The sequence below is a fragment of the Arachis ipaensis genome, chromosome B8, assembly GCF_059453495.1.
Source record: "Arachis ipaensis isolate K30076 ecotype BB chromosome B8, ASM5945349v1, whole genome shotgun sequence".
Lineage (NCBI taxonomy): Eukaryota > Viridiplantae > Streptophyta > Magnoliopsida > Fabales > Fabaceae > Arachis > Arachis ipaensis.
In genome coordinates this window covers 123,558,426-123,630,514 of record NC_142443.1, presented here as the reverse complement: position 1 = coordinate 123,630,514, position 72,089 = coordinate 123,558,426, and the positions used below count along the sequence as shown (strand labels likewise).

General features: G+C 38.5%; 1 protein-coding gene, 2 non-coding genes and 2 pseudogenes across 4 annotated transcripts; all 5 read left to right on the top strand.

Moving 5' to 3' along the window:
- Positions 1-7,964: 7,964 nt before the first annotated feature.
- LOC148549710 (small nucleolar RNA R71) lies at positions 7,965-8,072 on the top strand. Its single transcript, XR_015898025.1, has one exon. It is a non-coding gene; the product is annotated as a small nucleolar RNA R71 (small nucleolar RNA).
- Positions 8,073-46,953: 38,881 nt separating this feature from the next.
- On the top strand, positions 46,954-47,515 carry LOC148549709 (uncharacterized; annotated as a pseudogene).
- Positions 47,516-49,071: 1,556 nt separating this feature from the next.
- On the top strand, positions 49,072-51,715 carry LOC107613531 (N-terminal acetyltransferase A complex catalytic subunit NAA10). Its single transcript, XM_016315572.3, has 2 exons — positions 49,072-49,502; positions 51,120-51,715. The coding sequence occupies exons 1-2, from the start codon at positions 49,203-49,205 to the stop codon at positions 51,441-51,443; spliced, it is 624 nt and encodes a 207-aa protein (XP_016171058.1). The 5' UTR covers positions 49,072-49,202; the 3' UTR covers positions 51,444-51,715.
- A 2,342-nt stretch (positions 51,716-54,057) lies between these two features.
- LOC148549708 (U5 spliceosomal RNA) lies at positions 54,058-54,176 on the top strand. Its single transcript, XR_015897348.1, has one exon. It is a non-coding gene; the product is annotated as a U5 spliceosomal RNA (small nuclear RNA).
- Positions 54,177-65,650: 11,474 nt separating this feature from the next.
- LOC107614120 (putative disease resistance RPP13-like protein 1 pseudogene) lies at positions 65,651-69,841 on the top strand (annotated as a pseudogene). Its single transcript, XR_015896911.1, has one exon. The product of XR_015896911.1 is annotated as a putative disease resistance RPP13-like protein 1 pseudogene (transcript).
- Positions 69,842-72,089: the final 2,248 nt, after the last annotated feature.

The window sequence follows — 72,089 nt, the reverse complement described above, 5'->3', positions numbered from 1 at the left end:
TTGGAATTGGCAATCTTGAATAAGATGTAGTCCTCTCCTAGTTGGAAAACCATTTCTCCCTTTGCCACATTAATCATGGCATTTGCAGTAGCTAGGAAAGGTCTTCCGAGGATGATAGAATCATCCTCATCCTCTCCTATGTCCAAGGCTATGAAGTTTGCAAGGATGTAGTGGTCTTTAACCTTCACCAGGATATCCTCTACTAAGCCATATGGCTTCTTCATTGTCTTGTCTGTCATCTCTAGTGAGATGTTTGTAGCTTGTACCTCAAATATTCCCATCTTTTCCATTACAGAGAGTGGCATAATGTTTATACTTGACCCAAGGTCACATAGAGCCTTTTCAAAGGTCATGGTGCCTATGGTGCAAGGAATCAGGAAGCATCCAGAATTTGGGAGCTTCTGAGGTAGCTTCAGCTGACCCAAAGCATTTAGTTCTTTGGAAAGCAGTGGAGGTTCTTCTTCCAAAGGCTTTGTACCAAATAGCTTGGCATTCAGCTTTATGAGAGCTCCTAGGTACCGAACAACTTGCTCTTCCCTAGTGTCTTCATCCTCATCAGAGGATGAGTGTCCATCAGAACTCATGTATTACAGAAGTGCATGCAAAGGAACCTCTATGGTCTCTATATGAGCCTTGGCTTCCTTTGGTTCTTGGATAGGAATGTCTTGAGTGGGTATTAAGCACTCAGGGGGTGTGCTTTTACTGGCGTTTAACGCCAGCTCTGATAGCTCTTTGGGCTTTAAACGCCCATGCTGTGCACCCTTATTGGCGTTAGATGCCAGTTCCCTTACCATTGTGGGCGTTGAATGCCCAGCAGGGGTGTCCTGGCTGGCATTCAATGCCAGCTTCCCTGTCTGGTTGGGCGTTAAACGCCCAGTGAGGGGTTCTTCACTGGCGTTCAGCGCTAGCTTGGCTGCTTGTTTGGGCGTTGAACGCCCAGCCAGTGTTCCCTGACTGGCGTTCAACGCCAGCTCTGTTGCTAGGATGGGCGTTGAACGCCCAGTGAGAGGTTCCTCACTGGCGTTCAGCGCCAGAATTGCTGCCAAGTTGGACGTTGAACGCCTAGTGATATCTTCTTCATTAGCATTCAATTCCTTCCCAGTCTCTCCAGATTCAGCCTCATTCTTAATGGTGATGGCCTTGCACTCTTCTCTGGGTTTACTTCAGTGTTACCAGGAAGAGTGTCAGGAGGATTCTCAGGGATCCTCTTCCTCAGTTGACCAACTTGTACCTCCAAATTTCTAATGGGAGACCTTGTTTCAGTTATGAAACTATGAGTGGTCTGGTGCACGAAATTGTGATCATCAATGGCGCCATCAACATGGTACGCTCAATTGTAATCTCAACTTTTTATCACAACTTCACACAACTAACCAGCAAGTGCACTGGGTTGTCCAAGTAATAAACCTTACGCGAGTAAGGGTCGATCCCACGGAGATTGTTGGTATGAAGCAAGCTATGGTCATCTTGTAAATCTCAGTCAGGCGGATATAGAATGGTTATGGAGTTTTCGAATATTAATAATAAAATAGGGATAGAAATACTTATGTAAATCCTTGGTGAGAATTTTAGATAAATGCATGGAGATGCTTTCGTCCCTCTAAACCTCTGCTTTCCTGCTGTCTTCATCCAATCAGTCTTACTCCTTTCTATGGCTGGCTTTATGTAAGGACATCACCGTTGTCAACGGCTACTTTTTATCCTCTCTGGAAAATGGTCCGATGCGCTGTCATTGCATGGCTAATCGTCTGGAGGCATCACCCTTGTCAATGGCTGCATCCCATCCTCTTGTGAAAATGGTCCAAATGCTCTGTCATAGCACGGCTAATCATCTGAGGTTCTCGGTCATACTGGAATAGGATTCACCCTCCTTTTGCGTCTGTCACTACACCCAGCACTCGCGAGTTTGAAGCTCGTCACAGTCATTCAATCCCAGAGTCCTACTCGGAATACCACAGACAAGGTTTAGACTTTCCGGACTCTTATGAATACCGCCATCAATCTAGCTTACACCACGAAGATTCTGATTAAGAAATCCAAGAGATACTCATTCAATCTAAAGTAGAACGGAAGTGGTTGTCAGGCACGCGTTCATAGGGAATGATGATGATTGTCACGTTCATCACATTCAGGTTGAAGTGCGAATGAATATCTTAGAAGCAGAATAAGTTGAATTGAATAGAAAAATAGTAGTACTTTGCATTAATCTTTGAGGAACAGCAGAGCTCCACACCTTAATCTATGGAGTGCAGAAACTCTACCGTATGAAAATACATAAGTGAATAGAGGGTAGGCATGGCCAAGTGGCCAGCCCCCAAACGTGATCAATAGATCAAAATATAATCCAAAGATGTCTAATACAATAGTAAAAAGTCCTATTTATAATAAACTAGATACTAGGGTTTACAGAAGTAAGTAAGTAATTGATGCATAAATCCACTTCCGGGGCCCACTTGGTGTGTGCTTGGGCTGAGCTTGAATGTTACACGTGTAGAGGCTCTTTCTGGAGTTGAACGCCAGGTTGTAACGTATTTCTGGCGTTCAACTCTGGTTTGTGACTTGTTTCTGGCGTTTAACTCCAGACAGCAGCGTAGAACTGGCGTTCAACGCCCTTTTACGTCATTTAAACTCGTTCAAAGTATGGACTATTATACATTGCTGGAAAGCCCTGGATGTCTACTTTCCAACGCAATTGAAAGCGCGCCATTTTGAGTTTTGTAGCTCCAGAAAATTTACTTTGAGTGCAGGGAGGTCAGAATCCAACAGCATCAGCAGTCCTTCTTCAACCTCGGAATCTGATTTTTGCTCAAGTCCCTCAATTTCAGCCAGAAAATACCTGAAATCACAGAAAAACACACAAACTCATAGTAAAGTCCAGAAATGTGAATTTAACACAAAAACTAATAAAAACATCCCTAAAAGTAACTCGATTCTACTAAAAACATACTAAAAATAATGCCAAAAAGCGTATAAATTATCCGCTCATCACAACACCAAACTTAAATTGTTGCTTGTCCCCAAGCAACTGAAAATCAAATAGGATAAAAAGAAGAGAATATACTATAAATTCCAAACTATCAATGAAACATAGCTCCAATCAGATGAGCGGGACTTGTAGCTTTTTGCCTCTTGAATAGTTTTGGCATCTCACTTTATCCATTGAAGTTCAGAATGATTGGCTTCTATAGGAACTCAGAGTTTAGATAGTGTTATTGATTCTCCTAGTTCAGTATGATGATTCTTGAACACAACTATTTTATGAGTCTTGGCCGTGGCCCTAAGCACTTTGTTTTCCAGTATTACCACCGGATACATAAATGTCACAGACACATAATTGGGTGAACCTTTTCAGATTGTGACTCAGCTTTGCTAAAGTCCCCAATTAGAGGTGTCCAGGATTCTTAAGCACACTCTTTTTTTTTGCTTTGGACCTTGACTTTAACCGCTCAGTCTTAAGTTTTCACTTGACACCTTCACACCACAAGCACATGGTTAGGGACAGCTTGGTTTAGCCGCTTAGACCAGGATTTTATTCCTTTAGGCCCTCCTATCCACTGATGCTCAAAGCCTTGGGATCCTTTTTATTTGCCCTTGCCTTTTGGTTTTAAGGGTTATTGGCTTTTTGCTCTTGCCTCTTGGTTTTAAGAGCTTTTGGCTTTTTCTACTTGCTTTTTCTTTTTCTTTCTATTTTTTTTCGCCTATTTTTTTTTTCTGCAAGCTTTGTTCTTTGCTGCTTTTTCTTGCTTCAAGAATCATTTTCATGATTTTTCAGATTATCAAATAACATGTCTCCTTATCATCATTCTTTCAAGAGCCAACATATTTAACATTCTTAAACAACAACTTTAAAAGACATATGCACTGTTCAAGCATTCATTCAGAAAACAAGAAGCATTGTCACCACATCAATATAATTAAACTAAGTTCAAAGATAAATTCGAAACTCATGTACTTCTTGTTCTTTTGAATTAAAACAGTTTTCATTTAAGAGAGGTGATGGATTCATATTCACTACTTTAAGGCATAGTTACTAAATACTAATGATCATGTAATAAGACACAAACTTAGATAAGCACTTATCATAGAAAACGAAAAACAGAGAATATAAGAACAAGGAATGAGTCCACCTTAGTGATGGTGGCGTTTCCTTCTTGAGGAACCAATGATGTCCTTGAGCTCTTCTATGTCTCTTCCTTGTTTTTGTTGCTCCTCCCTCATTGCTTTTTGATCTTCTCTAATTTCATGAAGGATGATGGAGTGCTCTTGATGTTCCACCCTTAGTTGTCCCATGTTGGAACTTAATTCTCCTAGGGAGGTGTTGATTTGCTTCCAATAGTTTTGTGGAGGAAAATGCATTTGAGGCATCTCCGGGATCTCATGGTGATGAGCTTCCTGCGCCTCTTGAGCTCCATGAATGGGCTCTCTTGCTTGCTCCATTCTTTTCTTAGTGATGGGCTTCTCTTCCTCAATGGGAATGTCTCCTTCTATGAAAGCTCCAGCTGAGTAACATAGATGGCAAATAAGATGAGGAAAAGCTAGCCTTGCCATGGGGGAGGACTTTTCGGCCATTTTGTAGAGTTCAAGAGAGATGACTTCATGAACTTCTACTTCCTCTCCAATCATGATGCTATGAATCATGATGGCCCGATCCACAGTAACTTCAGATCGGTTGCTAGTGGGGATGATGGAGCGTTGGATGAACTCCAACCATCCTCTAGCCACAGGCTTGAGGTCCAGTCTTCTTAGTTGAACCGGCTTGCCTTTGGAGTCAATCTTCCATTGAGCTCCTTCCACACATATGTCCATGAGGACTTGGTCCAACCTTTGATTAAAGTTGACCCTTCTAGTGTAGGAGCGTGCATCTCCTTGCATCATAGGCAAGTTAAACGCCAACCTCACATTTTCCGAGCTAAAATCTAAGTATTTCCCCTGAACCATGGTGAGATAATTCTTTGGGTCCGGGTTCTTACTTTGATCATGGTTCCTAGTGATCCATGCATTGGCATAGAACTCTTGAACCATTAGGATGCCGACTTGTTGGATGGGTTTTGTTAGAACTTCCCAACCTCTTCTTTGGATTTCATGTCAGATCTCTGGATACTCATTCTTCTTGAGCTTGAAAGGGACCTCAGGGATCACCTTCTTCTTGGCCACAACATCATAGAAGTGGTCTTGATGAGCTTTGGAGATGAATCTTTCCATCTCCCATGACTCGGAGGTGGAAGCTTTTGTCTTCCCTTTTCCTTTTCTAGAGGATTCTCCGATCTTAGGTGCCATCAATGGTAATGGAAAAACAAAAAGCTTATGCTTTTACCACACCAAACTTAGAATTTTGCTCGCCCTTGAGCAAGAGAAGAAAGAAGAGATGAAGAAGAAGAAGAAATGGAGGAGAGGGAGAGAGATGTGTTTCGGCCAAGAAGGGGAAGAGAGGGTTGTGTTGTGTGAAAATGAGGAGGAATGGAGGGCTATATATAGGGAAGGGAGGGGGGGTAAGGTTTCGGCCATATAGGGTGGGTTTAGGTGGGAAATTGATTTTGAATTTTGAAGGTAGGTGGTGTTTATGAGGTAGGTTTATGGGGAAGAGTGGATGGATGTGAGTGGTGAAGTGGTGATAGGGAAGAGAGATTGAGGTGATTGGTGAAGAGTTTTGGGGAAGAGTGTTTATGGGATTGTGTGAAAGAAGGGTGAGAAGAAGTAAGTGGAGGTAGGTGGGGATCCTGTGGGGTCCACAGATCTTGAGGTGATCCTGTGGGGTCCACAGATCCTGAGGTGTTCAAGGATTTACAACCTTGCACCCAATTAGGCATGAAAAATGCCCTTGCACACAACTCTGGGCGCTCAGCGCCAGATTGGTGCTTGTTCTGGGCGTTGAACGCCCATTTGTTGCCCATTTCTGGCGTTGAACGCCAGAACCATGCTTGTTTTGGGCGTTCAGCGCCAGCTCTTCTCCAGGGTGCAATTCTGGCGTTCAAACGCCCAGATGCTGCCCATTTTGGGCATTCAGCGCCAGAACCATGCTCTGTTCTGGCGTTGAACGCCAGCCAGATGCATCTTACTGGCGTTTAAATGCCAGTAAGGTCTTCCTCCAGGGTGTGATTTTTCTTCTGCTGTTTTTTATTCCATTTTCATTTTTTTATTTATTTTGTGACTCCACATGATCATGAACCTAATAAAACATGAAAAACAATAAAAATAGAAATTAGATAAAAATTGGGTTGCCTCCCAACAAGTGTTTCTTTAATGTCAATAGCTTGACAGTGGGCTCTCATGGAGCCTCACAGATGTTCAGAGCATTGTTGAGACTCTCCAACACCAAACTTAGAGTTTGGATATGGGAGTTCAACACCAAACTTAGAGTTTGGTTGTGGCCTCCCAACACCAAACTTAGAGTTTGACTGTGGGGGCTCTGGTTGACTCTGCAATGAGAGAAGCTTACTATGCTTCCTCTCCATGGGTACAGAAAGAGATCCTTGAGTTTTAAACACAAGGTTGTCCTCATTTAATTGAAGGATCAATTCTCCTCTGTCCACATCAATCACAGCTCTTGCTGTGGCTAGGAAGGGTCTTCCAAGGATGATGAATTCATCCTCATCCTTCCCAGTGTCTAGGACTATGAAATCAGCAGGGATGTAAAGGCCTTCAACCTTTACTAACACGTCCTCTACTTGTCCATAAGCCTGTTTTCTTGAATTGTCTGCCATCTCTAATGAGATTTTAGTGGCTTGCACCCCATAGATTCCCAGTTTCTCTATTACAGAGAGGGGCATGAGGTTTATCCCTGAACCAAGGTCACACAGAGCCTTTTCAAAGATCATGTTGCCTATGGTACAAGGTATTACGAACTTTCCAGGATCCTGTTTCTTCTGAGACAATGTCAGTTAATCCAGATCACTTAGTTCATTGGTGAACAAGGGAGGTTCATCTTCCCAAGTCTCAATACCAAATAATTTGGCATTCAGCTTCATGATTGCACCAAGAAACTTGGCAGCTTGCTCTTCAGTAACATCCTCGTTCTCTTCAGAAGATGAATACTCATCAGAGCTCATGAATGGCATAAGGAGGTTTAATGGAATCTCTATGGTCTCTAGATGAGTCTCAGATTCCTTTGGTTCCTCAAAGGGAAGCTCCTTATTGATCACTAGACATCCCAGGAGGTCTTCCTCCTTGGGATTCACGTCCTCTCCTTCCTTCACAGGTTCGGCCATGGTGATTAATTCAATGGCCTTGCACTCTCCTTTTGGATTTTCTTCTGTATTGCTTGGGAGAGTACTAGGAGGGATTTCAGTGATCCTTTTACTCAGCTGGCCCACTTGTGCCTCCAAATTTCTAATGGATGACCTTGTTTCATTCATGAAACTCACAGTGGCCTTAGATAGATCAGAGACTAAGTTTGCTAAATTAGAGGTATTTTGTTCAGAGTTCTCTGTCTGTTGCTGAATGGATGATGGAAAAGGTTTACTATTGTTAAATCTATTTCTTCCACCATTATTAAAGCCTTGTTGAGGCTTTTGATCCTTCCATGAGAAATTTGGATGATTTTTCCATGATGGGTTATAGGTGTTTCCATAAGGTTCACCCACATAATTTACCTCTGCTATTGCAGGATTTTCAGGATCATAAGCTTCTTCTTCAGAAGATGCCTCTTGAGTACTGTTGGATGCAGCTTGCATTCCATTCAGACTCTGAGAAATCATATTGACTTACTGAGTCAATATTTTATTCTGAGCCAGTATGGTATTCAGAGTATCAATTTCAAGAACTCTCTTCTTCATAGGCGTCCCATTACTCACATGATTCCTCTCAGAAGTGCACATGAACTGGTTATTAGCAACCATGTCAATGAGTTCTTGAGCTTCTGCAGGCGTTTTCTTTAGGTGAATGGATCCACCTGCAGAAGTATCCAATGACATCTTAGCCAATTCAGATAGACCATCATAGAATATATCCAGGATGGTCCATTCTGAAAGCATGTCAGAAGGACACTTTTTGGTCAGTTGCTTGTATCTTTCCCAAGCTTCATAGAGGGATTCACCTTCTTTCTGTCTGAAGGTTTGAACATCCACTCTAAGCTTGCTCAGCTTTTGAGGAGGAAAGAACTTGGCTAAGAAAGCCGTGGCCAGCTTATCCCAAGAGTTCAGGCTATCTCTGGGTTGAGAGTCCAACCACACTCTAGCTCTGTCTCTCACAGCAAAAGGGAAAAGCATGAGCCTGTAGACTTCAGGATCTACTCCATTAGTCTTAACAGTATCACATATCTGCAAGAATTCAGTTAAGAACTGAAAAGGATCTTCAGATGGAAGTCCATGAAACTTGCAGTTCTGGTGCATCAGAGAAACTAATTGAGGTTTTAGCTCAAAGTTGTTTGCTCCAATGGCAGAAATGGAAATGCTTCTTCCATGTAAATTGGAATTAGGTGCAGTAAAGTTACCAAGCATTCTCCTTGCATTATTATTGTTGGGTTCGGCTGCCATCTCCTCTTCCTGTTCGAAATTTTCAATAAGGTTGTCTCTGGATTGTTGTAATTTAGCTTCTCTTAGTTTTCTCTTCAGAGTCCTTTCAGGTTCTGGATCAGCTTCAACAAGAATGCCTTTTTCCTTGTTCCTGCTCATAAGAAAGAGAAGAGAACAAGAAAAGAAGAGGAATCCTCTATGTCACAGTAAAGAGGTTCCTTATTATTAGTAGAAGAAGAAAAGGAATAGGGGTGAAGAAGAATGAAGAATCCAAATACAAGGGTAAGGATAGGAGCAGTGATGTGAGATGAAGAGAAGTGTTAGTAGATGAATAAATAATTAGAAGGAGATGAGGGAGAAGGATTTTCGAAAAAGGTTAGTAATTTTTCGAAAATCAAAATCAAAAATTAAAATAATTAGTCAATAAAAAAGAAATTTTGAAAAAGAGGGAAGATATTTTCGAAAATTAGAGAGAGAGAGTTAGTTAGGTAGTTTTGAAAAAGATAAGAAACAAACAAAAAGTTAGTTAGTTAGTTGAAACAAATTTTGAAAAGATAAGGAGTTAGAAAGTTAGAAAAGATATTTTGAAATTAGTTTTGAAAAAGGTTTGATTTTTAAAATCACAATTAATGACTTGATTCATAAGAAATCATGAGATATGATTCTAGAACTTAAAGTTTGAATCTTTCTTAACAAGCAAATAACAAACTTGAAATTTTTGAATCAAAACATTAATTGATGATGTTATTTTCAAAAATTAGGAGACAAAGATAAGAAAAAGATTTTTGAAAAATATTTTTATAATTTTCGAAAATAACTAAGAAAAATGAAAAAGACTTGATTTTTTGAAAAAGATTTTGAAAAAGATAAGATTTTTAAAATTGAAAATTTGATTTGACTCATAAAAACAACTAGATTTTAAAAATTTTTGAAAAAGTCAAATCTAATTTTCGAAATTTTAAGAGAGAGAAAAAAAGGAAAGATATTTTTTTTTTGAATTTTTATGATGAGAGAGAAAAACACTAAAAATGCTCAATGCATGGAATTTTTAGATTAAAACAATGAATGCATGCAAGAATGCTATGAATGTCAAGATGAACACCAAGAACTTATTTTTGAAAAATTTTTAATGCAAATAAAACATGCAAGACACCAAACTTAGAAATCTTTAATGCTTAGGCACTAAGAATTCAAGAATGCATATGAAAAACATCATACAACACAAAACAATATAATATGAAGATCAATCAAGAAGGTTTTATCAAGAACAACTTGAAGATCATGATGAATGCAATGCATGAATGCAATTTTCGAAAAATGCAAGATGAGTATGCAATTGACACCAAACTTAAAATCTGACTCAAGACTCAAACAAGAAACACAAAATATTTTTGATTTTTATGATTTTATGATTTTTTTGGATTTTTCAAAAATTATTTGAAAAATAAAAATAAGGATTCCAAAATTTTTAATATGAATTCCAGGATCTTACAATCTTAGTCTAAAGTTCCAATCTGAGGGTTAGACATGGCTTAATAACCAGTCAAGATTTAGCATGAATATGTGAGTAATTCATTCAATTTTAAGCCAAAACCTCTGTCCAAAAGAATTTAGACATGGTTTTATAGCTAGCATGCTTCAACATGCTTCATGAAACTCTAGAATTCATTCTTAAAAATTCTGAAGAAAATTATATTTTTGAAACCATTTTTATTTTAAAAATTTTTTTCGAAAACAAAGGAGAAATTTTTGAAAGATTTTTGAAAATTTTTTGAAAATAAAACAAAAAGAAAATTACCTAATCTGAGCAACAAGATGAACCGTCAGTTGTCCAAACTCGAACAATCCCCGGCAACGGCGCCAAAAACTTGGTGCACGAAATTGTGATCATCAATGGCGCCATCAACATGGTACGCTCAATTGTAATCTCAACTTTTTATCACAACTTCGCACAACTAACCAGCAAGTGCACTGGGTCGTCCAAGTAATAAACCTTACGCGAGTAAGGGTCGATCCCACGGAGATTGTTGGTATGAAGCAAGCTATGGTCATCTTGTAAATCTCAGTCAGGCGAATATAGAATGGTTATGGAGTTTTCGAATATTAATAATAAAATAGGGATAGAAATACTTATGTAAATCCTTGGTGAGAATTTCAGATAAATGCATGGAGATGCTTTCGTCCCTCTAAACCTCTACTTTCCTGCTGTCTTCATCCAATCAGTCTTACTCCTTTCTATGGCTAGCTTTATGTAAGGACATCACCGTTGTCAATGGCTAGAAAATGGTCCGATGCGCTGTCACTGCATGGCTAATCGTCTGGAAGCATCACCCTTGTCAATGGCTGCATCCCATCCTCTTGTGAAAATGGTCCAAATGCTCTGTCACAGCACGGCTAATCATCTGAGGTTCTCGATCATACTGGAATAGGATTCACCCTCCTTTTGCGTCTGTCACTACGCCCAGCACTCGTGAGTTTGAAGCTCGTCACAGTCATTCAATCCCAGAGTCCTACTCGGAATACCACAGACAAGGTTTAGACTTTCCGGACTCTCATGAATGCCGCCATCAATCTAGCTTACACCACGAAGATTCTGATTAAGAAATCCAAGAGATACTCATTCAATCTAAAGTAGAACGGAAGTGGTTGTCAGGCACGCGTTCATAGGGAATGATGATGATTGTCACGTTCATCACATTCAGGTTGAAGTGCGAATGAATATCTTAGAAGCGGAATAAGTTGAATTGAATAGAAAAATAGTAGTACTTTGCATTAATCTTTGAGGAACAGCAGAGCTCCACACCTTAATCTATGGAGTGCAAAAACTCTACCGTATGAAAATACATAAGTGAATAGAGGGTAGGCATGGCCGAGTGGCCAGCCCCCAAACGTGATCAATAGATCAAAATATAATCCAAAGATGTCTAATACAATAGTAAAAAGTCCTATTTATAATAAACTAGCTACTAGGGTTTACAGAAGTAGGTAATTGATGCATAAATCCACTTTCGGGGCCCACTTGGTGTGTGCTTGGGCTGAGCTTGAATGTTACACGTGCAGAGGCTCTTTCTGGAGTTGAACACCAGGTTGTAACGTATTTCTGGCGTTCAACTCTGGTTTGTGACTTGTTTCTGGCGTTTAACTCCAGACAGCAGCGTAGAACTGGCGTTCAACGCCCTTTTACGTCATCTAAACTCATTCAAAGTATGGACTATTATACATTTCTGGAAAGCCCTGGATGTCTAATTTCCAACGCAATTGGAAGCGCGCCATTTTGAATTCTGTAGCTCCAGAAAATCCACTTTGAGTGCAGGGAGGTCAGAATCCAACAGCATCAGCAGTCCTTCTTCAACCTTGGAATCTGATTTTTGCTCAAGTCCCTCAATTTCAGCCAGAAAATACCTGAAATTATAGAAAAACACAAAAACTCATAGTAAAATCCAGAAATGTGAATTTAACATAAAAACTAATAAAAATATCCCTAAAAGTAACTCGATTCTACTAAAAACATACTAAAAACAATGCCAAAAAGCGTATAAATTATCCGCTCATCATGGTCTTAGAGAGGTTGGAGACTATAGTGACTATGTCAGAAAGGCTCCGCTTAGGAGTCTCCATGTTCTCTTGAGAAGATGGGAATAGTGGTCTGTTGTTGAACCTGTTCTGGGTTCTTCCACCTTGATTATTATTGAAACCTTGCTAAGGTTTCTCTTGATCCTTCCATGAAAGGTTAGGATGATTCCTCCATGAAGGGTTGAAGGTGTTTCCATAGGATTCTCCCATGTAATTCACCTCCTCTATGGTGGGTTGATCAGGATCATAGGCTTCTACTTCAGAAGAAGCTTCATGAGTACTGCCAGTTGTAGTTTGCATTTCAGTCAAATGCTGAGAGATCATATTGACCTGTTGGGTCAAGATCTTATTCTGGTGGATATTGTTGTTTTGCCAACCCTTAGGCATCTTCCTTTTGAAGCCTTCCTCCTTGGTGGATGGTGTACTTCCAACACCAAACTTACGTTTGGTCTTAGGAGGGATTGAGTTGGTTTCGATTAAGGGGGGAAGCTTGAATGCTGAATTTTTAATGCAAGTGCCTCCCTTGAGAGCCTTCTTTTCAGAATTGCTGCTTTTTAGATAGGCCACATAGGGGTTTTTTTTCTCCAATACCTCTACAAAAGAGATATTGAGTTGCAGCTTCTTGGGGGCTGCTAAGAGATGAGTCAGTTGCTCATCTTCAAGCTTTCTCTGCATGCCAATGAGAAGAGGCGCTTGAGTCTCTTTCGCCTCTGTAAGAGCGTGCTCAATGGCATTCTCATGATCCTCCTGGTTCTTGGTTGCCTTCAGTCTCTCAATAGCAGGCTCCTAAGGTTCGGCCTCCTTGGTGAAGACTACTGTCTCACCTTCGTTTAAGGTCTCCTTCTCAGAGAGCATTAGGCTTTCTGTGAAGGCCCTACAGGCATGCACCTCCTCAAATAACTCAGTGGGAGAAGTATTAACTAGCTTAGGTGTCCACTGGTCGTAGGTGTGAGGGTCTCCTTGAGGGTGGTCACCACCCATAGCACTAGGAGCACTATAACTCTCAGCAGGGGGTGCGGTTACTGTCTCCCTGTCTAGAACTTCTGTCCTGACTGGGGGTCTGAACACCTATTGCTAACTTAGATAATCTCTGCGAAGGAGAGAACCTGATCAGGAATTTGTTAACAACCTTATCCCAGTTGTTCACATTTCCCTTGGGTACATCATACCACTAATGTTTTGCTCGATCTCTCAGAGCAAATGGGAACAATTTGAGCTTGTGGAATTCAGGGTCCACTCCATTGGTGTCTGTAGTGTCACAGAACTGTAGGAAGTCAGAGATGAATTTACTGGAGTCTTCCTGTGGGTATCCATGAAATTGAAACTTCTGCAACACTAGGGCAATCAGTTGTGGTTGATCTCAAAGTTGTTAACTCCAGTGGCAGGTATAGAGATACTTCTGCCATAGAAGTCATAAGAGTAGTAACCAAGAACCTTTCTTGCCTCTCCTTCATGTTCGGCCTTGTCTTCAGTCTCTTGTTCAAAATTTTCTAAAAGGTTTCTTCCGGAGTGTTGTGCTTTAATTTTTTGTAAGAAGCTCCTCCTTAAAGTCCTTTCAGGTTCAGGATCACGATTAAAGAGAGGCTCTTTATTTCTATTCCTAGTCATAAACAAGAAAAGAAGAACAGAAAGGAAGCTTCTATGTCTGATTTGATTATAGAGAGCTCCCAGCGAGATGTGAAGAAAGAAGGGGAAGATAGAAAAGTGAAGATGGAAGAAGAGAGAGGAGAAAAGTTCGAATAAATAGAAGTAAATAGGAGAAAAATTAGAAATAAGAATTAAAATATTTTTGTTTTTGTTTTATTTATTTATTAATTTCAAAAATTAAAGTTAATAAATTAAAAAGAATTGAAAATTAGTTAATAAATTTCGAGAATAGAAGAGAGAGAAGAAGAAAAGAATTTTCGAAAATTAGGAGAGAGAAGTAGTTAGGAAGTTTTGAAAAAGAAGAAAGAGAAATCAAGTAACTAATTAAGAAAGATTTGAAAACAAGATAAGATATAAGATTAGAAAAGATTTGAATTTAAAATTTGAAATTAGAAAAGATAAGAAATTAAAAAGATTTGATTTTAAAATTTGAGATTAGAAAAGATTTGAAAAAGATTTAAAAGAAAGATAAGATTTGAAATTTGATTTTGAAAAAGATTTGATTTTAAAATTTAAAATTTGAATTTGGAATTTGAATTTTGAAAATTGAATTTTGAATTTGAAGTTTGAAATTTGGATTTTAAATTTTGAATTTTGAAATAAGATAAGATTTTGAAAAAGATGAGACTTTTTGAAAAGATTTGATATCGAAAAGATTTGAATTTTGAAATTTAAAACTAAGATAAGATAAGATAAAAATTTTGAAATTAAAATATGAATTTTTAATTAAAATTTTTGAAAATAATTTAAAATAAAAATAGAAAATATATTTTTTTATTTTTTGAATTTAATGAAGAAAGAGAAAAACAACAAAAAGACACCAAACTTAAAATTTTTAGATCTAAAACACTTACTATGCGAAAATTGCAAAGAAAAACACTAAGAGACACCAAACTTAAAAATTTTAAGATCAAAACAAAAAGAAAAAATAAGAACACTTTGAAGATTAAGAAGAAGACCAAGAACAAAACTAAAAAAATTCAAAGAACACAAGAACATGCGAAAGATACCAAAGTTAAAATTTTTGAAAACAAACACACAATTTTCGAAAATTTAAAGAAAAACACAAGAAGACACCAAACTTAAAGATTGACACAAGATATAAACAAATTTCAGAAAATTTTTAGAAAGAAAGACTCAAAATTTTCGAAAAACTCAACTAGAACAAAGACAAAAGACGCAAACCAAGAACAAAGATTAAACAAAGAAAGAAAAAATTTTTGAAAAACTTTTTGATTTTTTCGAAAATATAGAAGAAGAAAATTAAAAAAAAAGCTAACAAAATTAAAGATAATACCTGATCTAAGGAACAAGACAATCCGTCAGTTGTCCAAATAATGCGTGAGCATCTTTTCTATCTTTTCCTAGTGAATTTGTATTTAAATTGTTGAGTTTAATCAAGAATTAATTTTCTTTTAGCCACTATGGATGCTACTTTGAGTCTTGTGCAATTTTGTTTATTTTAGGTAGCATTTAGTTAGATTTTATGGAGCTTCCGCAGAAAAAGAGAAGAAGGCTATATAGGGCAGGAATGGCCTAGAGGATGGAGAGGAAGCTTGCACAAATGGAATCAGCACAAGAATTAAAGGAGATGACAGCGAGGAGCGACGCGTGCGCGTACCTAACGCGTGTGCGTGATTTGGAGCTTTCCATGGCGACGCGTGCGCGTACTTGACGCGTACGCGTGAAAAGCGAAGTTGCACAGCGACGCGTGCGCGTACCTGACGCGTGCGCGTGACACACGAAGAAGACCATCGACGCGTATGCGTGACTGACGCGTACGCGTGACATGCGCCATGTGCAGAAAACGCTGATTGCTACAATTAATTCGAATTTAAACTTTGTTTTATTTAAAAATAGGAAAAGATATTATTTAGTTTTGGAAAATAGATTTTAAATTAATTAGGATTAGATATAAAAGAGGAAAGAAACTTCTCTTTTGGGGGGATTCCAGATTCCAATTAGTTAACTTTTCATTCTACCTCAACCCAATTTACAATCCTTATTTTCTCTCTGAACCATGAGCAACTAAACCTCCACTGTTAAGGTTAAGAGCTCTGTCTATTGTATGGATTGATACTATTATTTTGCTATTTTAATTCATGTACTGATTTATATTTCAAGAATTATTTTCGTTCTTTATCTTATGAATTTGGGTGGAACGGAAGTATGACCCTCTTTCTAATTGAGTTCTTGTATAACTTGGAAAAGCTCTTTATTTGAACAACAGGTTGAAAACAATTTCTCCTAAATTCTAACTATCTAGACTTAATGGGATACGTGACATATTGATGAGCGGATATTTTATACGCTTTTTGGGGATAATTTCATATAGTTTAGAGTATGTTTTAGTTAGTTTTTAGTCTATTTCTAGTAGTTTTTAGGAAAAATTCATATTTCTGGACTTTACTATGAGTTGTGTGTTTTTCTGTAATTTCAGGTATTTTTCTGGCTGAAATTGAAGGAGCTGAGCAAAAATCTGATTCAGGCTGAAAAAGGACTGGTGATGCTGTTGGATTCTGACCTCCCTGCACTCAAAGTGGATTTTCTGGAGCTACAGAACTCGAAATGGCATGCTTCCAATTGCATTGGAAAGTAGACATCCAGGGCTTTCCAGAAATATATAATAGTCCATACTTTGTATAAGGATAGACGACGTAAACTGGCGTTCAACGCCAGTCCTCTGCCCAATTCTGGCGTCCAGCGCCAGAAAAGGATCAAAAGCTGGAGTTGAACGCCCAAACTGGCATAAAAACTGGCGTTCAACTCCACAAATGGCCTCTGCACGTGAATTGCTTAAGTCTCAGCCCCAGCACACACCAAGTGGGCCCCAGAAGTGGATCTCTGCATCATCCATCATAGTCCACCCATATTTTGTAACCCTAGGCTACTAGTTTAGTATTTAAACAACTTTTAGAGACTTATTTTGTATCTCATGACATTTTCAGATCTAAACTTTGTATTCTCTGACGGCATGAGTCTCTAAACCCCATTGTTGGGGGTGAGGAGCTCTGCTGTGTCTCGATGAATTAATGCAAGTATTTCTGTTTTCCATTCAAACACGCTTGTTCCTATCTAAGATGTTCATTCGCGCTTAACTGTGATGGAGGTGATGAGCTGTGACACTCATCACCTTCCTCAAATCATGAACGTGTGCCTGACAACCACCTCCGTTCTATATACGATTGAATGAGTATCTCTTAGATTCCTTAATCAGAATCTCCGTGGTATAAGCTAGAACTGATGGCAGCATTCATGAGAATCCGGAAAGTCTAAACCTTGTCTGTGGTATTCCGAGTAGGATTCAAGGATTGAATAACTGTGACGAGCTTCAAACTCTTGAAGGCTGGGCGTTAGTGACAGACGCAAAAGGATAGTAAATCCTACTCCAACCGGATCGAGAACCAACCGGTGATTAGCCGTGCTGTGACAGAGCGCGTGAGCGTAGTTTTCACTGGGAGGATGGAAGGTAGCCATTGACAATGGTGATCCACCAACACACAGCTTGCCATAGGAGGGCGTGCGTGCGTGAATCAGAAGACAGAGGAAAGCAGAGATTCAGAAGACAAAGCATCTCCAAAACTCCAACATATTCTCCATTACTGCACAACAAGTAATCTTTAATTTATGCTCTCTTGGTTATTCACAATTCAACTAATAAACATAATTGACTTCCTGACTAAGATTTACAAGATAACCATAGATTGCTTCAAACCAACAATCTCCGTGGGATTCGACCCTTACTCACGTGAGGTATTACTTGGACGACCCAGTGCACTTGCTGGTTAGTGGTACGCGTTGTGAAAAGTGTGATTCACAATTCGTGCACCAAGTTTTTGGCGCCGTTGCCGGGGATTGTTCGTGTTTGGACAACTAACGGTTTATTTTGTTGCTTAGATTAGGAAAAATCTTTCTTTTTTGGTTTAGAGTCTTTTATTATTTATCCCTTGTTAAAACACTTTAAATTTATAGCTCAATTAGTTAGAACGTGGTGTTTATGTTCATGGTAATTGGCTATCATAATTTTTTTTAAAACCTTTTTCAAAAATAATTTTTCTGTTAAATCCTGTGCCAAACTCTAAGTTTGGTGTTTTCAAAAATAATCTTTCTTAAAATTTTCGAAAATTCCATAACTCATTTGGCTAGAGCGTTAATCTGTGTTCTTGGTAATTGGGTTAGAATCTTTTATACTCTTTTCAAAACCTTCTTTTTCATAAATAATATTTTCTCTATTAAATTGTGTGCCAAACTTTAAGTTTGGTGTTTTCTTGTTGAATCCCATTTGGTTTTCGAAAATTTTGGTGGTTTTCTAAAAATTTTGAGTTTGGTGTTCTTTCTTCATGTTCTTGTGTTCTTGTGAATCTTCAAAGTGTTCTTGAGTTTTCCTTGTGTCTTGATCTTAAAATTTTTAAGTTTGGTGTTCCTTGGTGTTTTCCCTCCAAAATTTTCAAAAACAAGGAGCATTAGATCTAAAAATTTTAAATCTTGTACTATCTTATTGTTTTTCTCTCTCCTCACTAAATTCAAAAATATCTTTTCAAAATATCTCTTCTAACTTCCTAACTTCTTATCTTTTCAAAATTTGTTTCAACTAACTAACTAACTTTTTGTTTGTTTCTTAACTTTTTCAAAACTACCTAACTAACTCTCTCTCTCTCTAATTTTCGAAAATATCTTCCCTCTTTTTCAAAAATTTCTGTTTTTTTTAACTAATTATTTTTATTTTTTTTACGAAAAAAAATATTTATTTCAAAATTCAAATTCTTTTTAGTTATTTTATTTTATTTAAGTATTTACTTTTTATAAAATAAAATAAATAAAAAGATAAATCAGTCCAAGTTATATCCATATATCCATCATGGACATAAGTAGAAATGAACAGTCCAGGAGGACTCTGGGGTCATATTCTAACCCCTTTACTGCTTCATATGGGAGTAGCATATGCATACCCTCCATTGGAGTTAGTAGCTTTGAGTTGAATCCTCAGCTCATTATCATGGTGCAGCAAAGTTGCCAGTATTCCGGTCTTCCACAGGAAGAACCTACAGAGTTTCTGGCACAATTTTTACAAATTGCTGACACAGTACATGATAAGGAAATAGATCAGGATGTCTACAGACTATTACTGTTTCCATTTGCTGTAAAAGATCAAGCTAAGAGGTGGTTAAATAACCAACCTAAGGCCAGCATAAGAACATGGAAACAGCTGACAGAAAAATTCCTGAATCAGTATTTTCCTCCAAAAAGGATGACACAGCTAAGGCTGGACATCCAAGGCTTTAAACAAGGAGATAATGAATCTCTTTATGATGCCTGGGAGAGATACAGAGAGATGCTACGAAAATACCCCTCTGAAATGTTTTCAGAGTGGGTTCAGTTAGACATCTTCTACTATGGGCTTGCAGAAGGAGCTCAGATGTCTTTAGATTACTCAGCTGGTGGATCTATCCATATGAGAAAGACAATTGAAGAGGCTCAAGAGCTCATTGATACAGTTGCCAGGAATCAGCATATGTATCTAAGCAGCAACCCTTCCATGAATGAAGAGGTTAAAACAGTAACTGCTGAATTCAGTACTGTAAAACAAGCTGCTGAATTCAATCAGCAATTGGATTTTCTAACAAAGCAGCTAGCTGAATTCAAGGACAGGCTACAGGAGACAAGGATAGCTAATATACATATGGACGAACAGTTTAAGCAAACAAAGCAGCAGCTATCAAGGCAAATAGCAGAAGAATGCCAAGCAGTTCAACTAAGAAGTGGGAAAACATTAAAAACCCCACCTCAAGGCATAAAAAACTCAAGAAATGAGCGACCCACCAAAGATTCACCTGAGGACAGTAAGAGCCCAGGGAAAAATAATTCTGGCACTAAAACGCCAGAAAATGGGTGGAAGGCTGGCGCTGAACGCCCAGACCATGCCCAAAACTGGCGTTCAGCGCCAGAAACAAGGCAGGATTGGCGTTCAACGCCAGAAATGGGCAAGAATCTGGCGTTGAACACCCAAATGGGGGCAGAATCCAGCGTTGAACGCCCAACAGGGGCACATTTCTGGCGTTCAGGCGCCAGGAACAGACAGTGAGCTGGCGTCTAACGTCACTCCAGCTTCTAACTCTGGCATTCAATTGCCAGTGAGGGATCAGACACACACAAGTGCTGATAACAACCCCTCTAAAAAGGCTTCTTTAACCACTAAGGTTGAGGAATATAAAGCCAAGATACCTTATCCTCAAAAACTCCGGAAAGAGGAGCAGGATAAGCAATTTGCTCGCTTTGCAGATTATCTAAGGACTCTTGAAATAAAGATTCCATTTGCAGAGGCACTTGAGCAAATACCTTCTTATGCCAAGTTCATGAAAGAGATCTTGAGTCATAAAAAGGAGTGGAGAGAAACAGAAAGAGTTCTCCTCACTGAAGAATGCAGTGCAGTCATTCTGAAAAGCTTTCCTGAAAAGCTTAAAGACCCTGGGAGTTTTCTGATACCATGCATATTAGAAGGTGATTGCACCAAGACAGCTTTATGCGATCTTGGGGCAAGCATCAACCTGATACCTGCATCCACTATCAGGAAGCTTGGCTTAACTGAAGAAGTTAAACTAACCCGGATATGTCTCCAACTTGCTGATGGTTCCACTAAATACCCATCAGGCGTGATTGAGGACATGATTGTCAGAGTTGGGCCATTCGCCTTTCCCACTGACTTTGTTGTGCTGGAAATGGAGGAGCACAAGAGTGCTACTCTCATTCTAGGAAGACCCTTCCTAGCAACTGGACGATCCCTCATTGACGTCCAACAGGGGGAAATAACCCTGAGAGTCAACGATGATGAGTTCAAGTTGAACGCTGTCAAAGCCATGCAGCATCCAGACACATCAACAGACTGCATGAAAGTTGATCTCATTGACTCTTTGGTAGAAGAGATCAACATGGCTGAGAGTCTCGAATCAGAGTTGGAAGACATCTTTAAAGATGTTCAGCCTGATTTGGAGGATTCAGAGGACATGAAAGAGCCTCTGAACTTTCTTCTGAAAGAGGAAAAACCTCCTAAACCCGAGCTCAAGCCACTACCACCATCCTTGAAATATGCATTTCTGGGAGAAGGTGACACTTTTCCAGTGATCATAAGCTCTGCTTTAAATTCACAGGAAGAGGAAGCACTTATTCAAGTGCTAAGGACACACAAGACAGCTCTTGGGTGGTCCATAGGTGACCTTAAGGGCATAAGCCCAGCTAGATGCATGCACAAAATCCTATTGGAGGATAATGCCAAACCAGTGGTTCAACCACAGAGGCGGCTAAATCCAGCCATGAAGGAAGTGGTGCAGAAAGAGGTCACCAAATTACTAGAGGCTGGGATTATTTATCCCATTTCTGATAGCCCCTGGGTGAGCCCTGTTCAAGTCGTCCCAAAAAAGGGAGGCATGACAGTGATTCATAATGAAAAAAATGAACTGGTTCCTACAAGAACAGTTACAGGGTGGCGCATGTGTATTGACTACAGAAGGCTCAATACAGCCACCAGAAAGGATCATTTTCCTTTACCATTCATAGACCAGATGCTAGAGAGACTAGCAGGTCATGATTATTACTGCTTTTTGGATGGCTATTCAGGCTATAACCAGATTGCAGTGGATCCCCAGGATCAAGAGAAAACAGCATTCACATGTCCATCTGGAGTGTTTGCTTATAGAAGGATGCCATTTGGGCTATGTAATGCGCCTGCAACCTTCCAGAGATGCATGCTCTCTATTTTCTCTGACATGGTGGAAAAATTTCTGGAAGTCTTCATGGATGACTTCTCAGTATATGGAGACTCATTCAGCTCCTGTCTTGATCACCTGAAACTTGTTCTGAAAAGATGCCAAGAAACCAACCTAGTTTTAAACTGGGAAAAGTGTCACTTCATGGTGACTGAAGGAATTGTTCTTGGGCATAAAATCTCAAACAAGGGAATAGAGGTGGATCAAGCAAAAATAGAGGTAATTGAAAAATTACCACCACCTGCCAATGTTAAGGCAATCAGAAGCTTTCTGGGGCATGCAGGATTCTATAGGAGGTTTATAAAGGATTTTTCAAAAATCGCAAAACCTCTAAGCAATCTGCTAGCTGCTGACACGCCATTTGTGTTTGACACAGCATGCCTGCAGGCGTTTGAAACGCTGAAAGCTAAGCTGGTCACAGCACCAGTCATTTCTGCACCAGACTGGACATTGCCATTTGAGTTAATGTGTGATGCCAGTGATCATGCCATTGGTGCAGTATTGGGACAGAGGCATGACAAGCTTCTGCATGTCATTTATTATGCCAGTCGCGTTCTAAATGATGCCCAGAAAAATTACACAACCACAGAAAAAGAACTACTTGCAGCGGTTTACGCCATTGACAAGTTCAGATCATACTTAGTAGGATCAAAAGTGATTGTGTATACTGACCATGCTGCTCTTAAATATCTACTCACAAAGCAGGATTCAAAACCCAGGCTCATCAGATGGGTATTGCTTCTGCAAGAGTTTGATATAGAAATAAGAGACAGAAAAGGGACAGAGAACCAAGTGGCTGATCATCTGTCCCGGATAGAGCCAGTGGAAGGGACGTCCCTCCCCTTTCTTGAGATCTCTGAGACGTTCCCTGATGAGCATCTATTTGCCATCCAGGAAGCACCATGGTTTGCCGATATTGCAAACTATAAAGCTGCACGGTTCATACCCAAGGAGTACAATAGAATACAAAAGAAGAAATTAGTCACTGATGCAAAGTACTACTTGTGGGATGAACCCTATCTCTTTAAGAGATGTGCAGACGGAATTATCCGTAGGTGTGTCCCCAGAGAGGAAGCACAGAGGATCCTATGGCATTGCCACGGATCTCAATATGGAGGCCATTTCGGAGGTGAGCGAACAGCCACCAAGGTCCTCCAATGTGGCTTCTATTGGCCCACACTCTATAAAGATTCCCGAGAGTTTGTACGTAATTGTGACAGTTGCCAAAGAGCTGGTAATCTGCCTCATGGTTACGCCATGCCTCAACAAGGAATCTTGGAAATTGAGTTGTTTGACGTATGGGAAATTGACTTCATGGGACCTTTTCCGCCATCATATTCAAACACTTATATTCTGGTGGCAGTTGACTATGTATCAAAATGGGTTGAGGCTATTGCCACACCCACTAATGATACTAAAACAGTGCTGAAGTTCCTCCAGAAACATATCTTTAGCAGGTTTGGTGTCCCTAGAGTGTTAATCAGTGATGGGGGCACTCACTTCTGCAATAAACAGCTTTACTCTGCCATGGTTCGGTATGGAATTCGCCACAAAGTGGCCACACCATATCATCCACAAACCAATGGGCAAGCTGAAGTCTCTAACAGAGAATTAAAGAGAATCCTAGAACGGACAGTAAATACCCGTAGAAAGGATTGGGCAAGGAACTTGGATGATGCTCTGTGGGCTTACAGAACAGCATTCAAGACCCCTATAGGGACCTCTTCATACCAACTCGTGTATGGTAAGGCATGCCACTTGCCCGTGGAACTGGAACATAAGGCCTACTGGGCAACCAGATTCCTAAACTTTGATGCCAAATTAGCAGGAGAAAAACGATTGCTCCAGCTAAATGAGCTAGAGGAATTCAGATCCACAGCTTTCGAAAATGCCAAGCTTTATAAAGAAAAATAAAAAAAATGGCATGACAGAAAGCTGTCATCTAGAATCTTTGAACCAGGACAGAAGGTCCTGTTGTTTAACTCTAGACTCAGGCTATTCCCCGGGAAACTGAAATCCCGGTGGAGGGGACCATACGTGATTATAAGTGTGTCACCATATGGTTATGTGGAGCTTCAAGATATTGATTCTGATAAGAAGTTCATTGTCAATGGACAGAGAATCAAGCATTATCTTGAAGGCAACATTGAGCAAGAATGCTCAAGGCTGAAGCTAGATTAAAAGCTCAGCAAGGTCCAGCTAAAGACAATAAAGAAGCGCTTGCTGGGAGGCAACCCAGCCATGGGGCATCAATCCTCTAAGCATTTTTGCCCTATTTTTATTTTTATTTGTTTATATAAAGTTCACTGACACTAAGGTACAGAATCATTTGTATAAGTTTACAGGGTTACAGAAGGAATCGGCACACAAAACAGAGTAAAAGAGCTCAATGGCAAGAAAACACCAGTAAAGGGGCATTTTGGGCGTTCAGCGCCCAAAATGGGCATCCACTGGGCGCTGAACGCCAGTAATGGCAGCATCTGGGCGTTCAACGCCAGAAATGGCCACCCACTGGGCGTTGAACGCCAGTAATGGCAGCAACTGGGCGCTGAACGCCCAGGAGATCAGCATTTGGGCACTGAACGCCCAAAACAAGCAGTGTTTGGGCGTTCAAACGCCAGGAAGACAGGGAGGAGCCAAATCCAGTTATCCCACACGTATTTCCATTTTAATTTCAAATTTTATGCTTCAATGCATGATTTTTACATAAACATATCAAGAACCCTGGTTTCTAAAATCCCTAATTTCTAAAAATCCATCATTCCAAATTCAATCCAACTCTTTTCAAAATCTTTTCTGAAAACAAATCTATCTTTTTCACTCAAAAATCTTTTCAACTAATCCATATCTTTTTCAAATATCCATATTATCTTTTTCAAAATTCAGAGTTATCTTTTTCAAAAATCTATCATATCTTTTCAAAATTAAACTCTATCTTCTATCTTATCTTTTTCAACTCAATCTTTTTATCTTATCTCTTCCATTTTTTTTCGAAAAGCCACCCCCCCACCCCTTTAAAATTGGGTTCGGCCTCCCCCCTCCTCCATCAACAAGTGCACCTCGATCTCCTTCTATCCCTCTCCTTTCTTTTCTTTTGCTTGAGGACAAGCAAACCTCTAAGTTTGGTGTGTTTTTCCGAGATCACTAAGATCATGGCTCCCAAAGGGAAACAATACACTCCAAGAGGCAAGAAAGAGAGCGTTCCAAAACCACTTTGGAATCAAGGGAAGTTCTTATCTAAAGAACATTCAGACCATTATCTTAAAGTAATGGGTCTGAGATCAGTGATCCCGGAAGTTAGATTCGATCTGAAAGAAGACGAATATCCGGAGATCCAAGAGCAAATTCGAATCAGGAACTGGGAAGTCCTAGCTAATCCTGAAACGAAAGTAGGAAGGAACATGGTCCAGGAGTTCTATGCTAATATGTGGCAGACTGACAAGCAAAGACTATCTGGAACTGCCTGCTACGAATTTCGGACCATGGTCAAGGGAAAAATTGTTCATACCACCCCTGACAAGATCAGAGAGATATTAAAGCTACCTCAGCTAAAGGATGATCCAGACTTCTTCAACAGGAGGATGATGAGAGCAGACATTGGCCTGGATAAGATTCTAGAGGACATATGTATCCCTGGAGCCAAGTGGACCACCAACACAAAGGGCGTCCCAAATCAACTCAAGAGGGAGGATCTCAAACCAGTTGCCAGAGGATGGCTGGACTTCATTGGGCGTTCTCTGTTGCCCACCAGCAACCGTTCTGAAGTCACAGTTAAAAGAGCAGTGATGATTCATTGCATCATGATGGGAAAGGAAGTGGAGGTTCATCAGCTGATTTCAACAGAGCTCTATAAGATTGCTAACAAAAATTCAAGAGAGGCCAGGTTGGCTTATCCAAGCGTGATTTCTCTGCTCTGCAAGGACGCTGGAGTCAAGATGGGAATAACTGAATATATCCTAATTGAAAAGTCAATCACCAAAGCATCAATGGAGAGACAACAAGCACAGGAGGATCATATCAAGAAGAGAGCACAGGAATTCCTCCCAGAGATTCCTCAAGCGGAATATTGGGAATATCTTGAGACGTCTGTCACCAAGATACAGGAAGCTATGGAGCAAATAATAAAACAACAGAAGGAACACAGTCAAATGCTGACCCATATGTTTAAAGAACAAGAGGAGCAGGGACGTGACTTAAGGGAACTGAAGCGCCAAAAGTCTTCTGTAATACCAAGCCTCCCAAGGATCAGAGGAACCCCCATACCCCCAGAATAAAGGTTGTTAATTTCCAATTTCTGCCTTAACTCTGTGACAGTGTCCTTATAAAAGTACCTTAGAAGTCATATAGTAGTAATTAGTATCTATTTTGATTTTATCTCCAATTAAGCTATAGTTTATTTTTCTCATCATCATTAAACATGAATAAAGTAGTAGATCTTTTGAATAAGAGGCAATAAAATTTCGAGTTTTAATAAGAGAAATTCTAATTAGTTAAATGTGGTGGCAATGCTTTCTATCTTCTGAATGAATGCTTGAACAGTGCATATGTCTTTTGAATTTGTTGTTTAAGACTGTTAAATATGTTGGCTCTTGAAAGAATGATGAACATGAGACATGTTATTGATAATCTGAAAAATCATAAAAATGATTCTTGAAGCAAGAAAAAGCAGCAAAGAAAAAAGCTTGCAGAAAAAAAAAAAAAAAAGCAAGCAGAAAAAGCCAATAACCCTTAAAACCAAAAGGCAAGGGCAATTAAAAGGGATCCCAAGGCTTTGAGTATCAGTGGATAGGAGGGCCTAAAGGAATGAAATCCTGGTCTAAGCGGCTAAACCAAGCTGTCCCTAACCATGTGCTTGTGGCGTGAAGGTGTCAAGTGAAAACTTGAGACTGAGCGGTTAAAGTCAAGGTCCAAAGCAAAAAGAAGAGTGTGCTTAAGAACTCTGGACACCTCTAATTGGGGACTTTAGCAAAGCTGAGTCACAATCTGAAAAGGTTCACCCAATTATGTGTCTGTGGCATTTATGTATCCGGTGGTAATACTGGAAAACAAAGTGCTTAGGGCCACGGCCAAGACTCATAAAGAAGCTGTGTTCAAGAATCATCACACTGAACTAAGAGAATCAATAACATTATCTGAATTCTAAGTTCCTATAGATGCCAATCACTCTGAGCTTCAATGGATAAAGTGAGATGCCAAAACTGTTCAGAAGCAAAAAGCTACTAGTCCCGCTCATCTAAGTAGGATCTGAGCTTCATTCAAAAACTCTGAGATATTATTGCCTCTCAACCTATTAGTCTTCTATTTTATTTGTCTAGTTGCTTGAGGACAAGCAACAGTTTAAGTTTGGTGTTGTGATGAGCGGATATTTTATACGCTTTTTGGGGATAATTTCATATAGTTTAGAGTATGTTTTAGTTAGTTTTTAGTCTATTTCTAGTAGTTTTTAGGAAAAATTCATATTTCTGGACTTTACTATGAGTTGTGTATTTTTCTGTAATTTCAGGTATTTTTCTGGCTGAAATTGAAGGAGCTGAGCAAAAATCTGATTCAGGCTGAAAAAGGACTGCTGATGCTGTTGGATTCTGACCTCCCTGCACTCAAAGTGGATTTTCTGGAGCTACAGAACTCAAAATGGCATGCTTCCAATTGCATTGGAAAGTAGACATCCAGGGCTTTCCAGCAATATATAATAGTCCATACTTTTCACAAGGATAGACGATGTAAACTGGCGTTCAACGCCAGTCCTCTGCCCAATTCTGGCGTCCAGCGCCAGAAAAGGATCAAAAGCTGGAGTTGAACGCCCAAACTGGCATAAAAACTGGCGTTCAACTCCACAAATGGCCTCTGCACGTGAATTGCTTAAGTCTCAGCCCCAGCACACACCAAGTGGGCCCCAGAAGTGGATCTCTGCATCATCCATCATAGTCCACCCATATTTTGTAACCCTAGGCTACTAGTTTAGTATTTAAACAACTTTTAGAGACTTATTTTGTATCTCATGACATTTTCAGATCTAAACTTTGTATTCTCTGACGGCATGAGTCTTTAAACCCCATTGTTGGGGGTGAGGAGCTCTGCTGTGTCTCGATGAATTAATGCAAGTATTTCTGTTTTCCATTCAAACACGCTTGTTCCTATCTAAGATGTTCATTCGCGCTTAACTGTGATGGAGGTGATGAGCTGTGACACTCATCACCTTCCTCAAATCATGAACGTGTGCCTGACAACCACCTCCGTTCTATATACGATTGAATGAGTATCTCTTAGATTCCTTAATCAGAATCTCCGTGGTATAAGCTAGAACTGATGGCAGCATTCATGAGAATCCGGAAAGTCTAAACCTTGTCTGTGGTATTCCGAGTAGGATTCAAGGATTGAATAACTGTGACGAGCTTCAAACTCTTGAAGGCTGGGCGTTAGTGACAGACGCAAAAGGATAGTAAATCCTACTCCAACCGGATCGAGAACCAACCGGTGATTAGCCGTGCTGTGACAGAGCGCGTGAGCGTAGTTTTCACTGGGAGGATGGAAGGTAGCCATTGACAACGGTGATCCACCAACACACAGCTTGCCATAGGAGGGCGTGCGTGCGTGAATCAGAAGACAGAGGAAAGCAGAGATTCAGAAGACAAAGCATCTCCAAAATTCCAACATATTCTCCATTACTGCACAACAAGTAATCTTTAATTTATGCTCTCTTGGTTATTCACAATTCAACTAATAAACATAATTGACTTCCTGACTAAGATTTACAAGATAACCATAGATTGCTTCAAACCAACAATCTCCGTGGGATTCGACCCTTACTCACGTGAGGTATTACTTGGACGACCCAGTGCACTTGCTGGTTAGTGGTACGCGTTGTGAAAAGTGTGATTCACAATTCGTGCACCACATATAATCCTCTTATATTTGGGTAATTAGGATTTTTGTGGCATATAAACTAGAATTGAAATTCACCCTCTAATTGGAATTAATTGACCAAGGAATTGGCGGTTGATAAATTTTAGAGGAGACTAGAAAGGTCTAAGGAATTAGGGTCTAGTCACATATAGTTTGCCATGAATTAAATCTTGCATGATTAAAATAGTTAGTAAGAAAAGTCAATCTGGAAAATAGATAACTCTGAAGTCTTAATGTAAGACTCGGTTAATTAACGGCTAATTAACCCATAAATGAGAATTTATTCTAGAAATCCAAAAATGTTATTTTTATGGCTAAATGTGATAGAGGAGATTGAGACGAGAATTTCGGTACCAATTTTATAGAAATCGGACCAAGATTGGACCGAACGGGCCAAACCGGACCAACCGGACCCAAAGTGGGCCCTTGGCCCATCTAAACTAAACCAAAACCCTAGTTTTCAGCACTCTCTCTCCTCACAACACACTAAACACGCTGAAAATGGAGGCTATGGAGGGAAGAACACTCTCTCAAGTTCTTTCTCTCACTTGATCTTCAAACCACCATAACTTTTGATCTAGAGCTCCGATTGCCGCTCCGTTTGCGGCCACGCGTTCACCGCGGAGAGCTCTACAAAACCCATACAATTAATCTTGAGGTAAGTCACGTTTTACTGTTCGAAATTCCAGCCCTTGATTTCGAGTTTCATGAGTAAAAATGTTGAGATTTTGGGTTCTTTGATGTTATAGGACCCAACTCTCTTGAAGGAGAAGGTTAATCTTGTCTCCTTGGACCTTGGATGTGGTAAGATTCTCAACCCTAGTGTAATTTTTTGTTCTATGAGGTTTGGGCATTGAGATGTTGTGTATGGGTATGATGATTGTGGCTTAGGTTGTGTATATGCGAATATTGGAGCTTGATTGGTGATTTTGGAAAGCTTGGAAGAGGGTTTTGTGTGATAAAATCTGTTCTTGGAGGTGTTGATACCTTGAGAGCTTGTGGACAAGTGGTTTGGAAGTGCTCCGGTTGAGCTTGGGAAATTGGCTAAGGTATGGTTTCGGTTTCCCGTATCTAATATGTAATGTGGTAGGAAATACTTAGGCTAGAGGCCCTAAGATAGGCATTGAATTGATGATGTTGTGGAATGGTTGAGATATATGATGTGATCATATGTGTGATTATGAATATTGATGCCTTGATTGTGTGATATGTGAGAAAATGCATGTTGTGATATATGCTTGATGAATGATTGAGGTTGAATTGATGGGTGGTGCCATATTGTTGGTGAGTATGATGATTATGTATAATGATGGTTGATTGGAAATTGATATTGTTAGAAATTGGGATGAGAAGGATGTATGACATAATATTGTGTTTATCCTTTGGCCTTTTGATTGAGAAGTGTTAAAATGGTTGGAGGTAGTTTTGAGAATTTTGGTAAAATGTCAATGCGTGAGTTGAGGATGGCTTGTTATTGAATTTGGTACACTTTGATTGATTTCAAAGAGAAGGGATGAAATTGGCATGTTTTAATTGATCTTGAAAAGAGTTGAAAGTGGCTTGTTTTGAAAATGGCACTTTGTGGTTTTGAATGAAAATATGGTTTTTGGGCATACTTTGACGGGACATAACTTGGACTACGGATCTTTGATTTGTGCCAAATCTGTTTAGAAATGAAATTGGATCCGGGATGTCCATGCCATTCGAAGAACGGGTGAAAAATGATTTAAAATGAGAGAGTTATGACCGTCGGAAGATTGAGGGTTGAATCTGTGAATTCTGCAGCTTTTAACTTAGAAAATTTTTAGCAGAATGACCCCTCGCGCGTAGGTGCACTTGGCGCGTACGCGCCGTTCTTCGAGAAAGCATCATCCATGCGTGCGCGTGGTGTGCGCGGGCGCGTCGATGCGCTGCATCGAATGCCAAGCCATTTTCCAGAGAGTTGTGCCAGAGTTGTGCCAGTTTTGTGGCTGGGGCACAATGTATTCGCGCGTATGCGTGGCTGACGCGTGCGCGCCGTTTGGCTAATTTTCAACCCACGCGTTCGCGCGTATGACGCTTGCGCGTCGATGAGTTTTAAGGCCATCCACGCGTGCGCGTGGAGTGCGCGTACGCGTGGCCCTGTTTTCATCCCAAAGTTGATTTTTGAGTTTTAAAAGCCAAATTTCATACTTCTAAGCCTCCGATCTCACCACTTATATCTTAAATCATTATGATATGCCTAGCATGAGAAAAAAGGGCTAGTGAATGTGGTAACTTGCGAGTGAAGCAAGGGGAAAAATGAATGATCATTGAGGATCAAAGATGAAAATGTGAGATGCGGAGAATGGCGGTGGAAGTGCTTGTTATGCCATGGGCCGAAGGGCCATAATTGTTAATGAATTGGCTGGTTATGGATTTAACCGTGAGCCGGATGGCTAGATTATTGCCGTGTTACAGCGGAGCCATGTTTATGGCCAAGTATAAATGCATATATGCTGTTGATTGAATTGTAAATGTTTGCACTTCCACCATTGGAGATGAGGGTTTCCCTGGGTAGTAGCAATGGCTAACCACCATATGCTCCAGGTTGAGACTCGAAGCTCTGTTAACCCAATGTCGTAAGTGTGGCCGGGCACTGTGAAAGGCCCGGATGAGCTCGCCCCCATAAATATTCACCAGTGATGGTGATGGATAAATATTCACCAGTGAGGGTGATGGATATGGATCATGATTATGATCAAGTTTATGATGAGTATAACTCGAGTTGGGGATGCACGACAGAGGGACAGTCCAATGGTTAGCTACCAGGACTTGTCGGGTTGGCTCTATAACCGACAGATGATATCATCAGCCACTAGGGACAGGCATGCATCATAAGCATACTACATGAATTGTTTGAGATTGCCTATTTGACTGCATATTACTTGCTAATTGCCTAAATGCCTTATCTGTTCCTATTTGTAAATCTCTTGTATGATATAAATGTGTTTGCTATATTATACTCCTGCTGGTGGTTGGGAGGTCTGAAGGAATTGGAAAGGGAAGTATTAGTTAGACTAAAGGATCTTTAGTCAGTTGCCACTTACGGTTTAGCTTGTTTATAAGCTTTGATATTACCTGGAGGAAGTTCTAGGATTGCCTTCGGCTTTCCTCTATTATTATGTATTATATATGTGGAAGCTGTTACCGTGCTGGGGACCTCTGGTTCTCACCCATGCGGATTTTGTGGTTTTCAGATGCAGGACGCGAGGCTTCTCGTTGAGGCATGCTGGAGACTTCTGGATTAGCGAAGATCCTTTGTTCTCAGGACTCTGTTTTGGGTTATATATCTTGTTTAGATACTTTTATCTCCATTAAATAATACAAACTGTGATGACTCCTTCTAGAGGGGATTTTGGAGATTAGATTTCTGTATATGTGTCCCTTTGGGTTTCCTTTGGGGTTTTCCTTATTTTATCATATGTATATATTGCTATACTCGGACCGGTTATCTTCGCAACCGGGTTTTGAGTCTTGATATTCCCGTTTTTGACACTCTTTATATATATGATCTTGCGTTAGCTTATCCTTTGCTCGTTGCGTTATCGATCGGAGTGTTGCACGTTCGAGTTACGGTTTTTGTTTACCCCTTTTTCTAAAAAGGCTCCTAGTTAATATCAATCATTCATACTACTATACATACTAAATTTTTGTCTTAGAGGTCGTAATACCTTGCCATCTCTGAATTATGACTTAAGCATAAGACTCTGTATGGTAGGGTGTTACATTATGGTATCAGAGCAGTTCGTTCCCGTAGAGCCTGAGGAATGGACTGACTATGCTTCTGTGCATTCTCTGTATGTGTGTTATGTGCTGTTAGTATATCTACTTGATATAGTTCGCATAAACGTTCATGAGCATGCATTTGGGACTTTGAAGCACTAAACTTCCGATATTGAGACTGATCAACTTAATATCGATTGTTTGGTGTGTATAGGAACCAGATGGCGTCTCGTGTATGCGGTAGAGGCCGTGGGAGAGGTCGTACTAATGCTCGTGTGCCGGAGAATAACCCTAATGACCCGGTGAACTTTATGACTGCGTTGGAGAACATGGCTGCTGTTATGCAAGCTACTGCTGAGGCTCTTGGTCAACAGATGAACAACCATGGTAACGACAGAAATGGAGCTCAGGGACCAATGGAGATCAAAACTTTCGTTGTGTTGGTGAACAAGTGTGGGGTTGCTGAAGAGTGTGTGAAGAGGGCAGCCGCTAAGAACGGAAGTCACAAAGGATCATTTCCACATAACCGAGGAAAGAGCTTTGCACCTAGAGGTCCGCCCTTCAAGAGGGGAGGTTCCTTTAGGAGTTCAAACAATAACAACTCCCAAGGGAAAAGGGTTGGAAAGCAACCTCAGAATGATCAAGTTTGTACTAGGTGTGGAAGTCACCATTCGGGAGCACCATGCAAGGCCGGATGGGATTTGTGCTACAAATGTGGAAAGGCAGGACATAAGCTCCCATGGTGTCCGGAGAAGCAGAAACAAGGTGCCGGGGAGGCGCAGCAGACTGGTCGGGTGTTCACCACCTCAGCTAGGGGTGCAGAGGGATCCGAGACACTCATTCAAGGTAACTGTGAAATGGCTGGACAAACTTTAAATGCTTTATTTGATTCGGGAGCATCGCATTCATTTATTGCATTTGAGAAAGCCCATGAGTTAGGATTGAAGATCGTAACCTTAGGTTATGACTTAAAAGTGTATAATGCTACCCATGAAGCCATGGTAACTAAGCTAGGATGCCCGAAAGTTTCGTTTAGGTTCAAGCAGCGTGATTTTATCCATAATTTAATCTGCTTACCGATGATCGGTCTTGACCTTATCTTGGGATTGGACTGGTTATCTGAGAACCATGTCCTGCTTGATTGCTCTACAAAGTCGGTGTACTTTATGCCGGAAGATACAGAAGGGCCGGTCGTGGTGAATAATTATTACTTGAATTCGATGATGGTGAACTGTTCTGGAATCGAATGTCAGGGTATCCTGTTTTTAACCGCGGGTGTTTCGGGTGATGATCAAAGGTTGGATCAGATTCCGGTAGTGTGTGAGTTTCCGGAAGTGTTTCCCGATGATATTGAGGAATTTTCACCTAACCGAGAGGTCGAGTTTGCTATTGAGTTGGTGCCTGGGACGGGACCAATCTCAAGTGCTCCTTATAGGATGTCACCGTTAGAGATGGCCGAGCTAAAGTCTCAGTTAGAGGAATTATTGGGTAAGAACTTTATCCGACCAAGTGTTTCCCCGTGGGGTGCTCCAGTGTTACTGGTAAAGAAGAAAGATGGAAGTATGCGGCTCTGTGTGGATTACAGGCAGCTGAACAAGGTCACCATAAAGAATAAGTACCCATTGCCGAGGATTGATGATCTCATGGATCAGTTACAAGGAGCTGGGGTTTTCTCCAAGATCGATTTGCGATCCGATTATCACCAGATAAGGGTGAGGGGTGAGGATATCCCTAAGACCGCTTTCAGGACTCGTTATGGTCATTACGAGTACACTGTAATGTCCTTTGGGTTGACGAACGCTCCTGCAGTATTCATGGATTACATGAATAGAGTGTGCCGTCCGTTTCTGGATAAGTTCGTTGTTGTCTTCATTGACGACATACTGATTTACTCCAAAACTGAAGGGGAGCATGCGGAACACTTGCGGACCGTGTTGCAGATTTTAAAGGAGAAGAAACTCTATGCGAAACTGTCTAAGTGTGAGTTTTGGAAGAGTGAGGTAAAGTTTTTGAGTCACGTGGTGAGTAAGAAGGGAATAGCCGTAGATCCAACTAAGGTAGAAGCTGTGATGGATTGGAGGCAACCAACCACAGTAACTGAGATAAGGAGTTTTCTGGGTTTAGCTGGCTATTATCGAAGGTTCATCAAGGGCTTTTCGCAATTAGCTTTGCCGTTGACAAAGTTAACCCGCAAAGACACTCCGTTTGTTTGGACTCCTGAGTGCGAGGAGAGCTTTCAGACATTGAAGAAAAAGTTGACCACTGCACCTGTGTTAGTGTTACCTGAGCCGAACGAGCCTTTTGAGGTGTACTGTGATGCCTCATTAAAGGGTTTAGGATGCGTGCTAATGCAGCATCATAATGTGGTGGCGTATGCCTCACGACAGTTGAGACCTCACGAAGTTAGTTACCCTACGCATGATTTGGAACTCGCTGCGGTTGTGTTTGCCTTGAAGGTGTGGAGGCATTATCTCTATGGGGTTAAGTTCCAAGTCTTCTCCGATCACAAGAGCTTGAAATATCTCTTTGATCAGAAAGAGCTTAATATGAGGCAAAGGAGGTGGATGGAATTATTGAAGGACTACGACTTTGAGTTGAATTACCATCCTGGAAAGGCGAATATAGTGGCGGATGCGTTAAGTCGGAAGTCGTTGTATGCGTCTTGGATGATGCTTCAAGAGGAGAAGTTGCTCAAGGGATTCGAGAGTCTAAAAATTGGTGCTCGAGAAGTATCTGGAACCTTGTGTTTGAGCCGATTAGAAATCTCAAGTGACTTTAAGTCCGAACTCCTAAAGGCTCATGAAAACGATGAAGCGTTATGGAAGGTGTTACCGGCTATCGAGCAAGGAAAACAATGGAGAGTGTCGGAATAAAAAGATGGGTTATGGAGATTCAAAGGTAGGATCATTGTGCCGGATGTTGGCACTTTGAGGCAAGATATCTTAAAGGAGGCACACAAAAGCGGATTCTCCATTCACCCGGGAAGTACTAAGATGTACCATGATTTAAAGGTGATGTTTTGGTGGCCGGGTATGAAGAATGATGTGGCGGAATATGTTTCAAAGTGCTTAACTTGTCAAAAGGTAAAGATTGAACATCAAAGACCTTCCGGGATGTTGCAACCTTTAGAGATTCCGCAATGGAAGTGGGAAAGTATTGCAATGGACTTTGTGTCGGGATTGCCAAGGACTAGGACTGGTTTTGATGCTATCTGGGTGATTGTGGACCGACTGACGAAGTCAGCTCACTTTTTGCCCATTCGGATGACTTACACCCTTGAGGAGCTAGCACGGTTATACATAAAGGAAATTGTGAGACTTCATGGTGTACCTGCTACTATAATCTCTGATAGAGATCCTCGTTTCACTTCGAGATTCTGGGGTGCATTTCAGAAAGCTTTTGGAACCCGATTAAGCTTGAGTACAGCTTACCATCCTCAAACAGATGGTCAATCCGAGAGGACGATCCAAACACTAGAGGATATGTTGAGAGCTTGTGTTTTGGACCAACCGGCGAGTTGGGATCGGTATATGCCGTTAGTGGAGTTTGCATACAATAATAGTTACCATGCGAGCATCGGAATGGCTCCGTATGAGGCATTGTATGGGAGGAAATGTCAATCTCCGCTATGTTGGTATGAAGCTGGAGAGAAAGGCTTGTTGGGGCCGGAGATGATAGCTGAGACCACTGAACAAGTCAAGAAAATCCGAGATAGGATGCTTACGGCACAGAGTCGTCAAAAGAGTTACGCCGATCAAAGGCGGAAGCCCTTGGAATTTGAGGAAGGAGATCATGTTTTCCTGAAGGTTACTCCGACCACAGGAGTAGGTACAGCGATTAAAGCAAAGAAGTTGAATCCTCGATACATTGGTCCATTTCAGATCCTAGAGAGGATTGGACCGGTGGCGTATCGAATGGCACTACCACCTCATCTATCGAACCTGCACGACGTGTTTCACGTGTCGCAGCTTCGGAAGTACACTCCTGATGCTAGCCATGTGTTAGAACCTGAATCGGTTCAGTTAAGGGAAGATTTGTCGCTTCCAGTGGCTCCAGTCAGAATTAATGATACTAGTATCAAACGGTTGCGTGGAAAGGAGGTTTCATTAGTCAAAGTGGCTTGGAGTCGAGGCGGTGTTGAGGAACACACTTGGGAACTTGAGTCGGAGATGCGAACGGATTATCCGCACTTATTCTCAGGTAATTGCATTTGAATTTTGTGGGCAAAATTTCCAATTAGGTGGGTAGAATGTAAGACTCGGTTAATTAACGGCTAATTAACCCATAAATGAGAATTTATTCTAGAAAGCCAAAAATGTTATTTTTATGGCTAAATGTGATAGAGGAGATTGAGACGAGAATTTCGGTACCAATTTTATAGAAATCGGACCAAGATTGGACCGATCGGGCCAAACCGGACCAACCGGACCCAAAGTGGGCCCTTGGCCCATCTAAACTAAACCAAAACCCTAGTTTTCAGCACTCTCTCTCCTCACAACACACTAAACACGCTGAAAATGGAGGCTATGGAGGGAAGAACACTCTCTCAAGTTCTTTCTCTCACTTGATCTTCAAACCACCATAACTTTTGATCTAGAGCTCCGATTGCCGCTCCGTTTGCGGCCACGCGTTCACCGCGGAGAGCTCTACAAAACCCATACAATTAATCTTGAGGTAAGTCACGTTTTACTGTTCGAAATTCCAGCCCTTGATTTCGAGTTTCATGAGTAAAAATGTTGAGATTTTGGGTTTTTTGATGTTATAGGACCCAACTCTCTTGAAGGAGAAGGTTAATCTTGTCTCCTTGGACCTTGGATGTGGTAAGATTCTCAACCCTAGTGTAATTTTTTGTTCTATGAGGTTTGGGCATTGAGATGTTGTGTATGGGTATGATGATTGTGGCTTAGGTTGTGTATATGCGAATATTGGAGCTTGATTGGTGATTTTAGAAAGCTTGGAAGAGGGTTTTGTGTGATAAAATCTGTTCTTGGAGGTGTTGATACCTTGAGAGCTTGTGGACAAGTGGTTTGGAAGTGCTCCGGTTGAGCTTGGGAAATTGGCTAAGGTATGGTTTCGGTTTCCCGTATCTAATATGTAATGTGGTAGGAAATACTTAGGCTAGAGGCCCTAAGATAGGCATTGAATTGATGATGTTGTGGAATGGTTGAGATATATGATGTGATCATATGTGTGATTATGAATATTGATGCCTTGATTGTGTGATATGTGAGAAAATGCATGTTGTGATATATGCTTGATGAATGATTGAGGTTGAATTGATGGGTGGTGCCATATTGTTGGTGAGTATGATGATTATGTATAATGATGGTTGATTGGAAATTGATATTGTTAGAAATTGGGATGAGAAGGATGTATGACATAATATTGTGTTTATCCTTTGGCCTTTTGATTGAGAAGTGTTAAAATGGTTGGAGGTAGTTTTGAGAATTTTGGTAAAATGTCAATGCGTGAGTTGAGGATGGCTTGTTGTTGAATTTGGTACACTTTGATTGATTTCAAAGAGAAGGGATGAAATTGGCATGTTTTAATTGATCTTGAAAAGAGTTGAAAGTGGCTTGTTTTGAAAATGGCACTTTGTGGTTTTGAATGAAAATATGGTTTTTGGGCATACTTTGACGGGACATAACTTGGACTACGGATCTTTGATTTGTGCCAAATCTATTTAGAAATGAAATTGGATCCGGGATGTCCATGCCATTCGAAGAACGGGTGAAAAATGATTTAAAATGAGAGAGTTATGACCGTCGGAAGATTGGGGGTTGAATCTGTGAATTCTGCAGCTTTTAACTTAGAAAATTTTTAGCAGAATGACCCCTCGCGCGTAGGCGCACTTGGCGCGTACGCGCCGTTCTTCGAGAAAGCATCATCCATGCGTGCGCGTGGTGTGCGCGGGCGCGTCGATGCGCTGCATCGAATGCCAAGCCATTTTCCAGAGAGTTGTGCCAGAGTTGTGCCAGTTTTGTGGCTGGGGCACAATGTATTCGCGCGTATGCGTGGCTGACGCGTGCGCGCCGTTTGGCTAATTTTCAACCCACGCGTTCGCGCATATGACGCTTGCGCGTCGATGAGTTTTAAGGCCATCCACGCGTGCGCGTGGAGTGCGCATACGCGTGGCCCTGTTTTCATCCCAAAGTTGATTTTTGAGTTTTAAAAGCCAAATTTCATACTTCTAAGCCTCCGATCTCACCACTTATATCTTAAATCATTATGATATGCCTAGCATGAGAAAAAAGGGCTAGTGAATGTGGTAACTTGCGAGTGAAGCAAGGGGAAAAATAAATGATCATTGAGGATCAAAGATGAAAATGTGAGATGCGGAGAATGGCGGTGGAAGTGCTTGTTATGCCATGGGCCGAAGGGCCATAATTGTTAATGAATTGGCTGGTTATGGATTTAACCGTGAGCCGGATGGCTAGATTATTGCCGTGTTACGGCGGAGCCATGTTTATGGCCAAGTATAAATGCATATATGTTGTTGATTGAATTGTGAATGTTTGCACTTCCACCATTGGAGATGAGGGTTTCCCTGGGTAGTAGCAATGGCTAGCCACCATGTGCTCCAGGTTGAGACTCGAAGCTCTGTTAACCCAATGTCGTAAGTGTGGCCGGGCACTGTGAAAGGCCCGGATGAGCTCGCCCCCATAAATATTCACCAGTGATGGTGATGGATAAATATTCACCAGTGAGGGTGATGGATATGGATCATGATTATGATCAAGTTTATGATGAGTATAACTCGAGTTGGGGATGCACGACAGAGGGACAGTCCAATGGTTAGCTACCAGGACTTGTCGGGTTGGCTCTATAACCGACAGATGATATCATCAGCCACTAGGGACAGGCATGCATCATAAGCATACTACATGAATTGTTTGAGATTGCCTATTTGACTGCATATTACTTGCTAATTGCCTAAATGCCTTATCTGTTCCTATTTGTAAATCTCTTGTCTGATATAAATGTGTTTGCTATATTATACTCCTGCTGGTGGTTGGGAGGTCTGAAGGAATTGGAAAGGGAAGTATTAGTTAGACTGAAGGATCTTTAGTCAGTTGCCACTTACGGTTTAGCTTGTTTATAAGCTTTGATATTACCTGGAGGAAGTTCTAGGATTGCCTTCGGCTTTCCTCTATTATTATGTATTATATATGTGGAAGCTGTTACCGTGCTGGGGACCTCTGGTTCTCACCCATGCGGATTTTGTGGTTTTCAGATGCAGGACGCGAGGCTTCTCGTTGAGGCATGCTGGAGACTTCTGGATTAGCGAAGATCCTTTGTTCTCGGGACTCTGTTTTGGGTTATATATCTTGTTTAGATACTTTTATCTCCATTAAATAATACAAACTGTGATGACTCCTTCTAGAGGGGATTTTGGAGATTAGATTTCTGTATATGTGTCCCTTTGGGTTTCCTTTGGGGTTTTCCTTATTTTATCATATGTATATATTGCTATACTCGGACCGGTTATCTTCGCAACCGGGTTTTGAGTCTTGATATTCCCGTTTTTGACACTCTTTATATATATGATCTTGCGTTAGCTTATCCTTTGCTCGTTGCGTTATCGATCGGAGTGTTGCGCGTTCGAGTTACGGTTTTTGTTTACCCCTTTTTCTAAAAAGGCTCCTAGTTAATATCAATCATTCATACTACTATACATACTAAATTTTTGTCTTAGAGGTCGTAATACCTTGCCATCTCTGAATTATGACTTAAGCATAAGACTCTGTATGGTAGGGTGTTACACTTAACAGTTTCTCCATACATATTTCACACCCTATTTACTGCTTGCTTTATTAAATTTATGAATTATTGTTTAATGCTTCTGAATACCAAAACACTCTTTTCTGTTTGTCTAACAAAGTAAATTAATCAACCATTGTTGCTTAGTCCATCAAACCTCGTGGGATCGACCCTCACTCACCTGAGGTATTACTTGGTACGACCCGGTGCACTTGTCGGTTAGTTTGTGGGTTATAAAATCTGCACCAAGTTTTTGGCGCCATTGCCGGGGATTGATAGTGATTAACAACTATTAGTTGTTTGATTGCTTAGATTAGGCATTTTAGTTTTAATTTTATTTAAATTTTGCTTTAGTATTTTCGAAAAAAAATTAAACAAAAAAAATTTAGCACTAATATTTTTCTTAATTTCTGAAATTAAGTTTGGTGTCCTCTTAGTTGTTTTATTCTTCCTAGTTATTTTATTTATTGAGTTTAAATTTCCTTTATGTTCTTTCTTCTTTGTTTGCCTGTTTACCACATGGTGCATTTAATTCTTTTTGGTGTTTTGTGCTAAGAAAAATAATGGAGAAAGATCACATAGGTTACTACTCACACCCAAGGAGTGATTCATATTATTATGAATGGGGGAACTACCCAAATTTTGGTTGGTAAATTCAAAACCAAAGAAACTTCAGTGTTCCATGTTCCAACTATCAAGAACCATTATCTCCATATTCATATCAAGAACCATCATCTCCATATTCATACCAAGAACCACCTCTTTATCCATATCAAGAACTATTATCTTTCTACCCATATCAAGAGCCACTATCTACATATCCATACCAAGAACCATCATCTTTTTACTCTTATCAAGAATCATCATCTCCTTCTTATTCATATCAAGAGCCACCATCTCCTTATTCATATCAAATACCATAAGATCTTGAGCTTCTCATGAAAGAATTCATACATGATATAAAGACGAGTGTCAAAAATGTAGAGAAACATGTGTAGTCGATTATCAAGTCCCAGGAAGAGGAACAAGCAAATTCCTTCACAAGACATATAATGCAAGATCCTATAGAAGAAAGTGAGGAAATCAATCAAAGAAGTTTATACTCCAATGAATTAGAGAACTTTCCACCCTCACACATGGAAGAAGAGGAAGATGCACAAACAAAGGAGGTTGTAAGGGATGAAAATAATTATGGGAATCTACACTCCAATGAAGTAGAGACTGGCATAGAGAGTGAGTTTATTGAACCACCAATTCAAGAAGTTCTTGATGAAGGGTACACTCTAACTATCACACAACACCCAAATTTTGAAATCAAAGAAGTAAAGGAAACCAAGGAAAGCACTGAAAAGGGGATTGTGACCAAGAAATAGAAGAAAATATCCATGAAAAAGAGAAGGTCAGAAAAAAATAATCCAACCTCTACACCAACAAGTAAGGTGAATCAAGTTCATCACAATAAAAGAAAGATTGTTCGGAAGAATTTATATCAGGGAGCACTAATTTTCACCTCCCCCTGGAGACATTTCTTTTAACCAACTGGAAGAAGAGGAAGAAAATTCAACAATCAAGTGTCAAGCTAGTGACATTAAAGAAGCACTTATCGGGAGGCAACCCGATAATTTCGTATCCTTAGTTATTTTTCGTAGTAGTGATTTTCTTATTTATTTGATTTCTATTGAGTTTTTACTGTTTTTCTTTCGTTTTACGTGTGTTCTGATCATGCAGCCATTTTAGAACAGGAACCGAACACTTCGAGAAGGATTATATTTCAAAAAAAAAAAAAAGAGCACACGACGTGCAAGCGTCGCTGACGCGTACGCGTCCTATGTGTGTGCGTGAAAAATAAAAGTTAATAGAGAGTTGAGTAAGAGTGGCGCTGGAACTATGTTTTGCGCACAAACAAGCCCACGCGTGCGCGTCGCTTGCGCTTTTTGCCACCCACGCGTGTGCGTCCCTGACGTGTACGCGTGACCCTGAAAATCGGCCTCAATGAGTGTTTGGACAGAGAGTTATGATGACTTAGGGCTGCAATTGTGCTAGAGGCACAAACTTGATCACGCGTACGCGTCCCTGACGCGTGCGCGTCCTTTCCACAAATAGCCATCCACGCGTGCGCGTGCATGATGCGCACGCGTCATATGAGAATTTTGGTTCCCAGGCCACGCGAACAGAGAGTTGTGCGTGCGCGCGGCCGCTTACGCGTCACTTTCAAAATCGGGCGACCCACGCGTACGCGTGCTGTACGCGTACGCGTGCTGTACGCGTACGCGTGCTGTACGCGTACGCGTCGCATGTGCTGCACAACTCCACTAGTTCGCCGCCTAGTTTTGATTTTCATTCTCTCTCCCTCCCAAATCCTAATTCTCTCTTGTTCTTTTATCCTTTTATTCTTCTTTCATCATACTATTTTTTTATGTCTTTTTTTTATGTCCCTCCCTGTTTTCAGTTCTTCTTTGCTGGAGGACAAGCAAACCTTTAAGTTTGGTGTTGTGTCGCTTCGCTTGTAACTTTTCTGTTTATGGCACCAAAGGGAGGCAAATCACGTTTACGGAGGAGCATAGTCTAAAGAATGAGACGGCCACTAGGATAACTGAGGTGGTTGAGTTCCTTTCATTCTATATCTCCTCCCATTCTTATTATGTTATATTCCTGTTTTCCATTATTTTACTTGGTTTCTGCATGATCCTTTGTTATTTCAATTCTTAGGTTCTAGTAAATTAGTTATTTTTATTCTGTTATTCAATTTTAATTTTGAAAAGTGTCTCATGTATTGCCCACTGAGCTTGAAATCAAAAAGAAAGAAGAAAAGATGTAATGCATGAGAAATTGAGTTTAACTTTTTTTAGCGTAGTCTCATTTATTCAAATGTGGTGGTATTTTCTGTGACTCTGAATGCATGACATAAACAGTGCATTTTTAAATTTGAATCAAAGAATGTTGATGTATAAGGAACAAGGATTTAGAGAATTATTATGACTTCTCTGAAATAAATAAAAATTTAATCCTTGAAGCAAAAGAAACAGCAAAAAAAAAGGATATAAAAGCAAGGTCCAAGGCTCTGAGCATCAATAACTAGGAAAGTCAGACATGATTAAAAGCTCAAAGAGTTGTTTTCCTAGTCATATGCTTGTGGTGTTCTTGTGTCAAGTAATCCTTGAGATAAAACATTTATAGTCAAGATCAATTGCAATTAACAGAGTATGCCAAAGGCTTTGAGCACCACTATCTGGGAGTAACTGAAAGGAAAATTAGAACTTAAAGAGAGTTCCCTAGTTAAGTGCTTGTGGTGTTTCTGTGTCAAGTGAAGCTTGAGACAAAATATTTAAAGTCACGGCTAGGCTCAAGGTGCAAAGCACCAAAGAAAAGAGAATCAAAGAAAAATTGTTGTGTTCAAGGGTTAAATTGAGTTACAAAAGATCAGAGAATTCATAATATTATCCGGATTCTAATTCCGAATAACAGTGACATCCTCCTGATTCAAAGGAGAGTGAGATGCCAAAACTATTCAAGATTGTAGTTATAAACCCCATTTTTAGAAGAGACATGAGCATAACTGAACTCTCACCTCTCGTGCAAATTCACATCTTAATCATGTACTAATTTTGGTTGCTTGAGGACAAGCAACAATTCAATTTTGGTGTTGTGATGCGTGAGCATCTTTCCCATCTTTCCCTAGTGAATTTGCATTTAAATTGTTGAGTTTAACCAAGAATTAATTTTTTTAGCCACTATGGATGCTACTTTGAGTCTTGTGCAATTCTGTTTATTTTAGGTAGCATTTGGTTAGATTTTATGGAGTTTCCACAGAAAAAGAGAAGAAGGCTATATAGAGCAGGAATGGCCTAGAGGATGGAGAGCAAGTTTGCACAAATCGAATCAGCACAAGAATTAAAGGAGATGACAGTGAGGAGCGATGCGTGCGCGTACCTGACGCGTGCGCGTGACACACGAAGAAGACCATCGACGCGTACGCGTGACTGACGCGTACGCGTGACATGCGTCATGTGCAGAAAACGCTGATTGCTGCAATTAATTCGAATTTAAACTTTGTTTTATTTAAAAATAGGAAAAGATATTATTTAGTTTTAGAAAATAGATTTTAAATTAATTAGGATTAGATATAAAAGAGGAAAGAAACTTCTCTTCTGGGGGGATTCCAGATTCCAATTAGTTAACTTTTTATTCTACCTCAGCCCAATTTACAATCCTTATTTTCTCTCTGAACCATGAGCAACTAAACCTCCACTGTTAAGGTTAGGAGCTCTGTCTATTGTATGGATTGATACTATTATTTTGCTATTTTAATTGATGTACGGATTTATATTTCAAGAATTGTTTTCGTTCTTTATCTAATGAATTTGGGTGGAACGGAAGTATGACCCTCTTTCTAATTGAGTTCTTGTATAACTTGGAAAAGCTCTTTACTTGAACAACAGCTTGAAAATAAGTTCTCCTAAATTCTAATTATCTAGACTTAACGGGATACGTGACATATAATCCTCTTATATTTGGGTAATTAGGATTTTTGTGGCATATAAACTAGAATTGAACTTCACCCTCTAATTGGAATTAATTGAACAAGGAATTGGCGGTTGATGAATTTTAGAGGAGACTAGAAAGGTCTAAGGAATTAGGGTCTAGTCACATATAGTTTGCCATGAATTAAATCTTGCATGATTAAAATAGTTAATAAGAAAAGTCAATCCGGAAAATAGATAACTCTGAAGTCTTAATAGTTTCTCTATACATATTTCACACCCTGTTTACTGCTTGCTTTATTAAATTTCTGAATTATTGTTTAATGCTTCTGAATACCAAAACACTCTTTTCTGTTTGTCTAACTAAGTAAATTAATCAACCATTGTTGCTTAGTCCATCAATCCTCGTGGGATCGATCCTCACTCACGTGAGGTATTACTTGGTACGACTCGGTGCACTTGCCGGTTAGTTTATGGGTTATAAAATCTGCACCACCAAACTCAAACAATCCCCAGCAACGGCACCAAAAACTTAGTGCATGATTCCCCACACTTCGTACAATTATACCAACAAGTGCACTGGGTCGTACAAGTAATACCTGAGCGAGTCAGGGTCGATCCCACGAGTATTGTGGTTTGAAGCAAACTATGGTTATCTTGTAGGTCTTAGTCAGGCGGATAGAAGAGTTGTTGGATTTGAATGCATAAGAGGAATAGTTTATAAAATACTTTGTAAATTAAATTATAATTAGGGATAAGAAGATGGTTAAGGCTTGGAGTTGCTATGTCCTTTTAAATTAACTCTGGTCTTACTGTCTTCTTCAATTGTGAATGATTTCTTCTATAGCAGGCTGTATGTGATTGACGCTGGTTTGAACAGCCGTCAATACTCCTCCAGATCTGAACCCCAGGGTTAGTGTGGATCCATTCTGATTGAGGGTGAAGCTCCTGCAGTCCACTCTTCTTAATGATCCTACTCAAAATGCCACAAACAAGATCGAATCTTCCGGATCAGAGAATTTTGCACGTTTGGGTTCTAGCCTCTACCACGAGACCCTAATCTCCCCGTAAATCGGCTGAACTGGTGTCTCGAGAAGTCCCCAACGAAGTCGTGGATTAGCCGTCTGAGATATGTATAGTCAAGCTGGCGGTTCAATGCTTTCCACTGAAGTATTCACACGAACCCAAGTAGACACGGGTGGTTGTCAGGCACGCGGTCCTAGTATGATGAACGGAGCTGGTTGTCACGGACCATCCCATTCACCATGTTGAAGAACAAATATACATCTTTGAATTAAATCAAACACGGATTGAAGAGAAACAATAGTACTTTTATTAATTCATAGAACTCAGCAGGGCTCCTCTCGTCAACCTAGGAGGTTTAGAAACTCATACTGATAGAGAATACAATGATAGAAATGAAAATATAGTGTAAAGTGGCCGAAGATCCCTTAACAAAGAGTGATCTTCTACTTTAAAAACTAAACTAATGACTAGTAAGGGTAAAACAGTCTTTTTAGTGCTAAAATCCACTTTTGGGGCCCGCTTGGTGAGTGTTTGGGTTGAACTTTGATGAGATCCATGTGCTATGAGGCCTCTAGGGCGTTGAATGCTGGCTAGGGGGTCCTCCCAGGGTGTTTGGATGCTGGTCTCTTCTCCTTGGGCGCTGGACGCCTGAAAGGGGGTAGGAGGCTGGCATTGGACGCCAGTTTTGAGCCTTTTAATCTGAAGCAAAGTATAAACTATTATATATTGATTGAAAGCTCTGGAAGTCAGATTTCCATAGCCGCTGAGAACGCTCCATTTAGACTTATGTAGCTCCAGAAAAGCTCTTCCGAGTGCAAAGAGGTCAAATCCGGACAGCATCTGCAGTGCTTTCTCTATCTCTGAATCAGACTTTTGCTCCAACTCCTCAATTTCAGCCAGAGAATACCTGAAATTGCATAAAAACACACAACTTATAGTAGAATCCAAAAATATGAATTTAATACTAAAACCTATAAAAACCTAATAAAACTAAATAAAAAATGCTAAAAACTATATGAAAATGATGCCAAAAAGTGTATAAAATATCGGCTCATCATTGTTCATAATATCATATATGTAATTTGCAAGAAAATAATGAGGAGTAAGCTTTAAAAATACTTTTTTTGGAAGAAATCTTCTTTTTATTGTTGTAGTTTGTTATTCAAAAGGCTTGGATTTTTTATTTTAATAAATAAAATAAATGTAAGAATTACCAAAATAAAAAATTTAAAAATTATTTACCAATTTAAATTCTCCTCTCATATCTCGTTTACAGTGTAAACAAGATATACACATGTCAGCATAATATGTAAACGAGATACAAGAAGACAAATTTTCAGCTGCTATAAAAGGATGTGTAACACTTGGTATTCTCCACAAACATTTTGTATCATTTTTCTGTTTTTTCTCACGAAAACAAGGCAACAATGGCCAGTAACAGTGTATATATAGTTGTGTGTGTGTATCCCAATTATCGTATGAAAATTGGCGACAACGAGGTGACATTTGAGTGTGAGAATCCGATATTATAGGTTGCTGGCACCCATGGGTAACGGAGTTTTTCGGTTTCGACTATTCTGACTTCAAGGGGACGAGAATGTGCGACTGATGTTCGACATCCATGGGGATCATGACAGAACATGTAATGGAGCTTTCCGCCGAGGTGGGAGATAGTGGTCGTGGTGGTTCTGTACACTCAACCTATGTACAGGACGACTAACCTCTCCCACCACCGCTCATTCATGTCGCCATTCCATTGGAGGAGGCGGAGGAGGGAGAGGAAGAGTCGGACAAAGATTACGTGGCGGATAGTGCAGACAGTGATTCTTCTAAAGGCGGCGATGAGGATGAGTTTGTACCGGAGACGCCTGCCCAGACTGTGGCGCACCATGTCCTGCCTCCACCTCACCTAATTCCGGCGCTACACAAGGTGCCAAGTCACTATCACAGTCTGGATCTGGACGCCATGCATGAGAAGATTCCTTTTTCTAACACCGGTGAAGAGGATTACAACTTAGACGGCGGGGTGGAGTTTCGGGTCGGCCACAAGTTCAAATGCCGAGAGGCAGTGCTGCAGGGTGTGAAGAACCATAGTATTCGCAGGAGTGCTGAGTACTGGGTGATCGAATCGGATTGGTTAAAGTGCCATGTGCAGTGCCGTCCAGGCTAGCACAACCGAGCCTCAAGAAAATGCCCTACACTCCCCGAAGTCTCGGAGAAGAGGGAGCCAACGCAAGTGCACCAGGTTGTTGGACTTGTCTGTCATCAGATATCCTCCGATCAGTAACATAATATAGCACCTGGCGTACTGTCGGAGGGTGTCTGGGTCGTCCGTGGGGGGCATTTGGCAGACACAATTCCGTATCCATACAAGCTTGAGCGTGAACGACTCCTTTCTTTGCGCAGCCTGCTGTGGTTCCACTAGAGGCCTGGCACCAAGCAACTGCTCCACCAATGCCCACGTCTCAGTATGGTACCACCTACCGAAGTCACGGAGGCATCCCCAACGGGGTTTCCTTGTGCACGTAAGCCTAGATGGTACGCCATGTCCTGCAGGGTGATAGTGACCTCACCCCACGGGAGATGAAACGTGTGCGTCTCCGGACGCCATTACTCCACGAGTGCCGAAATCAGGGAATTGTCAAAAGTGAAATCCTTGAGGGGCACCGTGTTTCCGAATCCAGCCTCAGCCAGATACGGGACAATGGCGTCGGGTGGAGGAAGAGTATGGCTCACTCGTCGGGGTAGTAGAAGCCGAGACCTCTAAAGAATATACAAAAAAATTCAGCCTTATAAAGAAATAATCTTACATTTTTGGTTTATTTATTTCTTATAATTTTTTTTTTTTAGTTTTGCAATTAGAACAATTTAACATGATATAGAAAACATTAAAGTAAAATAAATATTTCTTTGTTACTTACATCTACTTCTACTTAAGAACATATTTCTATGTTTCTAACTTACACATATTTCTAAATTACATAGTGCATACTAAACAAACTTTGCACAAGCAAATAAAGTTTTAAATTCCTCCTAGAGACTTACTACTAAACCTGCCAACTACGTTCTGGTTCTTCAGGATTACCTTAACCATGGCCACATACTTAGATTGAAAAAACAGAACAAAACTAACGTCAAAGTCCGCCGCCCTGGCGTAATGCAACGTCTCATTCAGCCTGTTGATGTCTCCGTCGTTCCCCCCTTGGCGCGCCATCGCAGTATCAGTCGAAAATAGGGTGAGAAAAGGATAAAAGAGAGGAGAAAGTGGTTGACAAGGTCAAACTGGGGCCCAGAATGACGCTGTGAATGACATATACTTATAAACGAGATAAGACACGTCAGACTGCCACGTTTACACTATAAACGAGATACGTGAAAAGTTATCTTGTTTACACTATAAATGAGATATAAGAGAGAAATTTAAATCGGTAAATAATTTTTAAATTATTTAATTTTAGTAATTATTACATTTATTTTATTTATTAAAATAAAAAATGCAAAAAGGCTTCCTATTCAAATTTTTAGCTAAAATTATTAATTTCTTATCTACTAATTTAGATAATTCAAATATTTTTTTCTCTTAGTTCTTCTAATTCACTTAATGACTCGCCTTTTATCATAAGCGATGATTTTAAAATGTGACTAAACTAACATGCTGGTAGAAGAAAATGAAGTACTTAACGAAAATAATTTTTTAAAGACGAATGTAATTCAAATGTGAAATTGGAAGAAATAATTCCACCATTTATTCACTGTGAATTAGGTCAATAAGGCTGGTTCGGCCCCAAATAGAGCTCTCACTCTCACATCACAAGTCCCTAACCCTTGCTTGAGGAATTATCATATCAACAGGCTCGATGGTATGCATAAGGAAGGCAACGGTGGATGACCTGCTAGCTATGCAGGCATGCAATCTCTTCTGCCTGCCAGAGAACTACCAGATGAAATACTACCTCTATCACATCCTCTCCTGGCCCCAGCTTCTCTACGTCGCCGAGGACTACAACGGCCGCATCGTCGGTTACGTCCTCGCCAAGATGGAAGAGGAGACTTCCGAGTGCCACGGCCACATCACCTCCCTCGCCGTCCTCCGCACCCACCGCAAGCTTGGTCTTGCCACCAAGCTCATGACGGCTGCTCAGAACGCCATGGAACAGGCGAGTTTCTTATTATCAACTGCTTATGATTTTGTCCCCTTCGATTTCGTTCTCTTTGCGATTTTGTGGTGATTCCCTTGCAAAATCACAGGAAAGAAATTCTCTCAACTTTTGTAGGATTGATCTCATTTTGAATTGATTACGGCTATTAGGTCTTTATTTTGTTGAGTCCGTCTTTTGTCGAGTGTCTTTTGTTGAGTCGTTATTTTGTGTTATTATTTATCTTCTAACAAGCTCTACTTTACTTTGTTGAGAGAAAAGTTATATATCATATATGTTCGGAGAATTGATAAAATTTCACTTATTATGGTATAATTGAGTTTAACTCATAATCAATTATAAATTTTAGTTAACGGGAAAATGTACATAATTGATTTTGATCCACCATAATTGATTACGGGTGCATCAAACTGGGGGAATAATCTAAACATGCTCTAATTAATGTTGGAGACACTTTGATATGTTGTTTCTGCTCTGAAATTGCTGGAATTGAGTTACTCATGGTTTCTGTTTTATGTCTCTACTACTATCCCCATTTAAATTACAGAATGGTCACCTTGATTTCATTCTTCTTGGGGTTTTGTGCTGATTCCTTTGCAAAATTCTAAAATAAAGCGATTTGTAATTAACTAATGTGGAAAACAAAAATGAGTGACACTTTGGTATCTGATTAATCACTTTGCTACTGAATATTGTAGTTTCTGACTTTCTTTCTGAAGTTGCTGGAATTGAGTTATGCCATGGTTTCTGTAAGAGAAGCATTTTATATTTCTACTACTATCTGTGTCCCCATTTTAATTGCAAATTGTCACTTTCATTTCATTATATGTGGGGTTTGTCGTTTTTCCTTTGCAAAATCATAAAAGAAGTTTTGTAATTATTCATTGTTGAAAACGAAATGAATGTCACTTTGGTATCTAATTAGCGATTTTGCTACTCAAATTGTTGTTTCCATTAAAAGATTTTCGGAAGTTGAAGATTTGAATTACAGGTTTCTTATAGGAGTTAGTTCTTGCAATTGAATGGTTGCATACAAAAAGAAAAATGTTTTTAAGGGTTTAATCTTGATGTTATTGGCAATCTCACGAGTGGAATTATTTTCTTCCTCAGCTTGTCTGTCAATCTGTTTGGTTTTCAGTGAGCAAGTTCTGGATTTCATTTGCAATTCAAAAAATGCTTGCCAGCGCTTGGTTTCTCTGTAGTTACAAGTTTGGTTATTATGAAATTAGAGATATTGTAAGGGTATATATCTAACCAATAAGGGTTAGGTGTGGTGGTAAGCAAGTTGGTCTTTAGGGTGATGACCAAAGGTTGAACTATGAAAAACGCCTTCGTAGTTACAACAACACATAGTTGATTGTTTCATACCGTCTTTGTGAATACTGTCAAAGACAAAAAAAATATTTGCTTTGTAAATGTTGGTTTAGTAAATGTTTTTCCAATTTTCTCTCGCTTTCTTTATGACTTCAGTTAGCAAGCCATTTAAGTTCAAACATTTTTATTAGATGCTAATTTTTGTAATCACTAGTCAGTGTAGTTATCATAAAGTTGTATATATGTGCTTTATAGAAGGGGCTTAGTATATGAATTGCGAATTGTGGGTACCAAATGTGACAGGTGTTTGGTGCTGAGTATGTCTCCCTACATGTCAGAAAGAGCAATCGTGCTGCATTTAATTTGTACACAGAGACATTAGGTTACAAGATTCATGATGTGGAAGCGAAGTATTATGCAGATGGGGAGGATGCTTATGACATGAGGAAGCAGCTCAAGGGGAAGCAGACACATCAGCATCAGCATCATCATAGTGGGGGTCATCATCACCACCACCACCACCACCACCACCATCACCATCATCATCATCATGAGCATGGTGGTGGCTGTTGTTCTAGTGAAGCAAAGGCAGAGAAGACAGAGACCAGAAATGCAAAGGCCACTTGATTGTGAGAGCAATTTTCCTTCATTTTGTTTCTTTGGATTTTGTTGTTGTTGTTATGGAAGAAACTGGGTCAGTGGCCAGTTTTGAATGGTCGAAATGGGTTGTCATTGTCTTCTGTACTTGTAGATTTATTGGTGTTTGTTGACGATTTTGTCTTAATATGACCTTTTACTACTTTTACTTTATGATGCTTGAATAGACATGCTGCATTTCAGCTTATCTGCAGATTTATCACTTGGAAATAATTTCGAAACTATTGATGGTTCTGAAGAAATTATGTCCATGTACTTTGTTGATATGCCTTTCTTTCTCTTTTTCCCCCTCCTTTTGTTCTCTCTCCCTTTTGTTCTCTCTCTCTCTCTCTCTCTCTCTCTCTCTCTCTCTCTCTCTCTCTCTCTCTCTCTCTCCGGTTTAACAGTTATTTTTTTTAGTGTTTCTTTCATAGTCCACTCTTGTGAACGAGGTTAGTAAATGAAGATGATTAATAGTTAGATTCAGTATTTTTACTTCTGATTTATGTAACTCAGAAAGGATAGCTTGGTGTTTGTGGAGAGTTCCTTTTTGTTACGGTTGAAAAATATGACCATTTCCCAACTTATAATTTTAGTAGTAGTTTGCTTGTTGATCAATAACTTCTCTATGGAGATTGCCAATATTTGCTCTACATTGGATTTTGACCTGGCTAAAACATCCATGGATGTCATGGGCTGTGGATGGTAGAAAGGGAAAGCGAGTGTTTGGTTTAACCACCTAAAGTATTTCAAAGCAGATACTTTTCTGCGTTAATATTTCTCTTGCCTTTTGTTTTTGGTTATGAATATCTTGTGTCCTCTCAACAATTGGATGCTTGCTCAATCATCATTTTCACTTTTTTTTTCCTTTTTTTCTATTTGATATTAGACACCCATTTTTATCTTTTTCTTCATTTGTCGGATGCAACTAGGTGTCTAGTTGAGTAGGAGAGGATTTGACATTCAGCTATAGGTGTAAGAGAGGTTAATTATAGGTCCTTCATGAGGGGAGAGAATTGAGAGAGGAATGCGGCAATATAGTAGTTAGATAGAGTATGTTAGGAATAGATTACATGTGAGTACTTTTGTTCGAGTCTTTGTTTGCTTTTTGTTTTATTTATTTTGTTTTTAATAAGTTTCACGTCTATTACTTTTAAAAAAATAATTAAATGTTAGTATTTTTGTATGACCAAGATTTTTTCAATTGCTCATTTATGTATAACTAGATCTTTTTCTGATTTTTTTTTTATATGTTTAAACTATCTAAGGCGAGACTTCACTAATTTTTTCAACAATAAACGTTATTCTAGTCTCCCATATTTTCTTTCATTATTCGCTAGGCATATATGGTTACTCATCCATTAAAACATCCTCATTTTGGTCACATTAAATCTATGTTTATATTATTTTTGACGTCTAATACTCCTTTCTACACAACATAACTAATTTAATAGTACTATGATAAAATTTACTTTTAAATTTTAAAAATATTTTTTTGTCATAGACAAAACTTAAATCACTAGCCATTTTGACAAACTTGCAGGGACGGATCTAGAAATATTATTATGGGGTCCAATAACATATATGATATTAAACCAATAACATATATGATATTAAAAAATTATGCAAAAAATTATAAAATGTAAGGTGTATTATAAAAATAAACCGATAGAGAATATATTTTAAAGTACAAAAAATGTATGTACTTTTTACTAACGAAATGGTCGATTATTCGTATCATAAAATTTATCGATAATAGAATCTGTGTTAAAATTTTCAGCAATTTTCTTTTTAATATAATTAAAAGACAATTAGCAAAAAATTCATCTTTCATCTTATTTCTGAGTTATTCTTCACAATATTCATAGCTGAAAAAGATCTCTCAGTTGTAGCAGTTGAAACAACGAGAATTAATACCAAATGAATCAAGAAGAACGATCACAAGAAAAAAAGGAATTCACTTTATGAAATTTAAAAAATTTTGTTTAATTAAAAAATATTAGTAATAATATCTTTTTCAGATTTTTTTAATATTATTACTTACTTTTTAAATATTAGAAATTATTAATATTTAGATTAGACTAAACTTTTATTTATACTAAACTAAATACTAAATATATTTTTAAAAAAATAAATTATATTTAATAACTTATTATTATTTTTTTTTTAAAAGTCGGGGCCGAGACCTCCCCTAAGTCTCCCTAAGTAGTAAGAATAAGGAACTAAATTTGAATATCAAAATTGCAAATTTTACACGGTATCTTCCAAAACTTTTAATAAAGATGTGAGAAATAAAGAAAAAGGAAGTGCATCATATTGACCTCATTCATAATGGATTGTCTTTCAAATACTAATTGTTGAATATTTTGTCAACTCTTATATTGGCTTGTGGCGGCAGGCACAATTTCTCGTTGAAAAACACATTATACCTTTCTAAGAAAGAACATGGAATTATAAGCCTGATAAATGAAATGCAGTAAGGCAACGAGTTTTGACATTTTGCAGGGGCTTGTCTTTTAATAGGTCTCACATCGATGAAGCCACTTATGCTTCTCACATGAGAGTTATTACAAATAGTAGTGTGGACAGCACCACCAAACCACGCAGCCACGCATTATGTACAAAGCGAACTATTCTTTCGCCTTTTACTAAAGAATACCGTGTACATGTTGCATTAAGTGGCATACGCCAATTTTTGAAGGGTTTTCTCCTATTTTAGGAGTTGCCCACAATAATAGTTATAAATTTTGTTAATTTTTGTTAATAAATTTTAAATTTTAAATATTTTGTAATATTTAGGAATATAATGTACATGTTGCATTAAGTGGCATACGCCAATTTTTGAAGGGTTTTCTCCTATTTTAGGAGTTGTCCACAATAATAGTTATAAATTTTATTAATTTTTGTTAATAAATTTTAAATTTTAAATATTTTGTAATATTTAGGAATATAGTACACAAGTAGTTTTTACTTTTTAATGTTTTTTTAATTTTAAAAATATTGTATATAATAAATATTAAAAAAAACAAATGACTAAAATAAAATATTTAGGTTTTAAATTTATTGAAACATAACGAATAAGTAATTTTTTACTAAATTGCGAGAGGAGTTTCACAAATTTCAAATACTGTGTATATGTGGTGTCTTAGTTTCTATATGTGAAATGTACATAAATCGATTTCTGTGTATATGTGGTGTCTTAGTTTCTATATGTAAAATGTACATAAACCGCAACAGGGTTGTATATGTGAAATGTACATAAGGGTTGTATATGTAAAATGTACATAAACCGCAATAAGATTTCTGTGTATATGTGAAATTTGCAGAAACCGCGACAGGTGTCTAACGGTTTATGCTTTAGTATAAAAAAACGCAAAAGGGGTGTAATGAAGAAGACAAAGTTCTTCACGTTTAGTGGATGTTTAGTGGAGTTGGCCATTTTGATTTTGCTAGGGCCGGGACCATAGCAGACGAACGCAGTCTTTACCGGTTCAACGGCGTTGAGCACATTGCCGGCTAGGGGTGGCAAACGGGCCTAAACCCGCCGGGCCGGCCCGCGTAACCCGCCAAAAAAGGCGAGCTGGGCTGGAAAATTGGGACCGCCAAATAGCAAAAGCCCGCTTAACCCGCACCGCTTAAACCGCTGGTTTTGGCGGGCTTTGGCGGGGCGGGGCGGGCTTCTCCGCTGGGCTTAGTATTTTTTTAGCAAGGGATATTTTTATAATTTTTTTTACCAAAACCCAACTTTCCCAACCCAACTTACAAGAGAATGAAGATGAAAATTGGGTGTTTTAGATTATGTTTGTTTTGTTTTAGAGACAATATTGTTAATTATGTTTTGGATTATGTTTATTTTACTTTGGAAACAATATTTATAATTACAAAGACTTTAATGTTTGTGAATACAAAAATTATAATTTGTTTATACTTTTAGAAATTATAATAGTTAAAAGTAAAAAACAAAAGAGATTTTTTTTTATATCTTTATATATATTATTTAATAGTTAAAAGTAAAAAAAAAAAGAGGATATTTGGCGGGCTTAGCCCGCCGGCCCGCCAGCCCGCCGTTAGGCGGGGCGGGCTAAAATTTTGGGACCGCCTCACTAGGCGGGGCGGGGCGGACTTCTGGCGGGGCGGGACGGGGCGGGGCGGGCTTCCCCGCTTGCCACCCCTATTGCCGGCAGCATCAACGAAGAGATAAATTTATTTTCTTTTAGTTATTGAATTTCATATAACATAAAATGTAGTATTTACCTATTTGGGTGTAGTAGTTAGAACACATAATTTAGGATTGCCAGTTTAGATTTCAAAGTTAAGACGTAAAATTTAAAGGTAGTATCAAATATTTAAGTAGAATGATATCTTCTTGTATTTGAGATATAGGGTTCAAATTGCAAGGCTTGTAGGGTTGTTTAAGTATCGTATTTGAAAACTAAGATTTAAAATTTTAGCCTTTAAATATGTAAGTTTAAATTCTAATATTATAGTTTTAGTTGTTTAGAGTTTAAAATTTAAAGATTAAATTTTGTAAATAGTGCCTAATGGTTGTATTTTACATTCTTAAATTTTAAAATTATAAGTTTTATAGTTTAGTTTTTTAAATTTAAGATTTAAATTTTAAAATTATAAGTTTAGTATTTGATCATTTTAAATTAAAGATTTGAGCCTTATATTTAAGTTTTGTTATTTTAAATTTATTATCGTAGGACTTATGGATTTAAAAGTTGGACATTTATCACTTGTTGTGTGATACATTTAGAAGCGTTTCAAACTGATATATAGAAGTTTAGTAATTTTGTTTCCCCAACATAGTAAAATTAGTTTGAAAAATATGTAATTCTGAAGCATAAACTGGCTCGAACATAGACTGACTTCATGGCAAGGATGGTAGGGGTGGCGATAGGTAGTTCCTGAGTTACTATCAGGTGTGGCATTTGATTTGGAAAAACAGAGTTGATTCTGTTTTGAGTATCCCCCGGGTGGCTGATCCCGGGCCATCGGCAGAGTTTTTGGACTGGTGGTACCAGGTAGCCCACAGGTTTCTGTCGCCGGATTCCTTATTTGCCGATCCCAGGGCGGAGGAGATCCCTGATGATGCATCCAGAGAGGGTCGTCCCAGGCGCCAGCTCAGGTACTGATGCCGGATATGCCTGATAACAGACGTGTGGAAAGGTGACGACGCATTGGTACACGAGTTACTGACTGGGAGTAGCGATGGCTGAATGAGATGATGTAGGATGAGGAAGCTGGTGGTGACGGAGGAGGACAAGCTGACCATCGTGTTCGTCGTGGACGTGTGAGACGTCGGGGTGGTGGAGCAGGGGTCGTTGCGGCTGGGCCTGGTGATAGCCCTACAGGAGAGCCAGAGGTGGGGGCTCAGGGGGTATGTTTACTCATGCTTCGAGCTCCCAGGTATTCCATGAGAGTGGCCATCAGATGTATGCTGACTTGGCGGGCATGACATTGACCATGGACATGGACGATTATATCGACAGTTCACATTTCTACGCCGACTTCGCAGATCTCATCAGGGATGACAATGCTCAGCATTTTCAGCATCAGATGCCACAGGCTCAGATGCCGGAGTACCCCCCCCCCCCCAATTGGATGAGGTTCAAGGGTACCGCCCACAGATGAAAGAGATTCAAGGGTACCAGTAGCAGATATCAGTTGCTCAGGGGTACCATCCACAGCCACCAGAGATTCAGCCTCAGACTCTGCTATACCAGCCCCAGCCACTAGAGGTTCTGCCTCATACGACCTAGTACTACCCAAAGTTTCATGTAGACCTAAACAAGCTTGCAGCCAACCCATATGATAGTTGGTTCAACATGGGAGGGACGCCTCTGTCTGCATATGGTGTGAGCATGCCTGTTGATCCTCCTGCACTACAACCTCAGAGGCCAGCTAGAGTGAGACGACCTGCTCGGTGTGGTACATGGCCGCATCTCCTTGGAGCATTTGAGGACGACACCTACGACGACGATGAAGACCACCAAGATCAGTAGTTGTTTATCTTATTATTTTCATGTACTTTTGTATGCCTTATTTATGGTTATTTATGTTTACGAACATATACTCATGTGTGGCTTGTTTATTTTCATGTACTTTTGTATGCCTTATTTAGATATCTCATGAACTTTTTGTCAATGAGATTATAGTTGGTATGCTAACTCAGATAGTCGCTATTTATGGTTGGACGCCGAATCATACGTTGATAGTTTGAAATAATGAAGTCAGTTTCTTTTACTCAACATAATCACAAATGTAATGATAATTTACTCAAGAGAATCACAACTACATAAAGAAACACAAATAATAACCACATTACAATAAAACCAAATCAACAACATGGACTAAACATTCAAACCAACAACAACATGGCTAAAACAGGACAACAAAACAAATAAAGAAAGAATAGTAAAACCTAATCACAACGACTTTATGACACCTATGCATCGGCTCCGGCTGCAGATCCTCGCTGAGGGCAACTCCTATGCATCGGCTTACCAGTATCGGCCTCATCCATGGTGTTACAGATTATGGTTGACCTTGGTCGCCCTTCTCTAGCACGTCTCATGTTAGGATCAGGAACGACAGTTGGACCGTCATAAGTTGGCCAGAGACCATCTGGAATAAGAGGGAGAAACCCTATCCGGTATACAATAAACACCTTACTCATGGTATAAACTTCATGAATGTATGTAGCCCAGTGCAGTCGGGACTGAGTACAGCATGCAATCGTATGGAAGCACGGGTAATGGAGAGCCTGAAAATACCCACAGTCACAAATGCGATCCCTGCGGGAAACCCGATACGTACCAAGAGAGAAGTTACTGGTAAGAGTCGTCTCAGCCACAGTATACTCAGATTGATGCCTGTCAAACAGAGTAACAGTGAACCACCTCGAATCTCTCAAGTTGAGCTCTATCACCTTAACCAGCGCCTGGCAAAAGCGGTGCCCAGATCCCAACTGCGCCTCTACTGTCTGTCCTCGGATGACAAAAAGCTCTGGTAGCCTCCTATATGTGGACTTCACCAATGCAGTAACTGGCAGATTTCGTGTCCTTTTCAATACAGAATTAACACACTCGGATATGTTCGTTGTCATGTGGTCGAACCATTTGCCTCCATCCTGGTGCTGGGTCCACTTATCGTACTCCAATCGGTTCTCCCAATCACACATGGCCAGATTCTCAGTCCTCATAATATCAAACCAATAGTCAAACTCTGCCTCAGTCTTGGCATACGCTGCATTCACGAGCAGCCGCCTCGCATCTTGACCCTTGAAACTGATGGCAAAATTAGCTGCAATGTGTTGAATGCAAAACACTCGATATGCATGAGGTGGTAGCCAACCACTGTCAAGTGCCTCCAGTGCAGCCTTAATGCCATTGTGCCTGTCAAAGATCACCAGAATGCCTTCTTATGGGGTCACATGTTGACACAAGTGGGATAAGAAAAAAGTCAGTACTCCGCATTCTCCCCTTCCATAAGTGCAAAGGCAACGAACAAGATATTTGAGTTTCCATCTTGCGCGATAGCCAAAAGCAAAGTCCCGCCATACTTTCCATACAGATGAGTCATATCGATGCTGACTAGTGGCTTGCAATGTCTAAATGCCTCAATGCATGGAGGGAACGTCCAGAAAAGACGATAAAAGTACTCTGTAGACTTATTAACCTGATCACCTACACGTACCGAAAAAGTCTTCAACAATGCCATGGTTCCGTCCATCGTGGCTTGCACACCAAGGATCCAACAGGGCAACTCAGCATAGGACTCTTCCCAATCTGTGTAGATCTGTGCAACTGCCTTCTTTTTTGCCATCCACACCTTGCTATAACAAGGCTTGAATCCATAGGTTGCTTCAGTAGCTTCTTGCAACACCTTTATCGTAACAGCTGCATCCGCCCTAACCAACGAAAAGATACTCGCACGAATGACGTGGTGATCGAGCTATCGGTGGTTGCTCAAAATCGAAGTGGCCAAGCAAGTTTGAGTTCCGTTGTACATTCTAACCTCCCAATTTCCCTTTCACTGCCGAAGTGTGATGCGAATCATTCACGTGCAACTGTTCTTGAACTCCTTGCATCTCCCAGGATACTTCAGATGATCTGACTCCATCACCCGATACTCAACTCCACGACGGATGCTATACTCTTTAACACTCGACACAGCTTTCTCCTTAGTCTGGAAAGATTGGCCAATCAGAAATTCTCCAGAAGGATTTTCTTCGTGTAATCCTTGACCTCCGAAGGTGGGATCTATGTCTGGTTGCTGGCCGACGGCTTCCAAGTTCAACGTTGAGAAATGTAGCGGTTGTTGGTAGGACCCAGAACTGGATGGCCCCTGACGTGCTGGTGGGTTCCTAGGATTATCCTCGTCACTGTCCCCCAATATGTGATCTGGCTCATCGTCCAAATCATCCTCTCGCATCACATTTTCAACCCGATCCGATTCACCGTCACCTAAAAGACCGAAAATAAAATCGGGTGACCTAGCTAACCTAGCTGGAACAGATGGTGGTTCAGCCAACAGACAACCAGATGCAACGACAAGCATCGAGGTAGAAGCACCCCCATCGTCGTCGACTGAGGATTCAGCGCTAATACCCCGGAACTGTCAACACCATCTTCCAACTTGGCATACAGCTCGTGTATTCTCACTTCCGGAAAACTGCGCCGACAATGAAACAAAACTTGCATGTTTTCATCCGACCCTATCACAAATATTTCATACTGCACACCAGTTGACACAACTGCAATCCGAATCTTGTAAAACACCTTCTTCACTCACTTGGCCCCACACAACCCTACCTTTTGAAATATACTCGTCTTTAGCTCTGAAAAAGTATTTGTTGACCGGATAAAAATACTCACCGGTTCTTTATCAGTGAACTTAACACCGTGCTTTTTGCTTTTTAATTTTTCTAGAGCAATGGACTAGAACAAAAAAGCTTTCCTCACTATCTATTTGTGAAGGTGTGAAAATGACCATTTACCATCACACCACTCCCTCCTGGTTGGTATATATAGGCATTTTTGGTGCAAGCATAAACTGCTGGACCCCTATTACAGTTTATGCACATTTTACATATATACAGAAACTGCGAGACCCCTGTCGAGGTTTCTAGCAATTTTGCATATCAACATAAACCGCTGGAGAGGTGTAGCGGTTTATGTACATTTGAAATCTGTGGGACCCCTCTAGCGGTTTATATAGTTTAGTGAAAAATTGTATTTGCGTATACAATATGCAAAAGTTGTATTTCGGTAAATTTGAGGTCCAAATGATTTATTTTAGTCATTTGTTTTATTAAAAAATTGTTATGTTTTATAGAATTAAATTAAATATGTGTAAACTAAAGTTAAATTTAAAAGGTGTTTTATTTAAAATAATTTGTAGTACAAAAAATTTGGATATTGGTGTTGTATAAAGTGACATTTTTATTTGATGGTTTAATTTTTGAATTTATTTTAGTTGAAATGGGATGGTGCTTCAATGTCATTACTTTTCTGGATTGTCATTAGATTTGAAGCATTTGTGCCCAACAATTTTTTTTGCTTCGCCATCAAATAGTACAAAAGTTGTTGTAGCACTTTGATGTGAAACCTTTAATTGAATTCTGAACCTAAAATAAGTATTGGGTTAGTAACTAATAATTTGATAGATGGAATTACCTTATTGTTGGATATTGACCATTGTGTTGTTTGATTACATACCACAAATATAGTTGTCTCCTTTTTTATATGCTTTTTTCTGACACTTTTCACAATCAACAAAGTTCCATCCAAATTTGTCATCAATTTTGTTTAATAGTTACTTAAATTGTAAAGATCTTTTTCTATTCCAATATTCAATTTATGTTATCATTAGGTATATGGTATTTGAGTAAGTATGAATATATGATGCATGTTGTGAGTTTTTTTTTTGTCATACCTGATCATCAGATTCCCATTGCATGGTCATTAGATCTTGGATAGTTATTCGATTTCTAATCATTCTGCTCTAAAGATTTGTGTTGGCATTGTCTTGGCTTGGTATCTCCATTACTTTTTCATGTTGATCAGTCCTATTTAGAATTTTTTTTTATATTTGTTAAATTGAATAATTAAATAAATTAATTAATTTTTGAAAGACTTATTAGTTATGAAATACCCATAAATTAGCTGTACGAATTTTTCAGTTTGTGGATTGATATAAATTTTTGTACTCAAATTTGTGCTAACCGAATAATCACCAAAAGTATTATAATATAATAAGTTATATAAAATAAGATTGTGTTGTATTTGTCTCATTTAATGTATTATATAAAATATAATTCTTTGAACTAAGAAAAACAATAGATATAAATTTTTTTAAAAAATATTGTACCTTTGTATTCACTAATCAATGTTGATGTGAGTGCAACAATTTTTTGGCCCTTTATTTGTGTTGTAATTTCTTTGTTTATCTGACTTGAGAGATTTTTTTACGTGACTTTTAACATGATGTTCTTAAAATTATTAGTATTTTGTAAATAACTATATATGTTCCTAAAATTATTTGTTCTTCTTCTCCTAATGCATATAGTTTTTCAATGACATCTACAATAAAAAGAACAAAAATGTGTAGAATTTTTTTTGAATAAATTATTTTTAATAAGAATGATTGAAATAGTATAAAGTGAAAGTACCTATTAATATTTTTCTTTGGCACACTCTGTCAGACAATGTCTCAAGTAATGTAAATTCAAAATAGTGTTAAAAAATGTTTAAAACTAGGTCTTTAATTTCTTCACAACAGTTGTGACTTGTGAATAAAAAGTTTAGGGTTTAGGGTACTTTTAATTAGTCTATACAAATCATTTGCATAATTTATTTTCAAATTTTTTATAGTATAGACTTTTTCTTCTTGTAATAAATGTTTGAATTTGTTCATCATATTTTTCTTCACAATTACATGAAGAGATGTTCCTTGCAGTGTTAGTAAATCATAGTTAATAATTAGTCAAAAAAATTAATTACATTTATTTTTTTAAGTAGTTATTAGAAAAAGAACAATGAATAGCATATTGAAAGAAGTATAATTTTAATGATATTAAAATATAATTATATATAAAGTATTATAAAATAATATAAAAAGTATAAAAAAATAAAAATAATTAAAGTATTTTTTTGTAAATTTAATTTAAAAATACAATAAATATAATAATTTATTTGTATCTTTTCATTTAAATTGTTTTGTACCTTTTCATCTAATATAATCATTTTTAAGTAAAGAGGTTCTTCTTCATTTGTGGGTGTTAATGTTTTCCAGAGATGAACCACGCAAACTTTGATAAATCAATTATCTGTTTGTTTGGTGATATTGTCCAAAGAATGATGCTCCATTGAGTAAATTTGAGATGTTGTGTAGTTCAAAAATAAATTTCTTGTACTAAATTTGATGTTATTTGAAGGAATAGTGATAAGAGACTTATATAAGTAATTCAAATAGTATGAAATTTGAATATTTGTAACGTAAAATTTATTATGATTAATAATATTATTACGACATTTGTAAAATGAATGTCTATTACATTTAATGAGTTATTTATAAAAATTAATAAATTAATTATTGGAGTTATAAATTTATTTTATTGTTTATAACGGTAAGATATAATAAATATAGGAATATGGATTTAATATCTTTGTAGGTTATAAATTTGGTTAGATGTTATTAATTTTTAATTATTATCATTGGTAATTTTGTCTCCTATTTTAGTTTTTTTTTGTATATATTTTTTATTAGTTTGAAAATAATAGTTGATTTGACAAAAAATGAATGATTAATTTTAAAATATTATTAAATAAATGATGTTAATATATATTAATAAAAAAAAGATATCTTAAAAGTAATGTGGAATGATGTTAATATATATATATTTTGGTTAGGTGGATTGGACAACCCCCAATCCTAGGTACAAGTACTCGGTAGGAGTTGAGCCCGAGACCTTTGAGATAGGGAAGGAACAGAATGCCGTGTGAACTAAGGCTCATTTGACTTTTTTTTAAAATAGATTTTGGTTGAGTGAGGATCTATGTAAGCATTTTAGTAGATAAATGTAAAGTTTTTTAGATTGTTAGACTATGAATCACTTTGCAAATAGAGAAACAACTCGTGGCATACTCAGTACCATAAACAAAATCTGGAAAAAACAATTATGCAATCCAAAGCCCCATAATTTATGGACGAAAAAAGAAAATCTTTTTAACCATGTGTGTTTTGATATATAAATTTGTTTTTGGTATACTGATATATAAAATTTTAATTATTTCTAACTAATAAAGTCTACTAACGGTCCAGATTAAAAAAAAAAAGTGGCTGAGTTTACATCACCCAACAATCACTTATATTATCATGTCAAATCCAAAAAAAGAGTGACTGGCTTCATAAGAAACAAAAGAATGAAAACAAGTTGGCCCAAAAATTCCTAAGCCCAACTTATAATCTAAATCCATCTTTTCACTAAACTGGTTGTTAACTAAGAAGAGAATACAATTCATTTGTATTTGAACCTTTTTTCTACCACCGAACTAACATTCTATCTCTTTTTTCTTTTCTCTTTCACATCATCCATGTGGTTTTTTCCAAAAGTAAGAAATTAACAGGTGAGATGCTAGGTGTTTTTCAGGTATAATAGAGAAAAAAAAGAGAGAATTCTTCGTTGTAAGTTTTATCTTTCGGATAAAACACAAAGAAAAAAAGGGAGAAGAAATTTCTTAATAAAAAAGTCAAATCAATGAAGTCAAAAGCAAAGGGCTCCTCTAACTTGATTAGAAGATAAAGGTAAATTGTTTTAACTTATATGCATGTCGATAGCTTAATAGAAATCTACCTTCTTCTACACATACCATTTTTGGTCATACAAAAAGAAAATAAATTCATCCTACTTCTACTGTGAATCAATGGCTACAATTGTTTTTTGGAGACAAAGTATAAATCTAAGAGTTTAGATTTATCAAATTGATTAAAAATCTATTTTCAAAGAAGTTGTATTATTTGTCTCTAATTTCAAATCCCTTATTTTTTGGGTTGATAGAAGAAAGAAGAAAAAAGATTTAAACTAACTCTAAATTCAAGAAGCTGACTTTATGAAGTAAGTCCTAGATGTTGAGACAGAGCTCATACAAATAGAAAAAAAAACACTTCAGTTTGAAGGCAATGAGAGAGAACTAGAATCTGAGTTGCATTGAGAACATTCCCGGTGAGAGTTCAACGCTTTGGACTATATTTCTACATCAAAGAAATATACTGCCAAAATGAAGAACAATCATAGAAAGTTTTGAAGTTGGTTCATCTCATAGCTTTAAGGCTGTGAATCATCATCTCCTTTATAGTTTATTATTTTATTATTTTATTTCAATGTTTATCTTTCTCTGTTTTCTCTTGAGTGGAAAAAGGCATAAATGTGAAGCATTTGAAAAAGTCAAATAAAGAAAAAAGGCAAAGAGAAAAACTTGGAGAGAAAAATCAAAGTTGATTTTTTTATTTCTATTTGTTTGTATTTCTGTTTTACATCTTGTATCTGATGTATCCCTTGCTAACTTGGTAAGCACTTAGTATATTGAGAATCTAGGATATTGTCTAGCCAAATCAAGCTTATGTTGAAGTTTGGTTTGTTCTAGATAGGATTATGTTGAGTCCTAAGGAATTGGTGTTTGTAACACTTGAAAGTATAGTGAAAATTCTATCAACGTTGTGGTGGAGACTGGATATAGATTACATTGCACAAAACAATTGAATCAAGATATATCTGGTGCCATCTTGTTCTTCTCTGCACTATTTTATCTCTCTGCGATTTATGAGATAAAACTAAATTGTCTCCTGATCCATCACACAGACAAATAGAAGCAAAGTTTCATTTCCTAGTTTTAAGGGTTGATCAATCAATTCAAAAGAAGGTCATAGATTTAACCCCCTCTTCTCTAAGCTATCAAGAACCTTCATAGATAATCAACATGTATATTAAAATTATCTATTAAAATTAATTATTAGTATAAAATATGTTATAATATAAAATACACATTAAAAATGAGTTAAACAACACATTATATACATAATACAAATAGTATTTTTGATAAATAATTTTAATCAAGTGTAAATTAAGAATTTTGTATTTTATGAAAAATTTCGTTAATTAATTATTTGCCTTGCAATGGATTGATAAACATTATCGGGGTATCTACTCTATCTATGGTAGAGTCAGCTGTTAAACGTTGACTTCGTATGCTACTGAAGCTGAACTGCAGAGGATTTCTCCTCAATTGCAACATACCTTCAATCTCTCTCTCTCTCTCTCTCTCAGTTTTAGAAAGAATATGGCTGAAGCTTTAGTAGCAGGATCATTTCTATCTGCTTCCGTGCAGACTTTATTGGAGACAATAACCTCAGTGCAGTTCCAAGACTTCTTCAGGAAGACATGGAATCTGAATGAATCAATCTTGGATGAGTTGGAAACTACGTTGTTGACTCTTCAGGCTGTCCTCAATGATGCAGAACAGAAGCAGATTACCAACCCTTCAGTCAAAGAATGGCTTCAGAGGCTAAAAGATGCAGTGCATGAAGCAGAGGACTTGTTAGATGAAGTCAACACTGTGGCATTAAGGCACAATTTGGAGGATCAGCATCCACATCAATCTGTTGCCGGCAAGGTAAGGAGATTTCTTTGTTCTGGTTTTCGGTTTCACAGGGATATGAACTCAAACTTAGAGGCCTTGTGCCGAAGGCTTCGACTATTTGCTGCACAGAAAAATGGTCTTGGCTTGCAACTTGTTAGCATGAGGGTGTTGGTTAGAGCACCAACAAGTTCTGTGGCAAATGAGTTGGGTGTAGTTGGTAGAGATGGTGATAAGGAAAAATTGATGAGTTTTCTGTTAACAAATGATGCAAACGGCAACAATAACAGAATAGGGGTGATTACAATTTTTGGCATGGCTGGTGTTGGCAAAACCACCCTTGCACAGCTTTTGTACAATGATCCTAGAGTTGAAGAGAATTTTGATCTGAAAGCATGGACATCTGTTTCTGAAGTATTTGATGCCACTGTGGTAACAAAAGCCCTTCTGGAGTCACTGGCTTGTAAGCATTTTGAAGGCGATAATCTAGATTTTCTCCAAATTGAATTGAGGCAAATGGTTAAGGGGAAAAAGTTCTTGTTTGTGTTGGATGATCTTTGGAATAATAAATATGTGGAGTGGGATCACTTGCGAGCGCCTTTTAGTGAGGGAAAACAAGGGAGTAGGATCATCATCACAACTCGCCAAAGAGATGTTGCTAAAATGACACACACATTCCCAATTTACCATTTAGAACCATTGTCCCATGAAGATTGTTGGTCACTGCTGTCCAAGCATTCATTCGAAAACACTGATCCTAGAAGACAACCCAGGTTGGAAATGATTGGCAGAAAAATTGCAGACAAGTGTGGTGGCTTACCTATAGCTGCAAAGACATTAGGAGGCATTTTGAGGTCCAAAGTGGATGAAAATGAATGGACCAATATTTTAAATAGTAACATCTGGGAGCTACTAAACGATGATATTCTACCTGCTCTTTGGTTAAGCTATATCTATCTCCCTGCTTGTTTAAAAAGATGTTTTGCTTATTGTTCAATTTTCCCGAAAGGGTATCCTCTGAATAAGAAACACGTAGTACTACTTTGGATGGCAGAGGGTTTGCTCCAACAAGGCCAGGAGAAATCAATGGAAGAAATGGGTAATCAATATTTTGATGAGCTATTGTCAAGATCAATAATTCAACAAGAGGGAGAGTGTTATGTAATGCATGACTTAATCAATGACTTGGCCACAGTTGTGTCAGGAAAGAGTTGTAACAGGTTTGAGGGCTCTGAAATAACAGAAAGCGTCCGGCACTTTTCCTATTCCAGAGGTAAGTATGACTCTTCGACCAAATTTGAAAGTTGTTATAGAGCAAAATGCTTGAGGACGTTCCTCCCAATGCCGTTGACTGATGATCCAACTTTATGGTGGTATTGGAAGCATTACCTGACCAAAAGGATCACACATGATTTCCTGCTCAGACAAAGACGCCTGCGAGTGCTATCATTGGCGAACTATGATAACATCAATGAATTGCCTAATTCAATAGGTAATTTGTTACACTTGAGGTTCTTGGACCTCTCTTTTACTCCAATCAAAAGGCTGTCTAGTGCAATATTTAAGCTTTATAATCTTCAAACATTGAGATTGTTATACTGTCAGAACCTCAGTGAATTGCCTGCAGACATAGGAAACTTGGTTAAGTTGCGTCATCTCGATATCACTGGCACGAAGTTGAAGATGTCAAGACAGATAACAACCTTACAACACCTCCAAACCCTGAGTACTTTTGTTGTTGACAAACAATGTGAGGGACTAAAGCTTAAAGATATGCGATGCTTCCCGAAACTGCAGGGAAAACTATCAATCATGGAACTGTGCAATGTGGATCAAACAATAGATGCACTTGAAGCAAACTTGAAGAACAAACAGTTCATCGAGGAGTTGGTGTTAGATTGGAGCAAGCAAGCTGATCAAGGTTTAGGAACTGAAACTGAGGTCCTTGAGCATCTGCAGCCATCAAGAAACATAAAGAAGTTCATCATAGAGTCCTACAATGGAACCAAATTCCCAAGTTGGTTTGCAGATTCTTCATTTTCGAATATTGTGTTCTTGTCTATTAGTGGCTGCAACTATTGCTTATTTCTCCCACCACTTGGACAACTGCCTTCTCTCAAGGAACTTTATGTTACAAGGATGAAAACGATAAAGATTATTGGTCCTGAGTTTTATGGTACTTCTAGTTCTTCCTCTCCTTTTCAACCATTTCCATCCCTTGAGATCTTATCATTTGAGGAAATGCTAGACTGGGAGGAATGGCATGTGTTCAGTATAGAAGGCTTAGAGTTCCCTTTTCCATCTCTTAAGCATCTACGTTTGTACAATTGTCCTAAGCTGAAGGGTCATTTACCGCGCCATCTTCCTTCTAGTTTGACTGATGTTAACATATCATACTGTGATCAATTGGAAGCATCTACTCTACATTGGATTGCATCAACTAAAAGTTTGACTATCATTGATGGGGGTCAACATCTTTTGCCAATCCTTGAGACAGATTCGCAGTGCTCGCTGTCCTACATGAAGATCGAAAGGAGTGATAGGCTGACATCTTTTCCCAGAATGGTTCTTAGCAGCCATTGTCTCAGTGACTTGTATCTTACCAAAGTTCCATCTTTTACCTCTTTCCCAACCGAAAGCATGCCGTCTTTGCGAACATTAATGCTATCAGAATGCAAGAATTTGGAATTCCTACCTGATGAAGCTTGTAGGAATTACAGTTCACTTGAGAATTTGATGATTTGGGATAGTTGTCACTCTCTCAGTTGCTTTCCATTTGGATCTCTCCCTGTACTCAAATATCTTCATATTTGGGGCTGCCCCAATCTCATATCAATTTCTTTTTCAAGTGTTGACAGTTATGCACAAAATTTGTCAAATCTTCAAATATTGAGAATAAGCAACTGTCCTAATCTGGAATCATTTCCTCAAGGTGGATTGTCCACTCCCAACCTAATGGAATTCAAGGTCATTAATTGTGGGAAGCTAAACTCACTACCGGAACGGATGAACATTCTCTACGCTCTTCAAGATTTAGATATCTCTAATGTTCCACAACTTGTGTCATTTCCTCAAGGTGGCTTGCCGCCGAAGCTACGATCCGTGTTCATAGGCTTTTGCAAAAGTCTATCACCCGTGGCTATATCTGAGTATGGTTTCCAGTGGCTCAGTTCTCTTTTGAAGCTTGGAATTGGAGGTGATGATCTTGTTCAATCATTCCTGGAAGAAAATTCAAATGCATTTCAACATCTCACCATTCTTCAAGAGCTTCACATCCTAAGGTGTTCAAAGATTGAGTCCTTGCCTGAAGACAGGTTACCTTCCTCTCTTTTATTATTGAGGATTCAGGATTGTCCCCTTCTAGAAGCAAGGTACAATAATAGGAGAAAGACACATTTCTCTAAGATTTCTCACATACCTACCATAAGAATAAATGAAGATGTCATAATATAAGATGTCAAATGGAAAGGAAGAAAAGGTTACTGAAAAGTAGAAAGGTAAGGGCTTCAATTCAGTTCAATAATATGACAATTGTTCATTATTCATTATCTGTTAATGCCTCTGTTTCTTTGTTCCATGTTCAAAGAGACTAAGTATTAGAGTTGTATGTTCTTGTTGTTTGGAAAATCGCTTACTCACAGAATCAGGCAATGGTGTCATATAAAGGAGTTTCAACTAAGTTGCATCCACTGGTACAACAATTTTACATAAATGGGTACCAGATTGAAATTAAATATGACAAAAGTTGTAAGAAAATTTTATACCTTACAAGTGGAATGCAACCCATATTAATTGAAAAGACAAACCTAATCTAAGCAGAGAGGCTAAAAGGGCTTTGTAAAAGAATACAAGTAGTAAGAAATACAATTGCTCCTCTCTAGAAACCTAAACACTACCCTCTCAACTTTTGTAGAGTTCTTGTTTATCACAAGAGAACGAAGAACAAGACTTGGACTATGAAGAGGAAATTCCTAGTATAATCGTGTTTGTGTGGATGAGCTAGGGATCATGTAATGTGGCTCATTGTTTGTGAGATGAATATCAAATTCTAAGATGTTACTTCGAAGGGTAAATATCTTGCAAGTTGCGATGGTAATAATTCTACATTGTCTAATAATGAGGTAAGTAAAATAAGACTTTCGCGATCCGCGGAAATTAAATTAATTATATTATATAGTATATAAATTTAAAAGTTCTATATTATTTAGAGATTAATTAGATAATACATAAATTACGATTAATGTTATATGTACGCTAAAATCAGTTATTAAAGTCAGTTAGTAGTATAAAATACATGTTGAAATATAAATACACATTGAAATAAAATAAATTATATATATTTTTATATAAATACATTGGTAGCTGATTTTAATGTACGAATAATATTTTTGTATAAATTAATATTAAATTTAAAATTTTGTTTTACAAAATATTTATTTGACAATTTGTATATAATTTAATATAATTATAATTAATCAACAACAAAAAAATACAAAGAAAAATATACCATAACAAAATTTTGTGGAGTTAGAATTTTTCTCAAATATTAATTTACGTGTATTTTCTATGTGTTCTTATATAATAGAAAATTTTGTTATATATTTTATCATATAATATAATTAATTCTAAGCAAATATGAATATTTATCAACAAATTACACTAATAGAGAAACAAACTATCTATTTATTTATTTAGACAAAAATTCTCTAGGGTGTAATTTTGAAGGGTTTTGTAAGGAAGACTGATTGAGAATGAAAACACAAAATAATAGAAAAAATGTTATCGAACATATTTAAGTAGAGTAAATAGTGTTGAGTTTAGAGAACTAAACTATGATTAAAATGATGATTAAACATTATTAGGCTATTATTCAATTAGTTGTGTAATTTGTTTTGTTTAGTGTGTAGAAATTAAATTGAATTAAAACTGGCCCAAGAAACAAAATGCTCAAACCCATATGTGCACACAATCATGGCTCAAGAATACATATAATTGCTAACATCTAAAATCCTTTTTCAGAAACAAAAATAAGTCTTTAAGCCAAGTGAAGGAAAGGAAGCAATTGGCCCAAGATTCTTACAAGCCATGTAGCATCTGGCCCACTCATACAAACAAACTCATAAAACCCAAGTATTGGTTTACCTTGAATAAAAACCATCACAAAAATTTCCATCAGAAATAAAAAGAATGCTTCAGGGATCAAAGAAAGAAAATAAGTCCAAAAACATAAACAAGCCCCCATATCCATAATCTAAGTCTAAACGGTGGTCCACACTTAAATCCTTTCATTCACCGTAGTTGCTAATCAGGTAACTCAATTTCAATTTCATTTGAACCTTTTCACATCCACCGAATCAAAAATTCTATCTTCTCTCCTCTTTCTTTCCTATAACATCACATTCTCTACCGAGAAGAAAGAATGGAAAAGTTCTAAAGATAGGACAAAGGGTAGAACAAAAAGTTTTTTTTTCCAAATTCAAGCAAGAAAAAAAAGGGTCTACAACAAGAGGAAAGATTTCTTTAGAAAAGAGAATCACAAAAAGGTGATTTTTTCATTTGTGATTCATCAAGAAACCGTGAAAAAATTAACTCTACACAAGCACCGTTCTGGAAACTATGGAGAATGTGAAGTCAATGGTGCTCTGCTTGGAATCTAAGGTCAAGAAACGAACTTGAGAACAAAGCAAGAATGCACGGCTCAAATTCAAGATTCTTGAAGAAAAATGCTGAAAGAGAAAATTGAAGGTATGGTTGCATGTCACTGCTTCTACTCTCTCTCTCTCCTCTGTAAACGCCGCTGCTGCATCTGTGTATTGGGAGAAAAGAACCAACATGTACTGTAGAAGATTTCAAGCCTTGGAAGCTTCACTCTTCTATAATAAAGGTGAACGGCCAAGGATTGGAGCAAGGAGTAAGAGCACACATTTGGGTTCCCATAGTTCTTTGAGCTATTTATTCTTCTCCTTCATGGTTTTCATTTTGTATCTCTTTTTCT

Excerpts from the sequence above, each read along its gene's own strand:
- LOC107613531 (XM_016315572.3), top strand. The coding sequence starts at position 49,203 with ATGGTATGCATAAGGAAGGCAACGGTGGATGACCTGCTAGCTATGCAG. Across the intron at positions 49,503-51,119 it reads CTCAGAACGCCATGGAACAG|GTGTTTGGTGCTGAGTATGT; the intron begins GCGAGTTTCTTA and ends CAAATGTGACAG.